Source organism: Schistocerca piceifrons, chromosome 1 (assembly GCF_021461385.2).
Source record: "Schistocerca piceifrons isolate TAMUIC-IGC-003096 chromosome 1, iqSchPice1.1, whole genome shotgun sequence".
NCBI classification, from domain to species: domain Eukaryota; kingdom Metazoa; phylum Arthropoda; class Insecta; order Orthoptera; family Acrididae; genus Schistocerca; species Schistocerca piceifrons.
Window position 1 is genome coordinate 358,810,945 of NC_060138.1, and position 65,201 is coordinate 358,876,145.

At 38.8% G+C, this 65,201-nt stretch overlaps 1 protein-coding gene and 1 pseudogene across 2 annotated transcripts; one reads left to right on the forward strand and one right to left on the reverse strand.

Annotated features, from left to right (window-relative positions):
• Positions 1-2,781: 2,781 nt before the first annotated feature.
• LOC124793699 (probable glucosamine 6-phosphate N-acetyltransferase) lies at positions 2,782-43,991 on the reverse strand. Of its 2 annotated transcripts, none has more exons than XM_047258042.1 (6): positions 43,596-43,991; positions 43,114-43,273; positions 38,613-38,675; positions 33,935-34,065; positions 20,334-20,395; positions 2,782-3,149 (listed from the first exon to the last, which is right to left on the reverse strand). In XM_047258042.1, exons 1-6 carry the CDS (start codon positions 43,611-43,613, stop codon positions 2,957-2,959), a joined length of 627 nt encoding a protein of 208 aa, XP_047113998.1. In that variant the 5' UTR covers positions 43,614-43,991; the 3' UTR covers positions 2,782-2,956. The 2 variants fall into 2 exon arrangements, with proteins under 2 accessions (XP_047113998.1, XP_047113997.1); XM_047258041.1 differs by lacking the exon at positions 2,782-3,149 and adding an exon at positions 13,964-14,410 and having other exon boundaries at positions 43,596-43,963.
• A 3,925-nt stretch (positions 43,992-47,916) lies between these two features.
• On the forward strand, positions 47,917-48,034 carry LOC124725458 (annotated as a pseudogene).
• Positions 48,035-65,201: the final 17,167 nt, after the last annotated feature.

A 65,201-nucleotide genomic window follows, 5' to 3' on the forward strand; every position in this document is an offset into this window, starting at 1 on the left:
CTACTATCTGGTATAAATAGCTGTTATTGTCGTAGCATATTCATTTCCAGCCAAAAAGTTCTGCCAGGATTTGAGGGCTATGCCACCAGCACCAGTCATTAATTCCGAGGCTCCGTTGCAGTACCAGCTTGCAGCATTGAGTCTGACCTATGGGCTTAATGCCATAGTGCATTGGGCCTTCCATGCTCTCTCCAACAGCAGGCAGACTCCTGCCCAGAGAAAGTGGGTGGCATCCCATGCACGGCAGCCCACTGCTGTGAGCGCACCTTGCCACTAAGCATCAAGGGCAGTTGGGATGCAGTCATTTCCCGTAGAGCTGGCTACCACAGCGAGATTGCCAACCACCTACATTTGGCACTGACGCCAGGTATTTGTGGAGCGACTCACACAAGGGAGTTGCATGCCAAGAACAGTGCACAGGTTTCAACAAAGCTGGGCATGCGCGTGTTGCAGCAAGCTGGCCGGACTCTAGCTGACGGACGACCAGCCCTCTTTCCTTGATGTGGGGGGCATGGTCACTAACCTGCACCGATGCAGCATTAATGTACAAGTAGAAAATAAAATAATTTTGACAGCCACAACTTTCTGAGTCTGCACCTGCCTCAGTCCTCTGCTGTCTGCCATCCTGATACCATTGCAACCCCTCCGCCCCTGGGGTCAGCTATAGCATAGTTGTCAGGCAGATCTGTCTTTCAGTAAATTTTATCCTAACAAGACTTAATGAAAACAACAGAAATAACAGGGATTGGGCAGACAATACTCTGGTTACAAGGTATCAATTTGTAATTTAATCTTGCAAGTAACTTCTTATTGGAAACACTCAGAATAAATCATACCATGTACATTCTGAGTGAGCGAAAGGCAAAGCTTCATCAAGCTCTGCATTTATTTGACCGTGAGAATGCTACATTCAGCTCTCATCAATTGCATAACTAATATTATGGTTGAAACTGCTGCTGGCACATTGCTCGCTCTCCTCCCCCTTAATATTCAATATGAGATCTTGGGGGGGGGGGGGGATCAATATGAAATCTTAGTAAAAAAAAAAAGACCTTTCCCCAAAGAGACCGAACGACCAGTGACATTGCTGACGTCCACACGTGTACCTAGAGATTTCTGTACTACTTCCTGATGTTCCTCTCCCATGACTATTCATTAACAGTTGGATTTTCTTGGTCTTTTTAACCCTACTTTAACTCACCATTTTCTGTGTATGCTGTCAAAAACTCTTACGTGATTTGGCAAGCTTCATCATAGTCCAGCAATCTATCCTATTTCTGATTCAACCACTATCGGCTGCAGCATTCAACTGTTGTGTGATATTTAAAGCTACTACACAATTTCAGCTCAACAACATCTGCTTTTAGGCTGGATGCATCACAGCCTCCTACACAATATAAAAGATAGACAGCCTCCACACAGTAAACAATTTGCTCTGTGGCATTTTCTACACCTGTACATTGACATAATATTTATTTTGTTGGGACAGGCTATTAACATTAACTGTTCAAATCGCTTTGGGCGACTTTCTGCTCGTTTTGAAAATTACTGGCTTAGGATACTTATTTTAGGACAGAGACATGTGTAAATTTTTCTGTATGTTACTTAGTTCCTTAAATATTGAGTTAACAAATGGATACTGAACATGATTTAAGTGGCATTAGATTAAGTTACATTCGGTATATCACTATACAAGGAATGGAAAATTCAAAGAAATGCTAACAGTAAATTTGTATCCTCTATCTTAGGCTATTCCAGCTCGCATGCCCATTGGAGGGTAGCCTTGCTGAGGTGTGGACAGCCTTGCAGCCAGGTCATTATGTGCAAGGTCATACTCCACTGCCCAAGCACACAGGAGCAGGTATGGTTAAGTAGCTCACACATGCAAAGAATGTGTGCAATGCGACTGACTTGCTGTTAGCCTACATGCACCTGCCAGATTGTGTGAAGAGAGTTGCGCCTCTGGCTGATTGGGGCAGCATTACAACAGCCTAGTCTCACCTGATATGAAATTTGTAACTGCTCTTTTACGAAGTATGAATTATTGTTATTACAACATTTAAGCTTTTGTTCTCCGTGGGAACAATGTGTTTTATACTAATCCTTCCACAGTTGCAGATGCTGCAAGGTACATATTCACAATGCTATTGTATGTGCATGGAATACAATTTACAAAATTAATTGGAAAGCATGAAAATGAGGATGTTCTACAGTGCTAATTTATTTAATTTACAAGGTCATCAGATAGTAACTGGCTACCACTTAACTAAGTAATATTGTAGGGCATCCACATTATTGGGCTGTTCATTCATAAATATGAAGTTGTTCTACCAAACAGTGTCAGAAGAAATAATTAACACAATGTATAGAAATTTTAGTCTGTACGTCAAGAACATAGAAAAAAAATATTACAAACTTTTTGCTGTAATTTCAGTTCTCTAGTTACTTAGACACACGGAAATCAATAACTTAAAAGTGTTCTGGGATAAAGTGCCACAAGTACTGGAAATTTAACATTGACCACATGGAAGATACCACATCACCTCCATTAAAATTAACAACAGCATTACTGGCTTTAGTTGTTTTATTTCTGTTACACAAATTATAAATTATGCACAAGAGAAAATTTCGCCATTTGTAACTACATTTACATTTCATGGCAATCAAAACAATATTTTATCATAACACTGGATACTGTTAGCTTCAGTTAAGTACAAAGCAGGAGTTAAGTAATTTTCTATAACCAACATCGCAGCTGAAGTTCATGCAATAATAAGACAGTTAACTTTATTCAGTCTTTATTTTTCAAGTGAACAATGAAATATATTGAAATAATTTGAAAATTATTTTAAAGTTCACATGAGAACATGTTTTGTGTGTATTTACATTAATTAATACTTCTCTTTCATTTTACTTCACTGACAGTTACACATAACATGGCTTAACCTAAAGATATTTACAATTTTGACCTCAAAATTTTGAATAATTTTGGAGATTGATTCTGAAAGCGCATCGACATGTAGTTTGAATTGCCAGGCTGCAGTTCATACCCAAGGTTCTCATAGAAAGGAATCAGATCATCTTTGCAGTCCAGAGTGAGCTTGTAGCAATTCAATTGTCTAGCCAGCAACTCAACAGTTGCCACAATTCTGAAAGAAGATTCATGAAACAAATGCAATTCAAAACAATTTTAAATTAGCTACTGACAATGCAATATAGTGAAAAAAGAGATTTGTTTCCAGAGGCTACAGTTGGTACTCTTTCCCATACAGTGCACATATTTGACATTTGATTACACACTCCACCTAACTGTGTACGTTAAGATTATGAATGAGGTATGGAGAGTTATGATCTGTTCCAATATTTTTTAAAGAAAAGGATTCATATATAACACCTGATTATACAGTCTATCTAATTATGGACATTAGGATTATGGAATCAAATGAGACAACAGGGGCTGTACCAAAAGTGTTTAGCAGCTCTTAAACTGGAAGTCTAATGACAATGGAATTATTTTAGTTTGAAAGGGTACTGGTTTACAGCCTTAGAGCATACAGTTTCCCAACTACTAGATTTCAAACCATGCTGTGAACTGTGAGTGAAAAAACAGATAGTATTGAGTCAGGCAGAGTGCATGATGGATCTGTCGTGCTGTGATTTTCATGCGATGATATATTATGACTAAACAAAAGGGTTATAGGTGGAAGAATGATTTTCTGGTGCATGTTCTAGAGCTACCACTGGAAATTAGTTTCATAAGTTTTCAAGGGGGTCAGGAATCTCTGGAAGATGAACCTTGTCCCGGATGCTCTGCAATGACAGTAAGCCAAGGAAACATTAATGCTGCATGCAAAATGATATCTCACAGGAAGATGATCCTCATCTCACAGTTTGTGACACTGTAGGGATTCTAAATATTGGATTGACTACAGCACAGATTACTGTTCATTACCATTTAGGTCTAGACAAGAGATGTGCCCAATGGGTGCCACATTTTTTGACAAAAGTCCAACAATGCACAAGAATGGAGTGGTGATGTTTATGCTTGAAAAATTTGACAAGGGCAGTCTGAAGACATTTACAATATTGTCATAGGTGGTGAAATATGGGTGTACCATTATGATTCTGAAACACAGAGTCTTCAGTATGATGCATTCCCAGTGAGGAACCACCCGCGAAATTTGGAGAGGTATGAGCTCTGGAAAGAAGATGGTGACCACTTTCTGCACCACAATGGGTCATCTCACCTCTGTGACCTTGAACACAGCTTGCACTGTCAATGCTGAGTGGAACGGGACTGAATGTGTGCTGAAAGTCATTGCCACATGGAGATCAAAGAGTGGTCACCTTCTTCTGCATCACGACAATGCCCCAGTGCACACAGCTGCCAGAACAATGGACTTCTTGTAGAAGGAAAAGGTGTTTTACTGAACCCACCCTATTCATCTAGCCTAGTCCTGTATGATTTCTTCCTGTTCTCAAAGGTGAAAGAAAAACATTTGTGGGCAGTGTTTTTCATATGATGAAGAGACTATTGCATCATGCAACAGTGCTCAAAGTGGTTTCCCCAAAGAAGCTTCGACTGTGGTATTTTCAATGTGGTTTCAAAGGATGGAAAAATGCATAAGTATTTATGGAGAGTATTTTGAAAAGTTGTAACAGTTACATTGTAAACAAAACTTCTTTCCGAATTTCTGCTAAAAACTTTCAGCATAACCCTCATGTGAAATGTAAAGGTCTGTTCCAATAGTTTTAAAAAAGGAAAAGGCTTCAGAAATCCAGGACTCGTTCTTCATGATCTCTTTTTTCTCAAAGAGACTGTTAATAAAAGTATAAAGAGTTAGGAATAGTCCATCACAGCCCCTAGAAACTTTATGATAATATTTTGCTGTACAGCAGACAATGTGAGGAACGTTTTTAAGCAATCCAACAAACAAGCATATGAAAATTACAGTCGCTTATGCAAAAAAATAATCGTTTAAATTAACACAAATTGTAGGTTAGTTTAGGTTAGTTGATAACCCACCACAACTTCATAATTTATTCTGTACTACTCTGTACTGATTGATTTATGTACAAATGAGCTCCACATTATAGTGCAGATTTCAGGATTACTCAATCCCCATGACAGATGTAATGTTTCCTTATTTTTATAATGACAAATACTACTGGCAATTTAAGCTAAAAACAGTGCACTGACACAAAATGTATAAAATTAATAACAGTGGAAGCTGCCTTAACTAAGAGACAGAGGGAGAGGCCCTTAATTACCTCTTAATGGGTATTACAGAAACCAGCCAGGGTGGAATCCAGTAGCCAATCCATATGTTAACACTGTGCAGGTATCAGTACCTACACAATCTTTACGTATCGCTTGAAGACGGACAAATGTAGGTGAGCTGCTCACCAATTCACACTTTAGACAGCGTAATGAACCAAAGTCTGCAGTGCTCCAACTAAATTTATTATGTGTGGCACAAAGACAGATTGTTGAATTACAATATTGTCTGAGGGGTGATTGAGGGACTCTTCTGGTGTGTGATCAGTTTGCAAACTGGCCAAGCTGATTCCAGGCTCCGTTATTCAGAAAAATTCTTCATACAAGAAGCTTCCACATGAGCAAAACTGTAATCACAGTCTTACAGAACATTTTCAGTTCCTCAGACTGCAAAATGAGGAAGGGCTATGTTAGTGGAGCATACCTAAACCACATTCATTTGCTTTTGACCCCGTTTGCCTAAATTGCAGATAAACTTCAATAATGACTGGCATAACTTAACAGACCAACTTTGAAAGTAGGGCTAAAAATAATACATAGCCGGCATACTAAAAAGAAAAAATTAATCGACAATAAAATCACAGAACCCAAGGAACAGTTTTTTATTTAGAGCAGCTGAAAGTAGTGGAGGAATGTACAGTAAGACAAATACAAAGAAGTGCAAAAATGGTCTAGAGTGGCAAAGTGCTGCATTGAGACAATCCTACGTCATAAGAAGAACATTTTGAAGATTGATGATGTTGAAGTTACTGACCAAAATACATTCTGTAAGAAATATTAAGACATACATGATTAATAAATATCCCTCCCTGCATTTAGAAACTTATTTGATGCCCTTGCATCAGTATGATGCTGTCTTGAAGTGATTGCCTTCACTGAAAGCACAGCTGTGAAAATGTGGAAGGTGCCTAAAGAATACAGTGTGGCACTAATGGTGGAATTAGAAATTTGATTTGTACGAAATGAAAAGCTTTATGTCTGAAAACTGGAGATAAGAAACTCCCCAAATAGGTGACATTATAAAGATCTGGAATAAATTTGGACACTGTGGACTTTGTAATGCAATATAGGTAGTATACGAGTGAGGAATAAAAATCACTAACACTATCTGTTTTACAATTTCAGCTCTGATGGTAATGCTTCATGCGTTAGTGTATCTTCTTTCCACATGCCATCTTGAACTCTGACACGGTATACAAGTTGTTCAGATGTCATTCTTAGGTGGCTGAAGTACTTTTGAAATAACCTGCATAAAATTTCTGTTGTTGAGTACCCTGCTGACTACTACTCTTTTCTCAGTCAAGATTTCAGACGTGTTTGTCCCCCTCTCTCACTCTCTATTGGTTTCAAGCAGACAAGCCTGAACCCCAGCATTGTCATTCAGAGACAGAAATTGTCCTTTGGTACTCATTTACTTTCCTACAGTCAGATATGTTACTGAGCAACAATCAAAGGTGCTTCTTCTGGTTGCAAGTTTAATACATTTCTCAGCTACTGAAAGCTTTAGTGATAAGTCATTTTTCTGCCATTGGTACTTTCTTTTTATGTGATGAGCTTAAAAAACCCACCACTATGCCTCAGGACATTACTGAGAGTAAATGAGTAACATATACTATTAAGATGTTATTCATTTGTTTCTAAAACTAACAAGTATGAGAAGAACACAAGTTGTTGAAATTAGTTATCTGAGATGCTCAATAGTTACCGGTACTCTTTTCCAGTACAAATTTTCATTTACACAAACAAATTCAACACATTTTGCACTGCTTGTAAACTCCTGTTTGTGTGCAGCAATAGTCAGTGTTATTTTGTTTGTTGTACAAACCTAAATGGCTTTGGAGCATATTTTGGAAAATTATTGCAAATAAACACATACTACATATTTTACATCATGCAGAATTTATTTCCAGTATGAAGCAATAACAAAAGCAAAATGCAAGACATTCCATTACACAGCAGAAAACTTTAATTATTGTCCATTTTTAATGTTGAAGAAGTAATTGGGCACTTAACAAAAAGTATTTGGACTTTAATGACTTTCGCTGATATTTGTGTGTTAAGGCAGATCAAACATACTTGTGAACTTACAAAAAGTGACCGGCACAAAAGCATCTGGACAGTACATGGTGTGTCAGAACTAATTCCTGCTTCAGCAACAAATACAGGGAACAGAAGATATTCTACACTGACTCTTTCAAGTTTTAAATGATGAAAGTCCTTTCTTTACTACTGTCACTACACTGACATCCTTTTTTAAAATTATTTTCATTTTCTATAACTCTTTCATAATATTTTGCCTTCTGTCACAGATGATTTCTACTCATTCTACCTTTGTCAGTTCAGATAATTCACTTTCTCCATAGAAAGCATCCAGTTCCTCATATTCACCCCGGAATTCTATTTGTAACTTTGGATACCTCATATACAACTTGATATCTCACACTGCTATCCTCATTTACCACTCCATCAGTAACTAAACATTCTGCTTCTACTTAATTGCACCACCTCTACAAGAGGCTACTGCTGTCACTGCAAGTATGTGAACTTGTGCATCAGTGAAAGAGTGTGTAATTAAATCAGAACAAAACGTGGTACCTTGAAAGCAAACCATACAGTGTTGTGTATGTCTATGTACCACACAGCAACTTACTTGATACCAGTATTACTATTATTATTTTACTAGTATTCTCCCACGACAGATAAAATGTTAAGAGCAGTAAGGTACTAATGTTTTATAATACCCACACCAAGAAAAACCTTGCAGTATGCATAAATAACGTAACTGATAAATTAATGAAAATTATTTAAAAATGACAAAGTCAGATCCATTTAATAAGAAAAGTAATTTTAGACATTATTTGCTGGCTTCTAAATGTTCTTTGACATGTTTGTAACGTACATATTTTCTCAAACAGATAAATGCAGATGTTTTGAAATGTTTGGATGACATTCCCCATCCATTCTCAGGAGTGCGGAGAATTTACCATAGATCTTTGTCAAGAACATCCACAATAAACTTTGCTTTGGACCATAATGAACTCTATTATTATTGTTTATTCCTACATAGGTTACTATTTTTTCCTGAAAAAGGATGGTCCCTCTTAAACTGACTTTCACCATTAAGGTGTTAGGCTAAAGAGGAGACAATTCTCACAATAGACTCTTTATTGGCACTGATGTGTAAACAAAAATGACCATTCATCACATGATTAAATGTACTGCAGTGGATTTACTTGTCGCAAGTAGGCGAATGAGACAACTATGTTGCACATGTAAACGAGGCTTGAGGGTCAGTGGTTTATAGTCCTAATTTTTGTTTGTTGCTCCTATCCTGCAATGTCCATTCTGTTCTCATGGATTTTGGATAAGGTGTTATTATGGAAACTGTACAATATTTATTTAATTGCCATCACCCTTCTTACACATAAAGCTTCATAATAGCATAATTTAATCTCAGTAGACTTTGTATGACATATATCACTAGAAATCAGAACTTCTCAGAACTCAAGACAGGATTCCATCAGCATTATATAAGGTTTTGTTTTTGAGAATTTGATAAATATTAACTTCCACTCTTTAAACTGTTTTTCAGGATAACATTTTCAACATAGCCCTTTGCATTTCCAACTGAACTATGTGACTCCAGTTTTGTTGCTACATCCAGAAAACTTTATTCAAAGTCTCACTGGCAATGACATTGTCTTCTATTGTTCAGGTAGCCTAATGTTTAAGACAACAGCTCATGGAAAGCAGCTGATGCAGGATCATATCTTGTTTATCATAAATTTTAATTTCACTTAACATTCCTGAACAAATTTCATTGATAACATTTCATGTAACGACATTTAACTAATTTCATAATCATCTATTACATTTATTTTATTTCAGTGAATTATGAATTGAAATGAGTCTTTATAGTTTTCTCTTGTTAAACAGGTAACTCATAAATGTGTACTGTACATTGTTAAAAATTATGTCATACATTTTTCAGCAAAATGTCTCAATATTCCTGATTTACACAACAACTTGTTTCATATTTTTTTTAGACTTTTAATGATGTTACAAATCCTCCAATTTGCATCATGACTCTACAGGAAAATGATTCTATCCTTTTTAAATCATCAGTCTTCTCATTGATTTTATTTGGACCACCACAAATTCCTCTCCTGTGCCAACCTTTTCATCTCAGAGTAGCAACTGCAACCTACATCCTCAATTATTTGCAGGATGTATTTCGCTCTTTGACTTCAAGTTTTTATCCTCTACAGCTCCCTCTAGCACCAGGTGTCCTATCATATTGTCCTTTCTTCTTGTCTGTGTTTTCCACATACATCCTTTCCACATAATTTTCAACATTCTTCTGTACTACCACACCTCATATGCTTCAATTCTCTTCTGTTCTGGTTGTCTCATAGACCATTTTCCACTAACATACAATGCTGTGCTTCAAACACACATTCTCTCAGAAATTTATTCCTAAAATTAAGGCCTAAGTTTGATATTAGCAGACGTCTCTTTGCCAGGAGTGCTTTTTTTTTGCCACTGCTATTCTGCTTTTTTGCCCTCCTTGCTCTGTCCATAATGGGCTATCTTGCTGCCCAGGTAGCAGAATTCCTTAATTCTGCCAACTTCGTGATCCCCAATCCTGATGCTAAGTTTCCTACTGTTCTCATTCTACTACTTCTCATTAGTTTTGTCATTCTTCAATTTATTCTCAATCCATATACTCTATACATTAGATTGTTCATTCCAATCAACAGATCTGGTCATCTTCTTCACTTTCACTGAGGATAACAATGTCATCAATGCATCTATCATTGATATCCTTCCACACTGAATTTTAAACCCACTCTAGAATCTTTCTTTCTTTTTTTTTTTTTTTTTGTCATTGCTTCTTTGATGTATAGGTTCAACAGTGGGGGCCAAAGACTACATCCTTGTCTTACACTCTTTCTAATCTGAGCACTTCATTCTTTGTCTTGTTGCTCCCCCTTGGTTCTTGTACATACTGTATACTAACCGATCATTCCCTATAGCTTATCCCTACTTGTCTCAGAATCTTGAACACTTGCATCATTTTACACTGTGTAACACTTTTTCCAGGTCAATAAATCCTATGAATGTGTCTTGATTTTTCTTCAGTCTTGCTTCCACTATCAACTGTGACTTCAGAACTGCCTCTATTGTGCTCTACCTTTCCTTTAAGTCAAACTGATTTGTCATCTAACGGGTGTTTAATTTCTTTTCTATTCTTCTGTATATTATTCTTGTCGGCAGCTTGGATGCGCAAGCAGTTAAGGTCATTGTGCTATAATTCTAGCACTTATCAACTCTTGCTATCCTTCAAATTGTATGGATGATGTTTTTTTACAAGCCTGATGGTATATCACCAGTCTCATACATTCTACACACCGACATGAATAGTCATTTTGTTGCCACTTCCCCCAATGATTTTAGAAATTCAGAAGGGATGTTATCTTTCCCTTCTGCCTTATTTTATCTTAAGTCATTCAAAGCTCTTGGTAGCCTATAGACACTTAATATGTCACGTAACAGCAGTATTTAGCGATGCTATATTACTCTCTCTCTCTAATAGGTTTATGTATGTTGAAGAACTCTGAAAATATTAAGCTTTTGACAGATTTGAATCCTTTCCTGGAATATTTTCATTATATTCCTCACTAGGATATCAACTTTTTATGCAAATGAAATCCACCCTCTTATTTACTGACTTACACCAATGTTGAAGAGCAATTTAATCAGACACAGTACCATGTACTAATGATCTTAAAAGGAGCAAATGATAAAATATGATTATGTTCAAATTTATCAAGTACATTCCAAACTCTGAAGCAATGATATGGAGGCATTGGGGATTTTCAGAATCAGTGCACTTATGAATGTACTGGAAGTCTTTGAGAAAACTACGATTTATTCAATAATTAATTCCATTAGCACTGCAACATTAGTATTATGCTATTGTTCCTGCAACAGTGTATGATGTCTGGACAGTTCTCATTACAAACCTGCTACACTTATAAATTTAAATGCTAATCTTGTCTTATTTTTCAAAATATTGGACAACAATAGTCAGAACATCCATTTTAGTTCTCTTTCTTCTGCCTTTATGTATTTTGACGTATGACGTGTGATTAAAAATTAACAAGTATTTTTTTAATTTAACAGGTTTTATACATCCAATTTACAATTTTTTCTCTAGTTGATACTCATGTACTTGTTGCACATTCACATTTTTGGCTGTTTTGAATATTTAGTTTATTGCTGACATCGAAAAGGTTATAAAAGCTTTTTAGTGCTCGATGAATTTTTACTTTAGAAAAAGATGGAGCAAAGAATCTGCATTAAATGTTGCTTGAAAAATGAAATAAAGTGCAGCACTGCACTTGAAATGTTGACTGCAGCTTTTGGTGAATCTACTGTGAGTAACAAGGCTCTATGAGTTATATAACTGTTTCAAAGAGTGTCGAGTTGAAGATGACAACCACCCTGCGCACTTTAGCTCATCAATTACTGATAACAATCTGGAAGAAGTAAAGAAAATGGTTCTGGAAAAATCGCTGAATAAAAATCAGACAGGTTGCTGATGATGTCGGCATATCATTTGCCCCCCCCCCCTTTCTTTTTGGGGGGGGGGGGGGGGGGGGGGGGACGTGACATGAAACATGTAGCAGCAAAGTCTGTTCCGAAATCGTCGAATTCTGACCAAAAATGACATCATGTAGACATCGTTCAGGAATTGCAGAATGAAATCAACAGCAATTCAGAACTTCTAGACAAGGTTAAAAGAGATGACAAAACATGGGTATACTGGTATCATGAGTCGGTCATACGATCAATAAAGAATACTACCTGGAGGCTATGCACCTTTTGCATGATGCAATCAAAAGAAAATGATTGGAGTTAGGGAAATTGCATCATGATAACACTCCCACTCAGAGCTCAACACATATTCGCAATTTTTTGGCAAAAAAACAAATCCACTATCTTGCCTCAGCCGCCATATTCACTGGACATGGCTCCCTGTGACTTCTTTCTATTACCTAGGCTGAAGGTAACCACGAAAGGATGTCTTTTGCCACCACTGATGAAACAAAAACAGAACCACTGAAGGAGTTGGACACCATAACAAAAAGTGAGTTCCGGAAGTGATTCCAAGATCACAAAATGCACTGATGTTGTTGTTGATGATCATCATCATTAAATGAAGATTCTTTAAGAAAAACAAAAATTCCCATTACTTTTACATCACACATCATATATTAACACCTAATATATGGTGTACTGGGGCCTCTTTGATTTGAAAATATTCTTAACTGTATTTGCTTTTCATGCAACCAGATTTGGACTTCCATCCTGTACTGTTCAAGATACCCCAACTATTTCCTGACATAGCCATAGACAACTGTTCTTGTGTTTGCAGTATGTTCCAAACATTAGGAGTCCTGCATTACCTGTTAGCAATATAGTGAATATTGTTGCAAAATATTTTTCAAACTCAGTGCAAACAAAGTTTTATACTTAATTTGGGGCAGTATAGTGAAGGCAGTTTGCTAGTCCCCCATTGCGCACCTCCCTAGGTGGCGGATAGAGGAATGCTCTCTATATATAGAGGGTACGGGGGAAAAAGAAATACCTGGGGTGGACCAAAACTAGCACGGGCAGGAGAGGCTCACTCAGCCGCGGTGAAGGCGACCCTCCTATGGGTAGAGTACCCCAAAGTCAAGACTACTGGTCCTCCAGGTTAGAGTTGTGCAGAGGGCTACCAACCCACTCATGTAAAAATACCAAACGGTCAGGATACTCAACGCCAGCCTCGGAAACAGGACAGGATTTCCTTGAACAAAAACTGGCAAAGCTACAGTGCACTGGACAGACAGAAGTGGAAGAGGCTTATAGAGCAGGTGTATGGTCGATAAGGCCCTTGCAACATGTAAAGTACAGTACAGTGAAGGAATGTGGTAACAACATACATTTTTACTCAATCTCAACTCTTAACTACTGACTTTAAAACAATTATTTAATCACTGAAATGCATTCACACAAAGAGAAACACCCACATAGCTTTTATTTCATTAGTTATGATAAAAAACTACTCACTACAAAGTGATTCACAATTGTGCACAAAGACTTCCAGTGAACTATTCTTTTACGAGTACACGTTTCGTCTTTCTCTGCTATGCCATTTAGAAACACTATGATGTAAGCAACTGTTTATGCAGCTGCTCCAGCTTATAACAAAGGCATCTACAAATGAATCCTAATATAGGAGTTATTCCTGTAAGTTTTTTACTCCCTTCTATGCAAAAGGCACCATTTGTATCAGCACCTCCAATCATCCTTCCTCTGTTTTGTGCAGCCCCAGAACTATGATTCTAACTAGTATATTTCCCCATTAATGTCTTTTTTTCTCCTTTCCATTCTGTATTTCAATGCCACAAAACGAACCTAGTTCAAACCACTGCAAGCTTTATGAAATATTTTTAGTGTGGTCTAATTTTGACATTTATGAGTATACACAAAATCAGTGCTGCTCAGCATAATTAACAAGACAGATATAGAAAAAAAAACTATCTGATGTTGTATATGCTTATAGTACAATACTTACCACTCTAAACACTCTGGTAAAAAAAAAGTTAGAAGTATTGCGAAAGAAATTAAAAGTAATTTGTTATGCAGGACATTAGATTTAATTCAAAAATCATTCACAAGCATTTACAGATATTGTGCTGCATGATATAAATCTGCACATGAAAAGTCAACAAATTGGTTTCATACCCTATATTCAATTGAAATGGACAGATTATCAAAGTAACGAAATTAAATAAAAGTTAAATTTCAAAATACACATGCCAAAAGGAGAATATTAAGTACAATTGTTACAGAGTGTTACATCCATTATATCTGGGAAACTTATAAACTTATAATTTTGCAGCAGCATTTGGGGTGTGCTTTTTTTGAGGAGCATCAAAACGTATCGACATAGAATTTGAATTCCCAGGCTCCAGAACATAGCCTATGCTTTGATAAAATGGTATTAATTTGTCTTTGCACTCCAGGGTGATCTTGTAGCAGTTCAGTGTCTTAGCCAACAATGCAACGGTTGTCACAATTCTGTAATGGAGAATTTTTTTAAAAGTGAGATACACCGTCCAAATAACACAAAACCCTCAGAAAATTATTTTATGATACCTCCACTTTAAGGGCATGTTCTACAGCTAATAATATCTCACAGATGAAGATGCACATCTTTATTTAGTGTTATTATGGCTAACTCAGTTATAATAAACTTTAAATTTTGTCATTTAATACACCTCCTCCCAATATTAATTTTACTAACTATAAGTTGTGAGTGCTATGTACATTACTTGGTGGCTCCTATTAAAGTACCGGAAAGAATACCATGAAGCCATTAATTTAACTGTTCCTATAAACTTAGGTTAATTATTTCACTGAAGGGTGAAGACCTGCATACTTTTTTTTGACAACAATCAAGAAAAATTGCAATATGAGACCACTGTCTCATGAGGCAACAAAATAATTAAATAAATTCTCAATTTTGAACATTCAGCATGATTTTCTTCCTTAAAAATGTAAAAAGTTAGCATGGTACGAAACAATTTTTAAAACCAGTAAACAATGAAACGAGTCACACAGAATCTCATGTCAAACAGTACACATACAGAACAGGTCGAATCTCAGGTCAAGAGGAACATATACGGCATAGGTTATTCACAGTGGATTGCAGTAGCTGAGAAATTCCAGACAAGTATATCAGAAGTTTTCCAACACAATAGGCAATACATGTAGGTAACAGTGGGAGGTGGGAGATGAGAGAAGACATAAGCTTATGGTACAAACAGAATACCAATAAATGACAGAGTTGGTTTAGAACCAGAAAAATAAAGACTAACAGATGGTACCATGAGAGTCTCATGTTTAAAATGTAAAGTTTAAAGAATGTGATCGCTAGAAGCCAGAAATATTTAATTTTATAAGCCCATACCTGTGTAATTTGTTTTTCAAAACAGAGAGAAGGAAAAATGCAATGGCATGACAGGGATGAAATAATCATAGTCCAAAAATGAAAAATAATGCTCACGTCTTTGCCATCACATAGCAGTCTGTGACCTGTTGCAAGGAATATTCAAGAAATTGTGTATGCTTTTTCTATCAGCTAATTGAAGATTGGAGATGAGAAACACTGAAACTGCCAAAATGTAATATTTTTGTTCTTTTCCATGTAAGCTGTTGAATTTGCCGTGACTAATAACTTGAGATGGGTTGGAAGCAGCAAAGAAGCCTCGATAATTCAAAATATCACGCTAGGTTTCACAGTGTGTACATTCATTTTTTTGTGACATCATGAATGTGCTGAGCACATGTAACTCACTCTCTTTCCAACATGCAATAAGCAATATCCCATTTTACTTCACTTCAGTTCTTCCCAACATTAGTCTTTGGTGTCCTTTGCTTTATGATGGAAAAGAAAAGCAATATTCGAAACATGAATAACAGTACTGAGCTAAGAATTCAAGGAACGTCATGTGCAACAAACAAAGGGGTGGTTGAAACTTCCTGGCAGATTAAAACTGTGTGCCCGACCGAGACTCGAACTCAGGACCTTTGCCGTTCGCGGGCAAGTGCTCTACCATCTGAGCTACCGAAGCACGACTCACGCCCGGTCCTCACAGCTCTACTTCTGCCAGTATCTCGTCTCCTACCTTCCAAACTTTACAGAAGCTCTCCTGCGAACCTTGCAGAACTAGCACTCCTGAAAGAGAGGATACTGCGGAGACATGGCTTAGCCACAGCCTGGGGGATGTTTCCAGAATGAGATTTTCACTCTGCAGCGGAGTGTGCGCTGATATGAAACTTCCTGGCAGATTAAAACTGTGTGCCCGACCGAGACTCAAAATCGGGACCTTTGCCTTTCGCGGGCAAGTGCTCTACCACTTGCCCGCGAAAGGCAAAGGTCCTGAGTTCGAGTCTCGGTCGGGCACACAGTTTTAATCTGCCAGGAAGTTTCATATCAGCGCACACTCCGCTGCAGAGTGAAAATCTCATTCTGGAAACATCCCCCAGGCTGTGGCTAAGCCATGTCTCCGCAGTATCCTCTCTTTCAGGAGTGCTAGTTCTGCAAGGTTCGCAGGAGAGCTTCTGTAAAGTCTGGAAGGTAGGAGACGAGATACTGGCAGAAGTAAAGCTGTGAGGACCGGGTGTGAGTCGTGCTTCGGTAGCTCAGATGGTAGAGCACTTGCCCGTGAAAGGCAAATGTCCCGAGTTCGAGTCTCGGTCGGGCACACAGTTTTAATCTGCCAGGAAGTTTCATATCAGCGCACACTCCGCTGCAGAGTGAAAATCTCATTCTGGAAAGGGGTGGTTGTTACTTACAAAGAATCATCACAATGTATTTCGTGTTGGAATCGTTAGAATTCAACTGCATATTGTGCAGCACAATGAAACAAAACAAAATATGGTGGTGTTTAAACTAATCTTCCCAGCCTAGTGTTGAAAAGAAGAGGACCTACAAAGCAAGCGCAATTTTCTTGAAGTGAAATACAAGGAATTATACTGCAGAGCCAAAGAAACTGGTACACCTGCCTACTATCGTGTAAGGGCTCCGCACAAGCATGCAGAAGGGCTGCAATATGACGCAGTATGGACGCAACTAATGTCTGAAGAAGTGCTGGAGGGAACTGACACCATGAATCCTGCAGGGCTGTCCATAAATCCATGAGTACGTGGGGGTGGACATCTCTTCTGAACAGCATGTTGCAAGGCATCTCTGATATGCTCAGTCATGTACACGCCTGGTGGATTTGGTGACCAGAGCAAGTGTTTGAACTCAGAAGAGTGTTCCTGGAGCCACTCTGTAGCAATTCTGGACATGTAGGCTGTTGCATTGTCCTGCTGTAATTGCCCAAGTATGTCGGAATGCACAATGAACATGAATAGGTGCAGGTGATCAGACAGGATGCTTACATACGTGTCACTTGTCAGAGTTGTATCTAGACATATAAGTTTCCTATATCACTCCAACTGCACACGCCCCACACCATTAGATGATCTTCACCAGCTTGAACAGTCCCCTGCTGACATACAGGATCCATGGATTCATGAGGTTGTCTCCATACTGGTACATGTCCATCCGCTCTACACAATTTGAAACGAGACTTGTCTGACCAGGCAACATGTTTCCACTCATCAACAGTCCAATGTCGGTGTTGACGGGCCCAGATGAGGCGTAAAGCTTTGTGTCATACAGTCATCAAGGGTACACAAGTGGGCCATCAGTTCCGAAAACCCATATAGATGATGTTTCGCTGAATGGCTTGCACGCTGACACTTGTTGATGGCCCAGCACTGGAATCTGCACCAATTTGCACAAGGGTTGCACGCCTGTCACGTTGGACAATTCTCTTCAGTCGTCATTGGTCCTGTTCTTGCAAGATTTTTCCCTGGCCATGGTGATGAAGGAGATTTGATGTTTTACTGGATTCCTGATATTTACGGTACATTTGTGAAATGGTCATACAGGAAAAATCCCACTTCATCACTACCTTGGAGTTGCTGTGTCCCATTGCTAGTGCGCCGACTATAATGCCATGTTCAAACTCTCATAAATCTTTATAACATGCCCTTGTAGCAGCAGTAACCAATCTAACAACTGTGCCAGACACTTGTCATCTTGTAGAGGCGTTGCCGACTGCAGCATTGTATTCTGCCTCTTTATATCTCTCTGTACTTGAGTACACATGCCTATACCAGTTTCTTTGGCACTTCAGTGTAATTTTTCTCAAGGCAGTGATATTATATTCCATGTTTCCATTCAGAAAAAAGTGACGTGAAGCTGTGTACAGTCAATGTCAGATGATAAAAATGATTATCATAATGACAGATGAAACTATCATAATTTGCATTCCTTCGAATAAAACGGTTTGTAATGTGTATCTGTTACTTTTTTCCCCCTTCTGTTTTATGTTTTGACATTTCACACTTTTTCATGTGTTATCTAGTATTTTACCACGAATACAACTGCAAAATACAGCAAACAGGCATTTGCATTACAGCTGTGCCAGATCTTCTCATGTACAGTCTTTTTTCTTTCGTTTCTCTTTTTTTTACATACAATGTTATGCAGGCAGCTCCTGCAGTATTGCATATTGTGTCACGAGTCGCATTGCTGAATGGTTTGTATTTTGTCCAGCTGGTGATAGAAACTTCTTCTAATGTAATTTGAACCTCTGTTTTAACTGCTGTTAATTTACACTAATTTCTTGTATATTTAGAATAAGTAAAGAATAATTTATTTTCTATGTTAGTGTTATGCATTACTTGACACAATCAAACCAGTGAGATGAAGTGGGGGGGAATGAAAAGAGTGAACGGAAGGAAGCAAGGTGACAATAGGCTAGAGTTTACTGACAACTTTTTGTCAACAAGGTCATTAGAGAAGAGCACTAGTTCCTTTGAGGAGGAATAAGAGGGGAATTGGCAACTACTACTACTACTACTGGTAGTAGTAGTAGTAGTAGTAGTAGTATTCATTCATCTGTAGACCTCTTTTACAAGGATATTGAAGATGTCTTAGTATTACAATTTCAGAACAACAAAAATAAAATAGTTAACATATACTGTGGCCATGTAGAAGGAACTTTACTCACATTCACCTTAAAAGACTTGGAAGAACCACTGAAATCCTAAATATGAATTGTCAGATGGGGATCTGATCCTACTCTACCCCAACGTGTGTCTAGTGCTTGTGTCAACTGTGCTGCCTTGCTCAGGACAAAGAGCAAGAAAAATGAAAGAGTGTGAAGGGATGAAACAGGGTTAATATAATGGAATAATCTGGAACAGGAGGGTAGTACTCACATGGCAGTAATCCATGTGGTCAGCTCAATACACCAATGATGCTTTCTATGATTCATTGTTCTTAATTGTTTAACATCCAAGAGCCTATTTCTGTTAAACTTAATGTCTAAGGCCAATTTACTTCAAGATAGACAGTTTTCCATCCACTTTCCTTTTTGTTATGTTAAATACTCTTGGTATTACTACCTAAATAATGACGAAAACATTTTCACTCAAGCATTCTGCCAGCATTCAAAATGAATTACCCTGTCTTTACAGGGAGTATTTCCATATCTTTCTTCAATGGTTTTACTCTACATTTTAACTCCGCTAACAAACTTGAAAATATGGTATTGGATTTCTAATTGTCCTAGGTTCTTCCTTCACTGTAGCACGCTTTAGGTACATTTCTTTACCAAAACACAAAGAGTGGTGGAGAAGCCATTTTGAAAGTCAATACACTGCAGCAATAAATGTTATTAATCAACTACGGGCAACAACATGATACATGAATTCCTGAGCTAGTGAGATGCAGTGAGTGAAGAAAGTGATGGGGAGGTGTGGACTGGGTGATGATGACAGGACAGAGGATGGGAAAATTGTTGGGTAGAGGGTGTAGGTACAGTGGGTGCACTGCACCTCACCTGCTCCAATTCCCGTACATTACACGCCTACCCCAAGCACTTACCATCCCTCCCTCCTCCATTCCTAGCCAGCAAAACTGCTGCCTCCCTGCAGGCCACCAGCTATCCATCCTCAACCCCTCCTCCCACCTCTATCTCCCTTCACTCACCCCATCCAATGCAACCCCCATCCCACTCTAGTCCACCTACCGAAATGTAATTCTGAAATTGTGTGAGCAGCAGGCATAATGTAGGGACAGGTGTGTGTGTGTGTGTGTGTGTGTGTGTGTGTGTGTGTGTGTGTGTGTGTGTGTGTGTGTGTGTACTCTTGCTAGAAAAAGATTTTATTCCAAAAGCTAGAAAGTTTTCTTTCTGTTTTGTGTGTGCCTGGTGACGACTCAACACTTCTGCTATTCACTGAGAGGTCTCAATTACTCATAAATGATTCACATACAGCCACAACTTTCCTTATAATATAAGGATAAAAGTCTTTTATTATACACACTCAGATAATTATAAAATAAAAAAAGGATTAGTCAAGTATATGATTTACTTACAGTTTACCAAGTTGCTTTCCACGATACGTATCATTTACAACAACATCTTCCAAACGGCCACGCTGTAAATAATAACACCATTTTATAAAAATCCAAGAAATCTAAAACAAATCAACTACTCCTTACCAAAAGGGAAGTATTAAAACTAAACAAATGCAACATTTGCAGTAATATTCCTCTCCTAATCAATTTGAAAGCACACTATGTGTAAGAAACACTGGTCAAACTGTGTTAGATTAAGAGCCCAAACCAGAAAGATTATGTCTTCAAATCAGAAAAGAAAAATTTGAATGTCAAATGTTTGCTCTATAGAACTCTTTCAGCAAGAGGAAAAAAGAAAAAGAAATGATAATATCAGCCTTGTGAGAAGACAAGTGTTAAAACCTACTTATGGATATGCAGTGAGATTAAAAGCGACAAAGAATCAAACAGCACCTACTTTTTCTCACTGCAACTGTCTCATTGCCCTGCTGTAGTTTATTGTCTGTTGTTTCACACACAAGCAAACATTTATTTACTAAAGCTTTTGATATACACTAAACGACGAAAATAATGATACACCACAAAGATGTTATCTAAATGGGACAGAAATCGGTTGATGTATTGTACATGTACACACAAATGATTACAATTTCAGAACAATTGGATGAGTTATTCAAGAGAAAGAGTACTGCAAATTTAGCAAGTCTTAACACATTGGTCCACCTCTGGCCCTTTTACGAACCATTACTTGGTCTGGCACTGATTGAAGAGTTGTTGGGTGTCCACCTGAGGAATATAATGCCAAATTCTGTTCAATTGGCACATTACTAAAAAAGGTAAATGACATTAGTCTGTCATATACATTGAACATCAATCTCACCAAGTCCATACTCATGACTGATCGAGTAGTGCAGGTCCAACTCTTGGGCCAATTACAGGAACTGAAAGTCTTGCACTGTTTCACACCTATCTTGGGTCAATCATCTACAACATGGGAACTTGTGAAAATGAGATAAGAAGATGGATCATACTAGGGCAAGTAGTTATTAAGCAGCTCACCAAGATCTGGCAGAACAGAGTGCTAATGAACAGCAGAAATATCTAGCTTGGTGAAACACTTATTTTCGATCTTTTGCAGATGCAAAACAGGGACCCTCAAGGCTAGGGATAAGCAGCATATTGACGCATTTGAGTTTTGGTGCTAGTGCAGGACGCTAAGCTTAAAATAGACCAAAACAAAAATTAATGTGGCCATTATTGAGCAATTTAATATCTCTAGGCATCTTTCTTCTCGTATCAGACATAAAAGTCACCAGTTTTTTGGCCTTATTGGGAGAAAAGGTGGAGAAAATAATCACGGAAAGAAAATTTGAGGGCAGGAGACCACAGGGGAGAGCAGTGAACAGGTGGTTAGATCGAATCAAGAAGATAACCAGTCCCCCTCTTCAGCAGGCTCTAAGAGAAGCAACTGTCAGGGATGGAGACACACAGCAATGAGTCGAACAATTTATAATGATGATGATGATAAGTTTTCGAGTTCATTCAACTTACAATGATGCTTTATGTTAGACAATCTGTTGTTATGAGCCTACTTCAGAAAGTTCATAGGTAACATTTCTCCCAAATTGTTTGGGGCAATGAGGATTTTACTGCTTGGTTACCTTCTAGGCACAACACATCATATGTTGGCAGGCGTTGTTTGTACCATTCCAAAAAGGATAATTGTTTCACATCAAAATATTTGTAGAATAAAAGATACTTCAACTTCCCCATTCACAGTAACTTACGGAGTTGCCCATTTAAAAACTTTTGAGCAGAATAATGATGTAGGATTAGTTGCAATTAAGATACACAATCTTCGTAATATTTATCCATTTTTCTTTCCGTGCCTGACTTGTGACATTATAACACAATCAAATACCTAATGGGTACTCCAGGGTGATACAGATATTTGGAGGATGTCACACAACACACTTTTTATTAAATAAGCTTTGTAGTAACAACAGTACATTTACAGCTTTATTATACGCAGCAGTAAAAGACTGAAGAATTGTGTCAAAAACTGAATGGTAACATTAGATCAGCCAATCTGAATGCCTGAAACAGCCTAGCAAGTTGACATAGACACCTCTAACTTGGAAATGTTATCTTAATACTTGATGGATACCCTCTACTAATATCTTTCACGGGCGTAATGGATTTTATAGTGGAAGGTAGTAGGCTGACAGAACTGTTCAACATACTTTCTGCCTTTTACAGGTGAGCAAAGCATGTTGACAAAAAGGACCCCATCTAATAACTTCAACAAATGTATTGATTGGATAGAATCATTTTATTTTATTGCGAACTTATTCATTTTTCTTTTTCTTTTTTCTTTCTTTCCTTCTTTTTATGTTGCTGTCTACTTATGCACGTGTAATAAGTAACTACTGCTGTAGAAGAGCAAGTTACAAAAATGGTAATGATGAGAGTACTTTTGTATCAAAAGGCACAACTATCACAGGTGCAAAGTTTTTTGGATTGTCGCAGCAACAACTCAATCAACATCAAGAACTGGTAAGACTTTTGACGAGTTCAGCGTTCCACTAGTCACAAGCATTGTGAGCTATTCCAACTTTACGATCGTTCAATGATAAGCAGGAAGATTGAAAAGTTTACCAGAAATGGGTAGTGCTGCATTTTCAGGCAAGAGATATTAAGTGTCCGGACTGTCAGTGAATGTTTTTGTTGTCGAGCAATCTTCAACTGCGTCACTTAGTTCAAAAGTCAGATCTGCTGCTGGACCCATCAGTGCTGCTCCTATCAGATATTTTTGCCTTACTTTTGGAACATTTTCCGTCAGGATGCACATAGTAGCAGCCTATTTAGGGGTTTTGCAACTTTGCAAATCTGGCACATAAAGCTATGCTTTGTGGACTGTCTGACTTCAAGGTTTATGCAGAATGCATAAATTTACATGCATAAACTTACAAGTGGAAATTTGAAAGTGTGTAAATGTGAATGATCCTATGCTGAGAGTTGAAATAGAGATACAATGCATCTGGCTCCTGATAGAGATGTGGCAATCGGACATCTCTCTCTTACACTCCCTTTTGAAATCTCAACAGTTACACAGCAGATGTTTTCTCCTATTTCAAAATTTCTGCTATGAGTATGGCTATGGCAAGAACAAACTCAGTGCATTAGGCTTCTGTGTTGGACCCTCTGGTGATAAAAAAGTCTTGCCCGGCAGCAGCTCAACAGTCCCGTTGTGCACTGTCCCATGTTGTTCTGATGTGCCAGTTGCAGCAGTTTTATTTGTTTCCTAGTTGTCCAGGCTGTTTCACATCATATGCACACCACGAGTCTCTTAATTGTGAAACGGAATTCCATTGATGTTTTTGTAAAGAGCATATTGCAGAGCTGTGTTAAACTACAGTAGGCATCAGGTGACATCCTTCGCCAATTCATATTAACAGTGATTGAGAGTAATCATGTAGGAGCACCTAGGAAAATACCGTTACAAGCAGAATTACAAGAAGTGCCAGTTACTTTTCTCTCTAACACTGATGTGTCAGTCTTGAGATAAACCTATTCACGTATTTCAGTATTGGTGCTCTGCCATTGAACAATGTGCAACCAAAATTATGGGTATATGGAAGTTATGTTATTCCATGCTTAGCTGAAGTGCAACTTTCAGTCAAATATATTATAATGGTGCATTAAGTTCATAATGTTTTTGTTTTGCATGCTGGTAATTCAGTTGCTATGGGTTTATTTATTGATAGTAGTTTTTTATTTGTACTTCACTGTTGCTATTTGAATTTACACACTGCTGTCTGAAGACAGTGAGTGTAGCTGTGGGCACTAGAAAATGGAGGCAAGTGCAGAAATTCCTGGCATATTCTTCTGTTTGATTTCAGTAGGTGTGTGACAGCAGTGAAGCCAGCAGCAAAACATTTGGAGATAATGCCACTACAAGAAAATGATTTTCTCATTTTAAAGAGGATCGTTTGACATTAGTGACTCTCTATGTCCAAGAAGATCTTTGGGGTTTGATGAAGATCATTTAAATGCTTTTATCCACAAAGATCCATGTCAGCGTACTCTAGAACTGGCAGATGTGATGAACTGTTATCACGCCACCATTCTGCGACATTTGCATGCCATAAGGATGGTAAAAAAATTGGATGTATGGATACTGCATGCTCTAAGCCGAAATCAGAGGGTGGCCATATATGCATCTCTGCTTGCTCATCATCAATTGGCTTGTGAGCAACAAGACTAACCACTCCTATCATGTATCATTACTGGTAACGAGAAATGGTGTCTTTATGCTAACATAAGGGAAAGAAAAGAATAGGTGAGCCCAAACAAAGCAGCAACTCCCCATAGAAGGACCCGTACACATCCACTAAAGATAATGTTAGGCATCTAGTGGAACAGCGACAGTATGGTGTACTATGAAATGCTTCCCTGAGATGTAACCATCACTGCTAACCATTATTGTTAATAAATGAGACGTCTTGCAGACACAACCCAAGAACAATGACCAGGAAGACTATGTGAAGCAATGCTGCTCCATAACACCCACCCGTATTCTGCTAGACTCGTGCTGTACAGGAATTGGGAAGTCATTATGAATCCACCATACTAAGCTGATCTTGTGCCTACAGATTTTCATCTTTTTGCTCTCTATCGAACAACCTTCAAGCAAATTCCTTTCCAGATGAAAATGTACTCCGAACATGGCTTGAAGAGTTCTTCGCATTAAAACCATGAGATTGCTACAGTCATGGAACTGAAAAGTTACCCCAGTGTTGTCAGATTGTTGTAAATAGTGAAGGATAATATACTAAACAATGGAAACTTCAGTTTGGAATACCAGCAATGTAGGAAAAGCTAGATTGCTACTTACTGTAAAGATGACACTTTAAGTTGCAGATACACACAATTAAAAGACACACATAAGCTGTCAGCCACAACCTTCGCCGTATGTACATAAGATGTGCTTGCTTGTGTGAATGAATGGTGGGCATTTATCTTTTTTTTCTGGTGAGGCTGTGGCTAAAAACTTATGTGTAAGTGTCTTTTAATTGTGCCTGTCTACAACTTAAAAGAGTCATCTTTATGAAAAGAGAGTGTATATGTTGTGTTTCTTAAACTTATGGAAAAACACTATGAACTTATGCACCAACCTAGACCAACACCTTCAGCCTTTTGCCCGTAACCTACCCTCCTATATAAAAGGTACCAACCATTTCAACCAGTGACTCTCCACAGTTCCTGTTCTTTTACCACGCGGTGCCCTGCTCGTCACTATTGATGCTACTTCCCTCTATACATACATTCCTTATGCCTATGGCCTCACCACTATTGAACATCACATTTCCCAATGCCCAATGAATTCCAACCTTACAATCTCCTTCCTCATCACCATGACCAACTATACCTACACCCACAATTATTTCTCCTTGAAGGCATCACATACAAACAAATCCAGGGTACGCCAATGGGCACCTGAATGGTGTCATCCTATTCCAACCCATTCATGGGACATCTAGAGGAATTCTTCCAGAATCCCTCCCACCCCCCTCCGGTCCACATTCACACTGATGACATCTTCATGACCTGGATTGAGGGTGAGAACACCTACCCACATTCCTCCAGAACCTCAATACTGTCTCCTCCATTCAATTCTCCTGGTCTTCCTCAACCCAACAAGCCACCAACCACCAGTAATACTTGCACTTTGACATCTGCTAGCCATTCTAAACCACGAAGTCCCTTCCATATAGCTTAGCCAACCACAGCCGTTACATCTGCAGCGATGAGCAGTCCCTCTCAAAATATATCAAGGATCTCACTGAGGCCTTCACACACTGCAATTACACTCCCAACCTCATTCAGAAACAGATCTCCCATGCCTAATCACTCCAGTCACCCCCTCCCCTCCTCCTCCCAAAGTCCCACCATCTGGCCACAAATGAGAATGCCCCTCATGACACAGTACCACCCAGGACTGGAGCAACTGAATAATACTCTCCATATGGGTTTCCACAAGATCTCGTCGTGCCTCAAAATGAGAACTATCCTACCCACTAGCCTTCCCACAGTGGTATTCCACCACCCACCAAACCTACACAAAATCACCATCCATCCCTACACAACCCCAGCTTCCAACCTCTTGCCTCATGTCTCATATCCCTGTTTAATAGACTTAGATGTACGACTTGTCCAGTACATCCTCCCACCACCACCTACTCCTCTCCAGTCACAAGCATCATCTATACTATCACACACAGGGCTACCTGTGAAACCAGTCATGTTATCTACAAGCTAAGCTGCAACCACTGTGCTGCGTTCTATGTGGGCATGACAACCAACAAGCTGTCTGTTCACACGAATAGCCACCAACAAACTGTGGCCACAAAACAGCTGGACCACTCCGTTTCTGAGCACGCTGCCCAACATTATGCTCTTCTTTTTAATGACTGCTTCACAGCTTGTGCCATCTGGATCCTTCCTACTAAGACTAGCTTTTCTGAACTGCGTAGGTGGGAACACTCCCTGCAATATATACAATGTTACCGCAAACTTCCTGGCCTAATCCACATTAGTCATTCTCCTTTACCCATCTATCATCTTCCCTGCTCCCAATCCAACTCGCACACAGCCATCCATTCCACCAATGCACCCAGTCTTTTCTCCTTTTCCGCTCCTTCCCTCACCCGCCTAACCCTCCATCTAACGTCCTGACTGCACCTAGCTGTCTTAACCCTCTTCACCACTTTGTCCGCCCCTGGTAGCTGAATGGTCAGCACGGCAGAATGTCATACCTAATGGCCCGGGTTTGAAACCCGGCTGGGTCAGAGATTTTCTCCACTCAGAGACTGGGTGTTGTGTTGTCCTTATCATCATCATCATTTCATCTCCATCGACACGCAAGTCGCCAAAGTGGCGTCAACTTGAAAGACTTGCACCAGGCGGTCTACCCGACAGGAGGCCCTAGCCACACAGCATTTCCATATCACCTCATTCCCGTATGCTTCCACAAGCAGCACTTTACCCCACCCACCCTCCCTGCCCCAGGCTCCTCCTCACCCCCACCATCTCGATTGCTTCTCCCATTATCAGCAGCTGCTTGCAGTGTGGTCTCAGCACCCAGAGACAGTGGTCTCATGTGTGTGTGTGTGTGTGTGTGTGAGAGAGAGAGAGAGAGAGAGAGAGAGAGAGAGAGAGAGAGAGAGAGAGAGAGAGAGCGTGCGGGCGCATGTTTGCGTGTGCGTGCGAGTGTGTTTTGCCTAATTTGGAAGAAGGCCTTTTGGCCGAAAGCTTACTTGTTTTACAGTATTTCTACTGAGCCTGTCTGTAACTCAACATCTCCACTATTTGGTGAGTAGCAGTCTATCCTTTTCATAATACTGCCATTGTTCCTTCTGGATTTTCAATTGCTTGATTTCACCTAATAACTATGTACCTTTGACACTGCCTCTCCTGCTGATTATAAACCCTTCTGTGGAGAACATTTTTGGACTGTATTTATACTCCACACTTGAGTTTTCTATTTAATATTCTCTGCATTCTACTCAACCTTCAGTGCCATGTGAAGCAACAGACACTATCTACACTCAATGTGCAGCATTTTTTGAGCTGGGTATAGAGAAGACTTAAAAGTTTCAGGCTCACGTAGTGCTGGAACCTCTGGTGGTGCCACAGTTCTTTAAGACACATCAAAGTTGGTTAATACTTCCACACAAAGTTAAGCTTGAATTGGACATATCGGATAGCAACAAGTGCTTGCCCCTCCCCCAACTCTTTTAGCCATTGGACTTCTCCTTTGGTTGCAGCATGAAAGCAAGATGTCTCCCTTCAGTTGTGTGGCAATTTTAAACTTACAGTCAGTGCACACAAGCAGAAGTAGATCCATACCCATTGCTGTGTCCCGAAGAGCTCTTTTGTTAATTGTCTGGAGTTCAACTTTTTTTGTAAAGCTTATTTTTCAGCTTCTGTAGATTAACAGTTCAGAAAAATTATGGTGTTTAACACCACTTTTGGCTCTCTGTCAGTGCAACATGTTACCATTTGTAGTTGGTAGTGCACTTGCCATATTTTAGATGTTTTGAACAGATCATTACAACGACTCCCTACAGTATATAATACGTGTATGACATTTTGGTAACAGATCATAAAAAAAATAAATAAATAAAAAAAAAATTGGCACATGGGGTACCATTTTTGTGACAATCACAACAAAGACGTGAAGTGTACTTTTCCAAAATGTTCCTTTTTCTAGCCACCCGTTGCATACCTCGACTACATAGTTAATAAAGAGGACCTCTGGCCCACACAATAGTACATCATGGCAATGCACAATCAATTAGAAACAATGTGTCTAATTTTGTGTTGAGAAGTGATATTCAAAGCCATAATACTAGAAACAGAACATCTGTAGATGTACCATATCATAGATTATCTACCTAGTTCTTGGACTAAGGATGTTTAATAGACTAAGTGCTGACTTTAAAGAACTGCCTGTAAATATCTTCAAAGCTAAATTATACAAGCTACGAGTGAACAATCCGTTTTACACCATTGATGAATTCTTTGAAGATGAAAATCCTGTATTCTAACGTGTACCTATTTTATGTAAACCAATTTACATCAATATAGTAGTTTATGTAGAAATATATGCTCTTGACTTTGTCTATTGCTGTAATCAGCTGAACGACAATAAAATTATTATTATTATTATTAATTCTTTAGCTGCTAAAAGATCTTCAAGTATTTTAGGCAAAATTATGGCCAGGTTATCCCACGTGCAGCTTTTATTCCTTACCCGCTGAATCAGTTATGCAGAAAGCAAGTTCCCTTCCATGCTTGTCGGAAGGATTTTAAAATCTTCAAATCCTGCCTTCAGTTTGTGCCCTGTCCAATGGTGTATCACCTTAATTTACCATTAATTCTGGCTACAGATGCCTACTGCATAGCACTGGGGAAATCCTGTCTCACAAGCTTGCTAATAGTACAGAAACCACAGAGTTTGTGTTCAAAAAAATTAATTCAGTTTTTTTTTTTTAAAAGAGAGAGAGAGAGAGAGAGAGAGAGAGAGAGAGAGAGAGAGAGAGAGAGATGTTGGTTTTGACCATAAACCACCATTACCACTGTGCGCTTACGGGCCCTGACCTGGACTTGCACAAGCAGGAAATAGTCAGTTTACAGATAATCTAAACAGAACAATCCTTGGAGGTCTTTCTAAAGATGTTGCAGCACCATCCAGGCATAACATATCTCCAGCGTGTTTTACCAGCATGTCCACTTGGGATGCCCCATCATGTTATCAGCCACTTCACCAACAGGCATTAAATGCTTCTTTGTCCGATGACATAATTCTCAAATTTGTTAAGGTGTTCTGCTATTAACATAAGAAGATACAATGGCTGGGTGGTGGTGTCAACATGCCTGCAGCAACTGCTCCACTATTCGCATTGGGGAACCACACAGATGAAGCAACTGGCGAATCAGTATACCTAATGGCCACGGATGGATGACGATGTCACACCGATAGTACATCCTGTCAAGCACTTCAACCCCCCCCCCCCCCCCAATAATTTTATTCTACATGGACAGCACATACTTAGCTATGGGACCATGTCAATTCTGATTTCTTGAGCTCCTTTCTTGGAACAATGGGGTTATAGTGGTGGACTCCTTTTTTCACTTTCTTTAAATTGTCACACTGCACCAGACAAGATGATGGTGGAGGTCATTAAAAGAGCTTCCTGCATCTTGATTATGGACAACTGACCTCAGTCCACCTCTTCACTCAGCTGCTAACGGTTCAGCAAAACAATTTGTTCGTACTTTTGAAAAACAAATGGCAAAAGCTAAGGTGTTAACTAAACCACAAAAAGCTCTTAATCTCTTTTTATCTATCCTAAGAAATTATTGCATGGGCATCCTCATGATCCTGCTGCATCTTCTCTTCATACCATATGAGTAAGCCAAAGAGGAAGCAACAATGTTTTGCACGAGTGCTCCACTGGGTGCATACACTTTCGGAGTGGACCTTGTACTGGATTCAGGTGTCCATTGCAGCACAACAGGGATGTCAGCTGGTTCTGGTAGCGACTGTGCATAGGATGCTGCACAGATACTGCAACCAGCTTCAGTTGCTGCACAGTGACCAGATTTCTCTGCTGTCCTGAGGCACCACACCAGTGACAACCCCCACACCCAGCTCTTCAACAGCTTCCAGCAAACACGGGAATCTGATCCTTTCACCCCACCTATTAAAGGGGACACTCCTGGACATTGACCCAGCTCCTCCACTAGAAGAACCACAAAGACTCTTGGTACCAGCATGGGTGCAACCTGCTTCCAAAGTTCCCACACTGTCTTTGGAGCCTTTAGCTATGGTTCCACCACCACTTGGGAATCAGAGCACTGCCCCAAAACTGACAAGGCTTCCTCAAGCAAATGCCTGCTCCCACCTCAACATTCTATCTGACTTCAGCCCGGTCATTTTCATTTTCAACACCGCATACCAATTCGATCAACTGTTTGAGGGCAGCTAGCAGACGGATTTGGCCCCATGTGCCCATGAGCCCGTTCTCCTCTGTGAATCAACTGACACCGATCAACTGATACTGTGTTCAACTGCTAACAATCATTGTAGTTGCTGTTACATGCAGTTATTCAGTGCAAATAATCCGTGCTGCTACTGCCAATGGTAGACATTTCAGAGCACTTGTAAAAAAATTTGACTGAAATTTATTTTTCCACATAGATCCCCATTTAAGAAATACATTTTTCCCAGCAAGAAGGATGGTTTTTGTATTGCAGCATTGTAGAATGAGGCTAACTGCATCAGGAGCCAATTGCGCATGAATCCTTCCATGCTCTCATTATCTTCAAATAGGTGCCCACCTAGAGCTTTTTTAAGGAGTCAAAACAAATGGAAATCACAAGTAGATAGGTCTGTGCTGTAAGGAGGATGATCAAGTTGAGTCCGGTTTATTTGATACAGTTTGGAGAACATTAGGGCTGCAGTATGAGGCCTGACATTGATGTGGAGGAGGATGACTTGTTGAATCGGCCTGTCATTTTTTGCGGCAATATGCATTCCTGACCTCCTTCAACAGCTCGCAATAGTACTCAGTATTACTGATTGTGTGTATTGCCTCTCCAGTAAAAAAAGATCGGTTGAAAGAACCTTGCCAGCTGACGGTCGAGTCTGTTTTCCCTGGGGTTCCCTCCCCTTTTCTTCGCCACTCCTTATTATCTTGTTTGAATTAAGGAGTGTAGTGGTGGACCCACATTTTGTCACACGTGACAATCTGACTTTAAAAAGAAAACCTAGCTGTAGGTCTCTGAAAGACATCCAAACGCCTCAGCTTTTGACTTTTGGCCAAAAGACGAGGGACCCAACTGGAACAACTATAGGTCATTTGTGATGATCTTATGAGAGATTCCAGAACTTATTCTGACCTGTTCTGCAACTTCTTATACTCTCGTTTGTCGATCACCTTCAAGAATGTCTCTAACTGCTCAAATATTTTCATCTGTAATGATGGTCTGAGGATGGCGATCATGTTGCTAATTTTCTATATGATCTTGTCCTTCCTTGAACTCTTTATGCCAGGCAAAAAACACATGTCCTTGACAATGTTTGATCACTGAAATGTGAAGTCAAATTCTGTAAAATTTCCATCACTGTAATTCCTTCACTATCAAGAAATTTTCTAATTATGCACCTGTTTCTCCAACATTGTGAGTGTTTATGATGAAGATGCTAGACGTATGTAATGGCTGTGTCTCCCCACTCCTAATGGCCCCATCCAACTATACTAGAGGTGCAGGTCCGGTCCTACCAACTACTGACGCCTGGGAACAAATATCCCATTTATATTTGATTCACCCATGTACATATCTGCAATGTCAACTTGTTCATTGGAAATTCCTAGTACAATTTATCTTATTATCAATTGGGGCTGAAATATGAATTCAAAGAGGCTTGCATGTGAGAATGTTACAGATGGTGAACTGGGATTAAGAAGATTCATACACAAACAAATGACGAAACATGAAGAAATAATTATTTATTCCAAACTATTAAGTATCTTTTTTGTTAGAATAAACAATAGTGAAGTTGTATTTTATAATCGCTCTTTCAACTACAAATGCCTTTCTCTGTCTATAAATACTGCATGTCTGAACTGACTTCCACTGGCCAGGGTGTATATGTGGACAAGGAAAAAAAATTCCCAGGTTTCTCCCGCATTTCCCGGTTAAAAATACACTTCCTCCCGGGTGAAAACATACTTTTTCCCTGTTAACTGACAGGACATTTTCTCTTGGAACTGTTAAATTTTTCAGTCCTTTGAATGATTATGGTTTTATACACAGGTGTAGAATTTCCCGGCGCTTTAGAAAACTAAACACAGGGAAAAAAATGCGTTTTGGAAAGATCTTTGATGTACAGCTGCATGTACGCTGCATATTTTCGTATTACGAAAGTATAAATTCGGATTCCACCAAACACCACATGTTACTTTCCAAAGCATTGAAATCGAGCCTGTGATGCGCTTTTGTAAGCCAGTCATAGCTCATGCGCTTTTGTAAGCCAGTCATAGCTCATGTCACATGATCTTGCCAGCCGATGACAGCGGGTACTCAGAGCTTAGGACACGTATTGTAGTCAGCCAATAGCAACACCACTGTTAAGTAGCGCGAACACACAAATAGAAAAAGTTAATAGTTTAAATTAATATATATAGTGTTGCTACACGAAACACAAAGCTTTCACATATAATATTGGTCTATAAGATTAATACACTGCAAGAGAAGCTAAGCTTTCACATATAATGTTGGTCTTTTATGCGTGTATTACACTTTAAGATATATCATACAAATTTTTAATAACGACATAAATGTCTGATCTTCTGGGCTCAAAATTCATCTAAATGGCTCATCATCAAAGAGTTAACTTTTAAATGAGAGTCAAATGCTCTGTGATTTAAGAAATTCATCGTACATTCTCGCACGGGATACAGTAATATCCTTTGTTAGAGTATCGGTTCTTACCAGTCAAAATTACAAAAATTTAACTGATAACAAAAACAATGGAAAATTCCCAGAATTCTAAAAAATTTCCGGGTTTTTCCCGGGTTGTATACACCCTGCTGGCTGGATCAAAAGAGACTGGCGATTTAGAAGAAACCTTCTGTTAGAATAGGAAGCTGTTCAGCTTGTCCTCTAAATTTCAATACTCCCCAATACTTTTTCTAGCAACAACCAAATTCTATTTTTCAGCATTTGACCAATTGGTTTGGAATGAAATTTTGGCAATGAGACTTACCGCCACTTAGGTGACTGTTGAATGACGTGGACTACGTGTCCTCTTATGTCTTTTTTTTTAGCCTCAAGTGACATGTGCCATGCTTTGCAAACAGAGTAAAGCTCTGGCTCTCATATCACATTGATCACTGCCCAAGCGTGACAATACTAACAGTTCAATTCTCACTCAAGAGTCATTGCCAAAACTTCATGCAGAATTCATGTCAACATCTCAGTAGAATTTGAATACAAATTAGTTGGAGAAATCTCCAATTAAAATGTCTGGACTTGAAAATACTCACCACAGCACATCCGTGAATGAATTTTTGCTCTATAACAAGAGTAGCAGCACCAATAATTCTGTTAGTTATTGTATCTTCAATTACTGTGATGAAGTACGTATTTTTACATGCCTTCATTTCAGCATATCGCCCTAATGGAAATAAAAACAAAACTGTGTTATTCATAGTATTACCTAATCAAAGGATTTTGAATATTAATAAAACAGAATCTAAATGATGAAAATGAAAGCAACAAAAGCTATTGTTTGGATTTAATTATAATACCAAGACACAAAATTAAACCATCAGATGATACAGAAGGTGGAACAAAATATGGAAACACAAAAAACACAATAACAGGCTTAATATGGGGCAGGGAAACCACTAGCACTCAAAACAGCTTCCAGTCATCTCAGAATGGATGAACAAGCCTCGTATGGCTTTCCAGGGAATTTTGTACATTCTTTCTGCAAAATAGCAGCAAGTTCAGGGAATGACGATGGAAGTGGGTAATGATCATGCACCCTTCTTTCCAAAGTAAGCCACACAAAAGCTCATTAATATTGAGATCTGGTGACTGTTGTGGACATGGGAGATATAATTCAACCTCACACTCACGAAACCGGACCTGGATGATGCGAGCTGTGTGAACAGGGGCCCTGCTGTCTTGCCATACTTCTCATCATTAGAGAACAAACACTGTACCATGTGATAGATCTGATCAGCCAAAATGGTCACATAATCCTTGGCACTAATGCACAGAGAAACCATGGGGCCTATAGAATACCATGATACTGCAACTCACATCATCACTGAACCTCTCCATGTTTTACTTTTGGAACATAAATGTAGCCAGAAATCGGAAACAGTGAAACAAGACTCATCTGACCAATTAACATTCTTCCACTGCTCCACAGTTCAGGTTTTATGGCTTCAACATCAAGTTTTCCTGTTATGGATGTTTGCATCACTAGTGGGTGGTTTTGAAATTGCAGCTCACTTTGAAATTCCCTGCTCATGGAGCTCCATGTGTGTTGTGTCGGTGCTGACAGGATCAGCGAGTGCGACTTTCAGTTCAGCTGTGACTTTTGCAGTTGCTGTCCCCTTATTTTTTGTCACAATTATCTACAAGGATGTCCGCCAAAATCACTCCACCAACACTTTCGTATGTATTGTGATTTTGTGGGTGATGTTTTTTCTGCTTTCCCTGTATGTAGTGAGTCAGCAATCTGGCGCCTCTTGAAACAGCAAACAATTCAACTGCTTCGGTTACAGAAGCACCCACCATACAAGCACCAACAATTTGCCCACATTCAAATGCCCCTGGCTCTGCACAATGCACTCACAATTACACAGAAAACTGTTCTGACATGAGTGACATTTGAAACGTATTGAGAACATTGCACATGTGCCACTCGTGGTCAAATACAGCATTGCGAACTGCAGACTTGGCTAGCATCTGCATTTAGGTTCAAGCATGCATTTCTTGCTGTGTTTTCATATTTTTGTCCACCCTTGTACCTGTATTAGTAATGACAGCCACGATTCATTCAACAAGAGAGAAATCGCAGTTTTTCAGAAAGTTAACTATGGCTTTGTATGTATCTTGAGGTGCAGGTCTAGAGAACAAAATATTGACAAAAAATAATGTCAGCCAAACGTTTAGCTTCCTTAAAGGCTGTATCTTCAGCTTTAAATGGAATGTTATTAATAATACTTCTCCAGATATTTCTTTATGTTTTCAGTTTCTTTTTATGGCCTGTTACTCCCAGATCTTCAGCTGTACACATTCATCTTTCTTTACTGCATTTCTCCCATCTTTCCTTTCTATCTCCACTACTCTCTCACACATTCCAGTACATCATTGCTCGTGCAACGTATTAGGACTGCACTAATCTTATTGAGACTAGGTCAAGTGCTGCACTATTGTAAGTGTATAAAATACAGTGTTCATAAACTTCAGTGAAAGCAGTAGGTTCCAAGTAATACATGATTGGGCCCTAGCACTAGCAGAGGGGGGGGGGGGGGGGGGGGTACTCAGATGACGTTGCAGATAAAATTTGCCTCTCTTGGTAACTGGATGATGGTAACCATTTTTTTTAATTCTTTTGCACATCAAGCCACCTTACCCTACTAGCACACAATTCTGGCTCAAAAGCAAGATAATGACATGTAGGGCAGTACACAAGGGGTGACTGCGAAAACGTTAAAAACGTGTCACCCTGCTGGATCATAGGAAGTTGCCAGTGTGCTAGTTCATGCACCTCAGGGCAGAGGCTTGATGCAGAGCTAAGCCTGCATAACCCAGCAGCCAACCAACGTTCTATGCATATTCTTTACACAAGGAACAGTGAGCATTGAAAAGTTTTTTGTTCCCTCTCTCTCTGACAACAAACAGCAGTAATTTGTTATGGCTACCATGATAAGAGTTACCAAAATTAGTAGAAGTCCCTGAACCATTAGCGGAAGAAATCAGTGCTGCCCTAAAACCACTCAAGAACAACAAGGCCCCAGGAAGTAGTGGTATCACAGCTGAGATGCTTCGCTTGGAAGAACAACCACTGATGGATGCATTGAAACGATTAATATCCACCATCTGGCAGCAGAAATAATTGCTGAAGAATGGAAGGGAGCAAATTATATGTCCCATCTCCAAGTATCCAACTACCGAGGAATTTCACTTCTTGAAACTGGATACGTCTTTGCAACTCTACTTCTAAACCGAATGAAACCACAGGCTGAAAGAATTGTGTGCGCATATTGGTTCATCCCTGGATGGTATATCACTGACCACATATTTACTTTGAGGTAGCTGAGAGAAAAGTTCTACGAGTTCATTCAGGAACTACACCTCATCTTCATCGATTTTCGGCGAGCTTATGACAGCACTGACCACATCACATTATGGGAAACGTTAGAGGAACTTGGCATCCCATCGAAATACATCCATCTAATTGCAGCTTGCTACCCCCCAGTCAACTTCTAAAGTATGGTTTGACAACCAACTATCACCACCTTTCACTATCCAAAATAGATTGAGACAAGGAGATCCATTGGTGCCAATATTATTCAATTTGGCCTTGGAAAAAGTAAGTAGTGACACTTGCCAAACCAGAGAATTGGAGATGGCGGGAGCAGACACAATTCTGGCATTTGCTGACGATGTTGCGATCCTTGGCAACGCTCTAGAGCAAATGTGTGCTGATACTTCCCGATTCCTCCAAAATGCAAAGGAAATTGGGCTGGAGGTGCATGACGACAACACTAAATACCTTGGAGTATAATCTCATCGAGTTCTCCCTCCTTCCATTGTTGTAGATGGGCATGCCTTCGAAGGAGTTGAAGAGTTCAAGTACCTGGACTCAATATTAACGAACAAAAGTGAAGTGACGAAAGTATTACGTCAGTGCATAACAAGTGTTAATCACGTGTTCTTTAATCTGAACATTTTTTTAAAATCTCGTTTGATATCTTAGAAGAACAAAGTTCATCTGTACATGATACTGGTGAGGCCAGTACTTTTATACGATTGTGAAACTTGGGCGACATCAGCAACGACAAAAGATTCAATATGTGTATTTTAAAGAAAACTACTTTGAAAGATCTATGGCCCCATCTACAATAAAATGGAAGGTAAATGGGAAAGGGGAAAGAAAGAAGACCTGTACCAGAGATTTGGAAAGCAGCACACAGGACGTATACTGGGACAGAGGCGACTACAATGGTTTGGTCACATCTTACGAGCGGGCGGATCCCTTCCTGAGAGAGTCCTCCACTCTCAACCCATGGGAAAATGCCTGAGAGGGCGGCCAAGAACACAATGGAAGAATTGAGTGATGACGATCCTTCAAGAAGTGGAACTGGGGGCCTTGGAGGATGATGCTATAGACACGAAAAGATGAGAGTGCCATCTGCAGCAAATACCTCCTCTCTTCTGATTGACAGACATTCCTTTTTTGGGGTTTTTGTGTTTGTAATGTTTATTTTCTTCCTAATGTTCTTCAGCAGTAGGCATCAATAAATGATGATGATGATGGCTACCATGTTTAACATTTGAAGTTAGGTCTCTCTCACATTGTCCACATCCTTACATAAACTGTTGATGCTCTGACAAATCTTCGACCATCCCCCCAGTATTAGCTAGTAGTGTCCACATACAGAGTATGGCTACGTTAATGCAAAAATCACCCATGTATATACCAACAAATGGCTATTTCAATACCACAACAGATAGCACATACATTTGTAATGAAGACACACCGGTTAACTACAAGAATTATTTGGTATCAGAATGATCAAACTGTCTGTAAACTTAATTGAAATATGAGACACATTTTGTCAGTACACACAAACTGCATTACAGAGCATTGCCATACAGTGAAAAGAAAAAAAAATACAGCTACTTGTTTCACAATTACAGCTGGTTGGGTTTTAGATACTAGCTTTTAAAAAAACCTTTGTTTCTGGGATTTTGCTTCATTATTACTGATACACAACAATTTAGTTTCATATAGCATTCAAAATATGTTCTTTAACTGGTATCATAGTATTCATGGTACTGAAACATTCCCATTAAAAAGTCTGTGTGTATGTGTCTAAAAACACACACACACACACACACACACACACACACACACACACACACACAGAGAGAGAGAGAGAGAGAGAGAGAGAGATAATGAATATATGCAATGCTTACGAAGAAACTGCTCCTTTGTGATATCTCCAACACTTGTCAGCTGCCCAAGCAATTGTACAAATCCTGAAAGATGAATTTTATTCTGTCAGAAAATTTTTCACCCTGTAAGCATAATGTAATTTACAGAGCCAAATGAAGTGACAAGAAAATGACAGCAACAACAGCTTCACAAGCTGTGGCATATTCATGAATAAAAACAGATCCAGGAATTGTTGAATTTGTTCCAGTATACGGTCACAAAAACTGTCATCAGACTATCAGTTTGGCCTGTGATCATAGACTGTAAAAAATTTACACTTCCTGGATCAGCTTGTGAAACTAGTGTCATGTCTGGCTTATGAAAGAGTCAACAGCCTTTGTAAACTGAAGTAGAAAATAAGTGTCAACATCTGAAGACAGTCACCACAGAAGAAATGGATTACAATTTTTGCAGTCATTGACTGAAACAAAAGAAAGAAACAACAATAACAATTGATCAAATCTGAAAGAAAAGATGGTATTCATTTAAACATGGTTCCATAATAAATAAATAAATAAACCAAGGATGTGGAACAAATCAAATTACACAAGTTCGCAAAGGAAGGTACTTTAGGCTCATTCGTCCTTTAGGTCCTGTTTTTGTCTAATATTTCAAACCAAATATATGTGGAACCTTACACAGAACACAACCAGATGTCTATACACAGGTAAATTAAAAAGGTGCCTAGTGACAGCAACAACAGCTTCACAAGCTGTGGCATATTCATGAATAAAAACAGATCCAGGAATTGTTGAATTTGTTCCAGTATACGGTCACAAAAACTGTCATCAGACTATCAGTTCAAATCTACTGTCACTATTCACTACCAGATATTCAGTGTTTGGCACACTCATCTGCAGTCCCCATTTGTCATATCTGTACAGGATCTATCTGTCTACACCGACTTGTCTTCCCCAGTAGGATGACCCTCATTCTGCTTTATTTTCTCATACATAGTTTTGCTCATTATACGTTTCTCACTAATGACGTATTACAGTCGATTGACAACAGTTTTTAATAAGGTGTGTTATTTTGTACTTCAGATGGTGTCCTCCAGCATTTAGTAATCCTGCAGGAATATTTCTTGTACTAGATGATCATTCTTCGTTTTAGTTAATGTGCTATTCACCTTCTCTTCTAAAATGGTCATACCAGAGTTCACCCAGTTAGTGGTATCAGTGCATTACAATTACCGGTATGAAGAAAACATGAGTAAAGAAAGAAGCAGACAACTATAAGTTTACAGATCATCTACTCAAAAACAGAGCCCAGTACATACAAGAGGAAGAAAGCTAAACTGAAGAAACTATCTGAAGTATGACCATTTTAGAAGAGAAGGTGAATAGCACATTAACTAAAACGAAGAATGATCATCTAGTACAAGAAATATTCCTGCAGGATTACTAAATGCTGGAGGACACCATCTGAAGTACAAAATAACACACCTTATTAAAAACTGTTGTCAATCGACTGTAATACGTCATTAGTGAGAAACGTATAATGAGCAAAACTATGTATGAGAAAATAAAGCAGAATGAGGGTCATCCTACTGGGGAAGACAAGTCGGTGTAGACAGATAGATCCTGTACAGATATGACAAATGGGGACTGCAGATGAGTGTGCCAAACACTGAATATCTGGTAGTGAATAGTGACAGTAGATTTGAAGTACACATCAATAACAAAGCAGTTATGAGACATGTAGAAAAACTTGATGATCTACAGGCATTTATGGACAACAGTGGATTTGGCAATACTGAAGCAAAATACAGACTACAACAAAGTGGAAAAGCAATGAAGTGTATGAATTCTTTTTGGCAGGATAAGAAAATTCCGAACAATAACAAGACAGTGGGCAGGCTAATAGTTGAAACTGTCATATGCTATGGATCAGCACTATGGATATTAAATAACATCAAATGAAGACTGATAGCTGTGAAAATGCATTATTAATTTTTTTAATAGAAGCCACCAGGCGGATGGAAAAGTGGCAGACTACAACATTCTTGGAAAAACCATATCAATGAAGTAATGGAGCGTCACTGTGTATGTAAGGGGGATGATCTGAACACAGAGACTTTGCAGATGGTAATACAGCATCATGTTGTCATTAACAGATCTTGATATTAAATGTCTATAATAATAATGATAATAATAATAGTAATAATAATAATAATAGTAATGTCAATGAATAGTTTTACTTCATAAAATTTTGTAAGTAATTATTTTATAAAGTATATAATATGACCTTGTTGCATATAACACATAACAGTAGCTGTTATATGAAAGAAAACTTCATGCATCTGGAGACAGGCAGAGACTGTGCATGAACTCGTTCCCCCACTTCTCACAGGCTAACCCATTTCAACACTATATAATGTAAACTACAACTAGCACGCATTTTCTATTAAGAATGCAGTAACATCTTGTTTGGTTATGAACACTCAAACAAGCACTGAATCAAGTCGCCAAGTCGTAGAGGCACTGGGTCATCGACAGGTACATAAATCAAGACAGAAAACTTTACTGATTAACAAGTAAGCACCGAGACGTGTAAAATTCTTATACTGTCCTTTTGGTGTCATATAATTTTATTTCAGTTTGAATGTTTCTAAGCCATAAAACTTTAATTTAGCTCTGTTACAGTGTATACGTATCCTTCAGCCTCATGTACAGTACTGTTAATAAACTTCTGTCTATTGTCTAATGTATGTTAAATTACATCTGTTGTGGTGTATGTATTTTAGTTTTGGTTCAATGTACTATTATGCACATTACACAGGTTTGGCAGGTTGAAATCTTCTTATATTTTTAAGTGAGAAATATGTAATATGTGTGTATCATCAGTTTTCACTATTTTGATCTGGCAGATATTATTTGCTTTGTCTTCAGTAGTGCACAGTGTTCTCAGTTTCTTACTGACACTGTGCATGATTACTCATTTGACTGAGCTTTGTATGTTCAAATATGAAGGCCTAGCAAGTGTGGAAGTCTGATTTTCGGTACTGGTTACGCAGAATCATGCTTCTGGATTGTATTTTGTCTTTTCCTACTCTTAGCAACAGTAGATTGCATGAGCCAAAATGAATAGTAATAGATTTATTTTGCAGTTACCGGAAAGAGCAATTCCAACACACTGAATGCCCTGAGGCTGCCAGTAAATACAGAAGGTTCATGCCCAGCACTGTGTGCTTGCCAACAGCCACACTCTCAACTATGTTTAGAACAGTATATAATGCAGTACTGTGCATTAATTTGCGTTTGTTGCTGGAGTTACAACCGGTGACAGGAAATTAGGTACAATGCCTTGTTCCGCATCTTGGACTTTGTCTTTTGCACTTTAAACACTACTCAAAGATACACTATACTAAACATCTTGGATCATGTGGCCACAGGTACACAGCGTCAGGTGTGAATCTCTGTTATGTCCACCACTGGCCCCATGACTGTCAACGTACTAGAGCGCTGCGTAAAATAAAGTCTTGAATGGAGACACATTTGGAATTCTGTATAATAATTTGCAGAAGTTTAATGTTTTGAAGGCGAACAATTTCTGGAACTGCTGATTAAGTAATAACAAATAATTTCTGTTTCACGTGTGATTAAGGATGTGCAAAATATTAAACTGGTTGCAAACCATCTGTTGTCTTTTCCCACCTTCAAATAACAAATGCCAAGAGAAAAGAAAAATATGGTATAGGTCTCCAACAGGGATCAGTGTTAGGGCTACTACTATACATTTTGTAAAACACCTCATTAACAGGTGACACTATAACTATGTATGAAGATTAAATAGATGAAAGTAAATCATATCAGTATGCAAAACATGCAAATTAATTTTTTTTGTTCAGTTTGGTTTACATGGTGAGGCACAATGCGACATTCAATTTAGCCAAAAATGCACAGCTGTTTCAGTTTTCTCTATCTATTCTTTTACGTTCTCATGTAAGTCTCTTGTATGCGTTTACCATGTTTATGAATATTTTCAGCCATAATTCTTCATGTATTTTGTTCACGTGACTAGCCATACATATCTGAGAGTAACATGTTTACTGGTTAAATATTATACCTATAGCTGCTTCTCTGAGGAAGAGAATGAAAACACTATAATTAATAACACAGAACTCTTGCGAATTATTATTGCAAGTTAATGTAATTCTTACGAAGGGTCGTTTCAAATCTATTGCACAAAAATAAATTAAATGCTCCCGTAATGCTAACTACGTTACACTGTTCCACAACAATGGTATATGTATAACAATGTGCGTCCCATTAAATTGGGCTATCCGTCCATGTATTTTTATTAGCTCCCGCTTCCAAGCAAAGGCAATTGGAGTTTTATCGTTAACAATGATACTCTTCTTTACAAATCATTCTAAAATGTTAACTGAGCAGCGTACACATCTATTAACAAGGAATGTAAATTAGAACAGCCAACGCTAAATTAATAACTATATTTACATACTACCAAAATGCTACAAACCTTTTTCGTAATCCGCCCGGCACAAGGGGCGAACTAGAAGATTTTCTCCGGGGTTAACTGCAGTAACAGGAGGATTAAATTTTGTTGGTGACTGCGAAAAGTCCAGCTTTTTAAGTAACTCTGGATCGTACATCGGCTCATGATGTAGAGCATGTGTGTCCTGAAAATACGTTATGTTCAAATCTACATACGGCTATATGGTGGAACAGTACAACGAATTACATGCAATAAAGCGACAATGTGACGTTACACCACAAAGATGAGAGGTAAAGTTTCCCATTGAAGCAAGTATAAGCGGCTTTCGCGGTGTAAATTATTAAGTATAGGCGGCTTTCACGGTGTAAATTATCTTATCTCATGTCATACACTCTGACAGCTGTTGTTACAGTGCTGATGTGACATATGCTTAAGTAGCTTACGCTGTCAACAATGCTTTAATCACATACAAATGAAAATAATCACTATATTTTTGTCAGAGTTACCTGCTCTCTAAACACCATTTTACAGCTTCTGGCAGTTCTCTGCGAATATGACCGTTAACTACGAACTCCAGGGACTTGGGTGTCCTTCATAACTTGTCAGTCCAACATTCCGAACACAGAGCTTTCAGAAGGTCACTTAGCGTGCCGGAGAAAACTTTCGGGCGTAGCGACGTTTACATCCAACGCCACCTGTTCCTAGTGTTGCCACATCGCACGTCGCGGTTCGATACATGCCCCGTCCACAAGTTATTTTCGATTCAGTGGTACAACTTTGTTATAAGCGATGCTTATGATATTATGTCCAAAAGAACAGTCTGTGTCGCCAAGCAGACAGATTTTATAAAGTCTAACTAGTCTATATTTTATCATTTGCCGAAACTTATGTTTCAGTAATCACGTCTTCCGAGAACCTTACATTATTAAGCTAGACGATTACAGTCAGTTCAAGGGATATTTATACACTTTATACAAGTTTAGCTACCTTAGCCGGAAGGTAATTGTGTATTTTGTTTCTTCATTTAGGATTGCTAACTGACACCAGCGACAGAATGGAACAGGCACAGACTCTCGGAATCTTAAGACAATCAGATACGGTAGTCGGTACTATTGGGTGGTAGCCGCGTTGTTCATTTCAAAAAAAACTTAGAAACAAAAGTTAAGTCTTGAAATGTTTCAACGAAAGTTCCACCCTGTTACTGTTAAAGAATGATTGTACTTAAATGCAAGGGTCAATGGACGGGAATGGATTGTGTTGTTCATGACTGCGTATTTTGATTTTGAGGCACACTCTTAGAAATATGATACTCATATAAGCAACTAAAAAGTATGGAAATGATTTAATTTATATACCAAATTTAATATTATGGGTCATTCTTGCGATCTATAATGGGGACACAGGTCTTTTGTTTCTCAAACATATGCCGTTTTAAGGGACGCTCCACTGGTGGGAACAGAAGTGAAACTGAAGAAATCAGATTCCTGGTATTAAGGATAGTTAGGAAGCTCTCGTGATTTCTTGCAAAAGCTGAACATAGCGTCTTTCATGAACAAAATATTGACCGCAGTCAGCATCTATGATGCCTTTAAGATAATGTACCTTGCATGCTTTCGTCAGTTAATCTAATATTCAGTGACAACTCAGTTTGGTACCAAGGATACAGAGTCAAAGAACATTTGTATCATAGTATGTAATTTCTGAGCATTAAAAGTCTTTCAGAAGAGACTAGCAGGAGACAGTAAAATATAAAGCAAGAGTGTATGGGTGAATGGAATGAGATTCAACCATTCTGTGGATTAACAGGCAACAAAAGATGCATCTAAAATGTATTAGTCTCTTCTCAGTTCTGCTGTGGTTTCTCTTGATTCCACCACTGGTACCGTGGCGCGCGCACACATTACATTACCGTGCGTGCATATTAAGTTAAAATATAGATGTATTGGTAATCAAATTTCGACTTCATAGTGTTATTTAAACCTCATATCTTTCCATTCCGCCCTTTTCTTGCGTTATAATCACACAAACATCTTTCAACTCAATCCAGATCGTAGCCTAGGCTACAGATCAGTATGCCACCACATCTAAGATTACATAGTCACATTCACGGGGTATAGGCCTACCAACTCACAACCAAACTGTTACCTTCCAGCCTAATCGAGACCTAGGGATACATTACAAATCAGCCTGTCACCACAGTCTTCATTTCATAAAATAACAGACGCAACATAATTATCGTCAGCGTTCTGTCATCTTTGTTATTTTGCACAATGATGTCACGTGCCGCATCATAATTATGTTACAGGATTAAGCTGACATCCGTTACCAGTAGGTTCAAATGACCCCAAATTTCAGTTTGAACATGGATGTTTTCACTGCACAAATTAAAGACAGTTTATGCAAGTTTAATGGCACCTCATGAAAAACAAAAGTTTTAAGTCTGGAAACAGATTCAACATGTATATTAGAAGCCAACACCTGACTCAAGGAGGCTGAGAAATATGATGAGAAAAATTTGTAGCTGGTTGTAATTTCTTGAGAGGGCACAAGAAACTCAAGATGGCATATCATGTTTGAAATTGACAGTTCCTAGGTGCATGCAATGTGCAGATTGTAGCACAGAAGAGAGTTGAAGATACACCATGTTTCTAAGTTTATCTGTGATTTGTCACATATATCTACATCATAATCCACAAACTACCCAATGGTGTGTGGCGGAGGGTACTTTCAGTACCACTATCAGATCCCTCCAACTCTGTTCCTTTCGCAAATACTATGTGGGAAGAATAATGATGGTAAGCCTCTGTATTGGCTCTAATTTCTCGAATTTTCTCCTTGTGGTCAGTACATGTAATGTATGTGGGGGGAAGTAATATGTTGTCCAACTACTCCTGAAAAGTGCTGTCCCGAAACTTTAATAGCAAATCTCTCCATGATGCACAACACCTCTCTTGTAACATCTACCAGTGGAGTTTTTTTAGTATCTCCATACTGCTCTCTCGCCAGCTAAACAATTCCATGACGAAAAGTGCCACTCTTCATTGGATCTGCTCTATCACTCCTACATGATAGGGATATCAGATGAACAATACTCAAGAATCAGGCAAACATACGCCATATAAGCCACTTCTTTCATGGATGAGTTACATTTCCTTAAGATTCTTCCAATGAATTGGAGTCTGGTATCTGCTTTTCCCACTATCTGTTTTATGTGGTCATTCCACTTAAGGTCGCTCTGGATAGTTACGCCTAGATATTTTATGGCAGATGCTGTCTTCAGCTGTTTGTCATCAATAGTGTAGCTATACAGTAGTGAATTTCTTTTCCTATGTATGCGCAATGTGTAACATTTCTTTACCTTCAGGTTCAACTGCCAGGGCCTGCACCATTCATCAATTCTCTGCTGGTTGTTTTGCAAATTCTTACTACCTCCTGGCACTGCTACTTTGGTACAGACAGCTGCAACATTTGTGAATAGCCTTTAAGAGCATCTGACTCCTTCTACTAGATCATTTATATATACCGTAAACAGCAACGGTTCTATCACACTTCCCTGTGGCACTCCAGAAATTATCTTTACATCTCTCGACATAATGGACAAACAACTTTCTGATTTCTGGCTAAGCCACAGTGCTTGTATCTGGTACAGAAATTAGGCATAGTGTTTAAATTTTAGCACCATTTTAATCATGTTTAATCAATTAGGACCATTGCTGTTGCTGAATGGGTAGTGTTGCTGCCTTCATTGTGAAAGGACCCAGGTTCAATTCCCAGTACAACCTCACATTTTTTTGAGGTAGAAAAAGTCAGGAACAGGATTCACTCAGCCTTGTGAGGCCAAATGAGTAGCTTGTGACATCATCAGGATTCATCTACTGGCAATCTTGTAGGCTGCAATCTGAACAGGCCTAAGGCTAAATCTGTGAATGGTGTTTACGTTTCATTTTGCTGTGTAATGAAACATTTAAAAGACTTTCCTAAAATGAATGTGGCTGTTTTATAATATATTTGCAACAATATTCACCACACGTTTCTGATATGTAGAGGCTGGAAAACCATATTTTTTCTGAGCTGGAACAATTACAATCAATTGCAACAATGATTACCAAAGTACAAAGTGCAACTGAAACAGGCAGAAAGATATACATGTTCAGTAAACAAGATTAAAAAAACAGTAATGTCACATTTTAATGAGGAACTTGAAACTTCCTGCATAGGGTAGGAGCATGTAGAGGATCTACGGCTCAAGTTTAATAGAATAGTTGACCTTGCACTGGAGAGAGATGTGCCCAGCAGAACAGTTCATAATGGGAAGGACCCTCCATGGTGTACAGTCACTGTAAAGAAACTTCTAAAGAAACAGAGATTACTGCATAATAGACGTAAAACAAAGCAGAGAGCTACAGCTAGAGAAATGCTGAATGAAATGCATTTGGCTGTCAAAAGAATAATGCATGATGCCTACCATAGGAGAATATTGTCAAACAATATTTTACAAAACACAAAGAAATTCAGGTTATATGTAAAGGCTGTTAGTGGCACCAAAGTTAGTGTCCTGTCCCTAGTGAATGAGACAGGAACTGAAACTTAGGGTAGCATAGCAAAAACTGAAGTGCTTAACTCCGTTTTCAAATGTTCCTTTTTACAAAGAAAATCAAGGAGAATCGCCCCAATTTAATCCTCGTACCACTGAAAAGATGACTGAAATAAGCATTAGTGTCAGTAGTGTTGAGAACAGCTGAAATTACTGAAAAAAAAAGCTCCAGGACCCGATGGAATCTGTACCACATTCAACACTGAATTTGGGGCTGAGTTAACTTCTCTTATGCCGACGGCCTTGCCGCAGTGGTAACACCGGTTCCCGTCAGATCACCGAAGTTAAGCGCTGTTGGGCGGGGCTAACACTTGGATGGGTGACCATCCGGTCTGCCGAGTGCTGTTGGCAAGCGGGGTGCACTCAGCCCTTGTGAGGCAAACTGAGGAGCTACTTGATTGAGAAGCAGCAGTTCCGGTCTCGGAAACTGATATAGGGCCAGGAGAACAGTGTGCTGACCATATGCTCCTTCATATCCGCATTCAGTGACGCCTGTGGGCTGAGGATGACACGGTTGGTACCGATGGGCCTTCATGGCCTCTTCTGGAGGAGTGTAGTTTTTAGTTTTAACCTCTCTTATAATCTATCACAGATTTCTCAAACAAAACACCATGCCCAGTTCTTGTAAAAAAACACAGGTCACACTCGTCTACAAGAAGGGTAGCAGAAGAATCCACAAAACTACCATCCAGTGTCCTTGACTTTGATTTGTTGTAGTTTGAGAACATATTCTAAGATCAAACATAATGAGGTATCTTGAACAAAATGACCACCTCCATGCCATCCAGGATGGATTTTGACAACATTGATCATGTGAAACCCAACTCTCAATTTTCTCACAACATATTGAATGCTTTGGATCAAGGCAACCAGGTAGATGCAGTATTTCTTCATTTCTGAAAAGGATTTGACTCAGTACCATGCCTATGCTTATTGTCAAAAGTATTATCATTTGGGATATCACATGAAATTTGTGACTTGACTGAGGGCTTTTTGGTAGGGATGACACAGTATATCATCTTGGATGGAGAGCCATCATCAGTTTTAGAGGTAACTTCGGGTGTGCCCCAGGAAAGTTTATTGGGACCCTTACTATTCATGGTGTATATTAATGGCCTTGTAGACAATATTAATAGTTACTTCAGACTATTTGAAGATGATACAGGTATCTATGATGACATACTGCTGAAAGAATCTGCATAAATATTCAGTCAGATCTTGATAAGATTTCAGAGTGGTGCTAAGATTCTCAGTTTCCTTTAAATGTTCAGAAATGTAAAATTGTGTACTTCAAAAAACGAAAAACATAGTATCCTATGAGAATAATATCAAACTACATCCACCTCTATACCAATACTTTCAAGAATTTCATTCACCATAGATCATTTTACAATAATATTGGCTTCGTCATACAAGATGTACTAATACATACAGAATAACAAAATAAACTTCTGTTAATACATTATAAATACATTTGATGCATGACAGTGTACCAAATTACAAAGGATAGCTTTTAAAAGCTAACGCAACAAGCTATCTTATAATCTAATATAATAAGGTATTTTATTGTTTATAGTATAAACTTTGTAATTACACACGATTAACCACAGCACAAAATAATATGTTTAACTACAGACAACTTTTAAATGCTTATATTCTCCTCAGGCATCTCAAAGAATTCTTTAATGTCATAGAATGGATGATCTGACAGCCAGCTGTACCACTTGATTTTAAAAGAATTTGTACCCATAGACTGAACATGAATTGGCAGTTTATTGAACATTTTGAGTGGGTTAACTTTGTGGGAATTTCCAGTTCTCGCTAATCTGTGGCGCGGTATGTCTAAATTACCGTTCGCCCTGGTGTTGTGTTCGTGTATTTCCTTTCTGGCAATAAATTCTGAAATATTATTTTTAATATAGAGTACAGACACATAGATGTATAAATTTATAATTGTAAGTATTCTGAGTCTGGAGAAAAGAGGACGACAGTGCTCCCTATGACCTCTTTTACATATTACACGTACGACTTTTTTTTGTAATTTCAATACGTTTATGATGTGAGGGGAGTGCCCCCATATAATAAGACCATATGAAATATGTGACTGGAATAACCCAAAGTATGTCACCCTGAGGTACTCCAAGCTCACTACCTCCCTTAGTTTCAAGAGAAGATATGCCACCTGCAAACCCCCATGAGGTACATGACACAATACATACCAGTTATTAGGCTTTTTTCCTGTTCCATTCATATATGGAGTGCGGGAAGAATGATTGTTTTAGTGTCTCTGTGGGTGCAGTAATTATTCTAATCTTATCCTCACGATCCCTATGCGAGCAATACATATGGGGTTGTACTATATCCCTAGAGTAGTCATTTGAAGCCAGTTCTTGAAACTTTGTTAATAGGCATTATCAAGATAGTTTATGTCTGTCTTCAAGAATCTGCCAGTTCAGTTCCTTCAGTATCTCTGTGACACTCTCCCATGGCTGAAACAAACCCGTGACCATTCATGCTGCCCTTCTCTGTATATGTTCAGTATCCCCTGTTAGTATTATTTGGTAGGGGTCCCTCACACCTGAGCAGTATTCTAGAACCAGTTGCGTGGGTAATTTGTAAGCGATCTCTTTTGTAGACTGATCGCACTTCCCCAGTATTCTGCCAATAAACTGAAGTCTACAGTTTGATTTACCCATGACTAAGCCTGTGTAATCATTCCATTTCATATACCAACAAAGCATTACACCCAGGTATTTGTAGGAGTTGGCCCATTGCAACAGTGACTCATTGATATTATGGTCAAAGGATACTACATTTTTTCCTTTTGCACAGTCAAAATTTTACATTTCGGAACATTTAGTGGAAGTTGTCGATCCACCCAGGATCACATGCTGTTTCCTCCCCTCCAAAAAGTCCTCAGTCCAGTCACAAATTTCACTTGATATCCCATATGATCGTCTTTTTAACAATAAGTGTAGGTGAGGTACTGAGTCAAATGGTTTTTTCAAATCAAGAAACACTGCATCTTCCTGGCTGACTTGTTCCAAAGCATTCAATATGTTGCGTGAGAAAAGTGTAAGTTGGGTTTCACATGACTGATGTTGTCAAAATCCATGCTGGTTGGCATGGAGGAGGTCATTCTGTTCAAGATACCTCATTATGTTTGAGCTCAGAATAGGTTCTAAGATTCTACAACAAATCGATGTCAAGGATATTGGACAGTAGTTTTGTGGATCACTTGTACTACCTTTCTTGTAGACGAGTGTGACCTGTGCTTTTTTCTAAGAACTGGGCTGATTTTTATTCCAGGAATCTATGGGATAGATTATAGTTAGAAGATGGCCTAACTCAGCCACAAATTCACTATAAAATCTGATAGGGATTCCATCAGGCCCTGGAGTTTTGTTCAATTTTAATGATTTCAGCTGCTGCTCAACACCAGTGACACTAGTACTTATTACACCCACCTTTCATTGGTACAGGGATTAAGTTAGGGTTTTCCTTCGTAGAGGAACATTTGAAAATGGAGCTAAGCATTTCGGATTTTGCTTTGCTATCCTCAGTTTTAGTTCCTGTCTCATTCGCTAGGGACTGGACACTAACTTTGATGCCACAAACAGCCTTTACTTAAGACCAGAATTTAATTGGGTTCTGTGAATGATCACTTGACAATATTCTGCTACAGTAGTCACTGAAGGCTTCACATATTGCTCTCTCGACAACCAAAAGTGTTTCATTCAGCATCTCTGTCTAGAGCCCTATGCTTTGTTGTAGACCTATTATGCAGGAATCTCTGTTTCTTCAGAAGTTTCTTTACAGTGATTGTATACCATGGTGGTTCCCTACTGTTATGACTGTTGCAGTGGGTGCATATTTATTCAGTGCATGGTCAGCTATTCTTTTAAACTTGAGCCACAGTTCCTACCCTGTGCTGAAAGTTTGTAGTTCCTCATTGAGGTATGATAGTACTGATTTTTATCCAGTTTACTAAACATATATATCTTTGTGCTTGTTTCAGTTGTCATTTGTAGTTTGACAATCATTGTTACCACAGCTGCGTCACGGTCACTGATACCAGTTTCAATGTGGACATCCTCAAAGAGGTCAGATCTATTTTTTGCTGTGAGATCCAATACGTTTCCATCATGAGTGAGGTTCCTAACTATTTGTTCTAGGTAGTTTTCAGTGAAGGCATGTAGTATAAAGTTTCACTGGATGTTGTATCATGCCCACCACTAACAGCACTCTGATTTTCCCAATTAACTGTTGGGTGATTAAAGTCTCCACTAATGGTCACAGTATGATTGGGGAACTTACATAAAAGTAAACTCAGGTTTTCTCTAAAGTTCTCAATGAGTCACAGTTGGAATCAGCCCACTCATGCAAATACCTTGGTGTAACACTTTTCAGGGATATGAAGTGGAATGATAATGTAGGCTCAGTCACTGGTAGAAGAGGTGGTAAACTTTGTTTTATTTGTAAAATACTGGAGAACTGTGATCAGCCTACAAAGGAAATAGCTTACAAATCACTCAAGCAACCAGCCCATAGTACTAACAGGGATGGCACGAATGGTCACAGGTTTGTTTGATCCGTGAGACAGTGTCACAGAGACAATGAAGGAACTGAACTGGCAGACCTAGAAGACAGACATTATCTATCCTGAGAAAGACTACTAACAATGTTACAAGAACCAGCTTTAAATGATTACTCTATGAATATACTACAATCCCCTACTTATTGCTCGTATGGGGACTGTGAAGACAGCATGCACAGCGTTACAGCATGCACAGAGGCATTCAAACAATCATTCTTTCTACACTCCTTATATGAATGGACTGGGAAGAGATCCTAATAACAGGTACAATGGGATGTACCCTTTATCATGAACTTCACTGTGGTTTGAGGAGTGTAGATGTAGATGTATCATTTAAAAATTAAAAGCTGTAAACATTTTTCCATATTACTCTGAAAATGGTAATGTGCTGCTTTTTCTAGTTTCAGATATATTAATTGAGCTGAAGAGGAGCATGTCAGTACTATAATAATAAAGTGCAATGATTCTCATGATTATTATTATTAATGATTGTTCCTCTTTAGGAGAGGGATTGAACTTGAATTCACAATTTCATCTCTGGACGTTTTGCTTGCCAAAAACTCTTCATCCTCTCAGAATGTTCCTTCTTCTGTTTGTCTATTTTTTTACCAGGCTGGTGCCATGTTCTTTCCTCAAACTTTACACTTGTGATTTTATTCCGACACTCAGTGCGGTCTTCGGGATTTTTTATGTAGATCTGCTGCAGATGCCTCTGGATTTCTTTCAGCCTCTCTGTGCTGCATTTGCTCTTTGTTATACTAATGAAAAGTTTCCTTGCTGTTCTGGAGTCTTCCATCCTGTAGGTACATGTATAAAATTTGGCTCGGCATTTTCTGATTTTGTCTGTTACTGTGTTGGTCTTTATGTAGAGCTCGTTTTGCAGTTTCTTCATCCAAATGCTGTTTTTGTTGATTGCCCCATAAATCTTCCTGAGCATTTTTCTTTCCTGCTTTTCTATTTTGATAATTTTTGAATGACTATCAATCACTATTGTTCCAGCTGTGTAGATTGCTTCTGGAAGAATCACTGTTCATACTGCCTTAATTTTGCGTCTGTTGAAATGCACTTCTTGTACGCCTTCTGGAGCTTGGTGATTCTTTGTTCATTGGCAATTCGGTTTACTCCTGAGGACTGTATAGTTTCTCAAAGGTATTTAGAATGGCAGACTTGTGCAGTTTTACCATGTTTTGTGATTAAAGGGGATTTATTTTCTGGCTGTCTTTCCATATATTTGGTTTTTTCTTAAGAAATCTGTAGTCTAGTTTTTTCGTGAAATTTCATGTAGTTTTGTCCACTGTGTGAATTGCTTCTGTTCTGTTATTGGTGATAATTACAACATCATCAGCGAAAGCAAGGCACTTGACTTAAATTCGGTTTCTTTTTTGATATAAATTTGGATGTCCTTTATGTGAGATTCCTATTCCCTGATGATCTTTTCTAAAACAATATGGAAAAGCTTTGGGGATACTCCGTCCCCCTGTCAGACGCCAGTTTTCATTTCGAAGGTTTCTGATATTTCGCCCACGAGTTTCACTTTGGATGTTGTTCCTGTATGTGTCTGTCGTGTGATTTTTCATGTCTTTCAGTCAATCCCAAATTCTTCCATGATTTTAAACAGGGATTCACAGTCCACTGAATCGTATGCTTTCCTGAAGTCAATGGATGTAATTGCTGTTTTCCTCATTTGTAATATCAATATCGTCTTTAAGCACCAGATCTGTTCTGCACATTATCGTCCTTTTCTGGTACTCACCAATTAGTGGATCTGCTTGGGATTCTATCCTGTTTAAAAGTGCTTTGGAAAGGATTTTTTAAGTTACTGGGAGCAGGGAAATTCCTCTGTAATTGTTGATGTCTGTCATGTCGCCCTTTTTGTGTAGTGGGTGAATTAGAGTGCATTTCTAGTCATCTGGTATTTGCTCCATCATCCATATGTCCGGTATTATATGATGTAGTTTCCACATAAGTATAGTATCATTTAGTTTCCAGAATTCAGCAATGATCTCATCTTATCTTGGTGCTTTGTTATTTTTCAACTGCTTGACTATCTCCCTAATTTCATCGAGATCCAGGGCATGTGAGTCTGAGTGTGAGAATACTGGAGGAGAGAAGATAAGTTTTTCTTGGGGTGGTTCACAGTTGAGGAGGGAATTGAAATATTGGGCTAAGATTTTGCAGTTATTTTTCGTGTTAGTTTCCAAAGAGCCATCGGGTTTTTTGAAGCACAAGCTAGGCGTTTGGTATCCCTGTAAGTTTTCTCTGAAAGTCTTACAGAAATTTCTTGTGTTATTTTTGATGAAATATTTCTGGATTTCGCAGAGTCTGTTGTTGTATCCCCATTTTTCTTTTCTAATTATTTTTGAGATCTGATTTTGGGTCTTAAGAAAGTTCTCCCAGTTTTCACCAGTTTTGTGACTGCTAAATTTTTTCCGTGCAGTTATTCAGTTGCCGACTGCCTGACCACAGATTGTGTTCCACCAGTGATGTTTCCTGGAGTGAGTGGTTTTTCCTAATTTGATGACTTCCTGAATTTTCTCTGTTAGTTTCTTCTGGTCTGCTGATTGATTTGCATGATTATTTCTTCTTTGTTGAGTTTCAGATACTCTGGATCTGGTTTGGTACTTTTGGGTGGCCTTTTTAGCATTCTGTTGGTTTGGAATTTTGTTTTTACTTGGAGAAGATGATGATCTGATTCAAAGACACCTATGTGGGATCTGACGCTTAGAATTTCTTTTATGTTTTCCTTGGAAATTGTGACATGGTCAATTTGATATTCACCCTGTCTAAGACTGGGTGATCTCCAAGTGGTTAATTTATGTGCGGGTTTTTGAAATTGGGTACTCATGACTTTAAGTCCGAAGTTTCTGCAGAAGTCGATTAGTTTTTTCACCATTCTTGTTGGTATGTTTGTGTTTGGTATGGGTGCCAGTGGTTTCTCTGTCTTTTTTTTTCTTACCTAACTGTGCGTTAAAATCACCTAATAAGATTTTCACATGGTGCCTTGGTATTTTATTTGTTGTGTCTTTTAGTGTTTCCCAGAAATTGTTCACAGTTTCAGGGTTGATTTTATTGTGGAGACTTGTGGGAGCATGCACACTGATAAAAGTGTAGGCTTTATTAGCTGATTTTACTGAGAGCAGGGAGACTCTTTCATTGGGAGACGTGAATTCAATGAGTGAGTCGAATATGGAAGTGTGTACGGTGAATCAAGTTCTGATCATGTGAATCCAGTCTATAGACTGGTGCCTGGGATAGTGACTCTGTGGTAGTCTTTTCCATCATGTGTTCAAGTTGAATTTTGGTTTTTGTGGTGATCTCTGTTGAGACGACAGGATTTTTGCATCATATTACTATTATTATTATCATCATCATTATATGTAATAGTTTTATATGTTGATTACAATTAAAACAATAAAGATGTATGAGTTGGCTGGCTATGGTGATGATGCAGACCCATCTTTCCTAATGAGGAATTTGAGTCAAGTGTTTTGTCCTTTTTATGTCCAGATCAGTAAAGCCAGTTTTTGTAATCAACATGGTCATTAAGTCAGTTATTTCAGTCTTCAGTCAGGTTTCCATCCCTTTTTAACTATAGAAATTATTTTCCACTTTCATTGAAGTATAGTTCAAAATCTGTAATGACTGGTGATGACACAAGCAAATTAATCAAGGGTCCAAACTTAACTTACCTGACACAGTTCAGATGACAGCTGAACAGTCCAACTGGTTCACAATAAACAGTCTGATTTTTGATCTCACACACACAGTTATTAGATTTCAAACAGGCAAAAATAATGGTTGTACACTAAAAGAAACATCTATGTAAATGTCATGATTCTAGCTGGATAACAATCTCTAATCATGTTGACCTAAAGACAAAAGTGTTTGCTTATTTTAACTGCGTGTTTTATGAAACTGTCTTGTGGGGCAGTGCACCTAGAGTGATATCACATTTGTTCAACAGAAGGAAGCTGGAAGGATACTGAAATGTGATCTAAATAAATTGCAGCTCAAGGCAAAATATAAGTTTCATGTAGATTTTGCCTCCTTGTCTAGCACTGAGAATGGAGTTATGTTGTTTGCTGTAAAGGTATTCAATAAGAACCGATCTAACAGTGCCTGAAATTGGGACTCCCAACCAATTCAGAAGAAAATTAAAATCTTCCCTAATTAGCTATTCCTTCCACAAATTGTCTGAATATCTAGATTCAACAAGTGAACAGTCTGCTAGCTATATGCCAAGTATCCTGGACTGTTGTAACTCGGGCTCCACATTTACAGGTGCTGATAAGTATTTTCTTTGAAACCTACTGCACTGAAGCACAAAAGAAACTGGTATAGGCTTGTGTATTCAAATATAGAGGTACATAAACAGGCAGAATACGGTGCTGTGGTCAGCAACGCCTATATAAGACAACAAGTGCCTGGTGCAGTTGTTAGATCGGTTACTGTTGCTACTATGGCAGGTTATCAAGATTTAAGTGAGTTTGAACATGGTGTTATAGTCGGCGCATCAGCGATTGGTCACAGGATCTCCAATGTAGTGAAGAAGTGTGGATTTTCCCATACAACCATTTCACGAGTGTACTGTGAATATCAGGAATCTGGTAAAATATCAAACCTCTGACATCGCTGTGATCGGAAAAAGTCCTGCAAGAATGGGACTGGCGATGACTGAAGAGAATCATTCAGTGTGACGGAAGTGCAACCGTTCTGTAAATTGCTGCAGATTTCAGGGCTGTCAACAAGTGTCAGTGTGCAAACCATTCGGCGAAACATCATTGATATGGGCTTTCGGGGCCAAAGGTCCACTCATGTACCCTTGATGACTGCACAGCACAAAGCTTTACACCTCATCTGGGCCTGTCAAAACTGATGTTGGAATTCTGATGATCGGAAACATGTTGCCTGGTCGCACAAGTCTCATTTCAAATTGTATAGAGTGGATGGATGTGTATGGGTATGGAGACAACCTCATGAATCCATGGACCCTGCATGTCAGCAGGGGACTGTTCAAGCTGATGGAGGCTCTGTAACAGTGTGACACTTGTGCAGTTGGAGCGATATGTGACTCCTAATATGTCTAGATATGACTAACAGGTGACACGTATGTAAGCATCCTGTCTGATCACCTGCATCCATTCACGTCCGTTGTGCATTCAGACAGACTTGGGCAATTCCAGCAAGACAATGTGAAACCTCACACATCCATAATTGCTACAGAGTGGGTCCAGGAACACTCTTCTGAGTTTAAACACTTCCGCTGGCCACTGAACTCCCCAGACATGAACATTATTGAGCACATTTGGAATGCCTTGCAACGTGCTGTTCAGAAGAAATCTCCACCCCTTCATACTCTCACAGATTTACGGACAGCCCTGATGGATTCATGGTGTCAATTCTTCTTCTTCAGTAGCTCTACAGCCCTTGGTGAGCCTTGGCTTCTTCAACAATCTTCCTCCACACTTCTCGGTTATTTGCTGCTCTTTTCCCCCCCCCGGACTCCCATATTGGTGATATCCATTATTACCTCATCGATCCATCTTCTTCTAGGTCTCCCTTTTCACCTAACTGAATGGATCATACCTTTCATCATTTTCTTTGGAATTCTATCCTCTGCCATACTCTCCAAGTGTCCTAGCCATAGTATTCGCTGTGATTTCACAAATTTTACTATGTCCCTGCCTTGTATTAACCTTTGTAATTCGGCATTGTAGCGTATTCTCCAGCCTTCTTCCTCCCTTATTGGCCCATAGATTTTGCGTAGTATTTTCCGCTCAATGCTTCTTAGAGCATTTTTATCGTGTTCTGTCAACGTCCATACCTCTGAGCCGTATGTGATAACTGGGCGGACTAGGGAATTATATATTAGCAGTTTAGTTTTTCTTGTAACAAGGCTATTTTTGAAAAGCTGCATATTTGCAAAGTAAGCTCTGTTTCCTGCCTGTATTCTTTCTCTTATAGCCTTTCCAATACTGTTATCATTTGTTATTAGGACTCCCAAGTAATTAAAAGAGGACACTCCATTGAAGCATTTCCCATTGATGTTTAGGTTTTTGGGGGTTCTTCTGGCCTCAGATTGTGACATTACCATATATTTTGTTTTGTTTTCATTTACTATGAGGCCAATTTTAAGGCTTCTGTTTCCATTGCCCGGTATGTTTCTAGGAGTGTATTGGTATTTCTTCCTACTATAGCAATGTCATCAGCGTATGCACATATCCGGCTAGTTTTCATAAATATGGTGCCTCTTTTGTTGATTTTATTTACTGCACTATGCAGGGCTATGTTGAATAGGACAGTGGAGAGACTATCCCCTTGCTTCACACCTTTATTAAAGTCAAAGCTATCACTTGTTCTGCTGAGGACCTTTACTTTTGCTCTTGTCTCTGTCATTGTCATTCTGATTAGTCTTATTAATTTAGCACATATTCCAACTTCTTTCAGTACTCTGTATAGTTCCTGCCGATTTATGCTGTCAAATGCTTGTTTGAAATCAATGAATAAGAAATGCAGATCTATATCATATTCATAGAACTTTTCCATCATTTGCCTTATCACAAATATTTGATCAGTTGTTCCTCTGCCTGGTCGAAAGCCACACTGATATTCCCCTAGTATGCCTTCTGCACACTTCTGTATCCTTTCGTTTAATATACTTGTGAAGATCTTATAAGCTGTACTTAGGAGTGTTACACCTCTATAGTTTTCACATGCTGTTCTGTCCCCTTTCTTATAAATGGGGACTATTATTCCAATTTTCCAATTATCTGGCATAGTTTCTGTTTCCCATATATCTGATATTAGTGTGTGTAGTTCCTTTATTACAGCCTCACCACCAGTTTTTATTAATTCAGCAATTATGCTGTCTTCCCCAGGGGCTCGATTGTTTTTTGACTTGTGCACAGCCTGGGAGACCTCTTGTAGTGTTGGCTTTCTTGCCTCATTGGTTTCATTGTCTACTTCCAGCTCCACTCTTCCCTCCTGTGCAGAGGTCTCTTCATCTTCTAGGCTGGTGCTTAGTGTATCTTTGAAATACTCTTCCCATCTTCCCACTATCTGTTCTTCCTCCCTTATCATTTTCCCATCTTTACTGGAGCAGGCCGTTGTTTTTGGTTGGAATCTATTCTTCATTTTGCCTATGGCATGATAGAACTTTCTTATTTCACTCTGTTCCTTTAGTTCTTCTAGTTCTTGAAATTTCTTCTTATTCCACTCTCTTTTCTTTCTCTTGCACAGTCTGTTAGCTCTTCTCCTTAATTCTCTATATTGTTCCACATTATTTCTGGTTTCTCTCTGTAGCACTTTTGTTCTTGCCCTGTTCTTTTCCTCTATTGCTGACCTGCAATCTTCATCAAACCACTCCTGGGTTCTTCTGTTCCTTCTTATGCCTATTATTTCCTCTGCAGCATCCTTAATGGCTTTTTCAAACCTGTTCCACCTTTCATCTACTCCTACTGTGGTCTCTTCATTACTCAACTTTCTGCTTAGTGTTACTTGGTATTTTTTTACTTCATCAGGGATGTTCAGTTTGTCTGTATTCCATTTCATTATCTTTCCCATTCTGTTGCCCTTTGTTAGTGACAGTTTCTCTCTCAAGACTGATTTTATCAAAAAGTGGTCTGAATCACAGTTTGGTCCTCTGCAGCTCCGTACATCCGTAACTGACGTGGAGTGGCGTGCAATCACTAAAATATGGTCAATCTGATTGACTACTCCATTGGCTGCAGACTTCCAAGTACCCAGATGGATCCTTTTATGTGGAAAGCAGGTACTTTTAATAATCATATCATTCCTTGCTGCGAATTGGCATAGTAAGTCTCCATTCTCATTGTTTTCTTCATGTAGTGAATATTTTCCAGAAACTCCATACGGATGTTCATTCCTCCCTATTTTTGCATTAAAATCTCCTATTACTAGCATCAGGCCATATTTAGGTACTGCACAGCATACTTTTTCCAAGTCTTCGTAGAACTGTTCTTTAATTATATCCTCTTTTTCCTCTGTTGGTGCATGTGCATTAACTATTGATATATTCCTAAATTTACCTTTTAGTCTGAGTCTGCACATCCTTTCATTTATAGGTTCAAATTCTAGAAGGCTTTTCCTAACTTCCCTAGTTATTATAAACCCTGTTCCAAGTTGGCCTGTTCTTTCTTCTGGTCCACTATATACCAATGAGTACTCAGGTTTATCTATCTGCCCATTCCCCTGCCATCTTATTTCCTGTAGCCCTACAATATCATATTTGAATTTTAAAATTTCATTGGCTATTTCTTTCATTTTTCCAGGCTGAAGCATTGTCCTCACATTCCACGATGCTACTGTTAGATCCTTTATCCGTTTCCTTTGCCGGGGTCGTGATACATGCTTTCCATCCAGTTTCCGAGGCTTCTGTTGAATTTCCGTAATATTCTTTTTTTTACAGTATGGGGTTATTAGCCCCATGCCCAACCCCCAACCTGGAGGACCAGGATTTGTATGAGGTTTACTCCTCTAGGGAAGCTGGCTTCACTACGCCTCTAGAGCCCTCCCTGCCCTATGTTGTGGGACATACTTTGTCTGGCTCCTCTGTCGAGACCAGTCCGGCTTGGGAGACCCTGCCAGTAGCTATGCTACCGCCGGCATAGCTCTCGACTTCACCGAAGCACGTAAACCCTCCCGCCCGGCACTGAAGGTGCCTACTATAAGGCGGTGTCCCCTGGGAGGGTGGTGTCAATTCACGCCATCACTACTTCAGATATTAGTCGAGTCCATGCCATGTTGTGTTGTGGCACTTCTGCGTGCTTGCAAGGGTCCTACACGATATTAGGCAAGTGTACCAGTTTCTTTGGCTCTTCAGTGTAGTTTTATCAAATAATTATTACGCTACTAATAGGAGAAAAACTAGTTGCTTTATAATGAGGAAGTAGCAGCTTTTTTTGAATAGTAGCTTTCTTTCTGATTTACTTGGTTAAATGTAGCTGGTGTAACCACAAACAGCATTCAGCAGTCTACAGAAGAAGTTTCTGTGATCTGCTTGTCTTTTAGTAATAATATAATGTAAGCCCTGTTTGTTCCATATCCTAGAAGGTTCTACTGCTTAATGCTATCAACATAACCTAACAAGTAGCTGCTGCGCACTAACTACCACTTGCAAGTATTTACAGGAGACTAATGATGATTGTCAAAGAATAACAGTTATCTACATCTTATAAAAATAGAGGTGTATTTACAGTGGACATCATTATTGTAAACTGGTTTCAGGTTATAATGTTATGAGCTTGAATGTGAACAGATAATCAGATAATAAGGTGGAAAACTTGGGTCTTCGTTTCAATTTTCAGTTTACAAAACTGGTAACAACTAATTAACCATTTGGCAAAAAAAAAAGCATAAAAAAAGAAACAAACAGTTTTTGATTACTCCATTCATCCCACAAGTGGGATATAAAGTTATCCATAATAGTAGTAGATGGGAAACTTCTAGTTTGAAACATTCTTGTTTTCTAGTTATATATATTAGCCACTGCTTACCTCCATCTGCTTCAAAATATATACATGACTACACTGAGAAACCCCACAGGCAGAACAGACAGATACAAATTATATCTTCGTAATTATTTACATTTCATCCCATGAAGGGTGAAGAGAAACATCTTTATAACTCATTTTGATTGTTAAGCATAGGTTTCACTCATTTTAATCATTTCATAAACAATTTATTCAAAAATCAAAATTTGGAAACTCCACACAACTATTTAAACATATTTATCATTTGACTACCTAGTAGACTGAATACACAGCCAATAATTAATGTTGTCAATTAACTGAGATCACTGCTAATGAGACAGATCATGTTTTTGAACTTTAAATAAATGGGCAATGACAGATTTATAGCTCAGTAACTCCTCATCTACTTCTGCAAACTTCTTTCGTATCAGAAACTGACCATATGATTTCTTGGCCAGTATGTTGAATCTGGAGTTGACACTTCAAGGGTATTCATAAGCAGCATCAGCCATATTTACAATAGTTATAGGTAACAAACTGGGATCATAGTTATTATGTTGGAAGGTAACATGATAGATCTTTAATAAGGCGTAATAGTATAAGGACCCAAATATGAAGCATGGAAATATTCAGCTTTTCACAACCAAATTCTAAATTGTATGTCCAGTTAACATGCTTATGAGCTCATCTGCAGAATAACGAAAAGCATGTTTAAGTCCACAATGGTGAAGTTTCATTTATATCATCATCGACAGAAAGAAACAACTGAATTCTTTCTAAGAAGAAAAAAAATAAGAAGAAAACAAATTTGACTTCTGTATTTAGTCAGTGGATAATGGGAACAATGAGGAAATTATGAATTTTTGTACTGGAGGATATGGCTTTGTATTGTTTTTCTTAAATAGATATATATGATATGTGTTGGAAGTTTGAAGAGGAAGTTTAGTATATGTTTATCTGATAAGTCATCCGAGACAGACAACTAGGTCAATTATGTAAGAATGAAGGAAGAAACCATCCAGACACTCACTGAAATTATTTAGAGAAATCGTAGCAAACCTAAATTAAGATGCTGAGACGGACTGATGTGCTTGACATGTTTATTTTTAGTGTCAATACTAAAACACATCAAGTTTGATTAAAATGATATAACATTATTAAGAAAAAAAGTTTTCCTAAAATGTCCATTTAACACACACACACACACACACATACTCTCTCTCTCTCTCTCTCTCTCTCTCTCTCTCTCTCTCTCTCTCTCTGCCCCCCCCTCCCCCTCCCCCTCCCACCTCTGCTTCTGCTCACCCATAGAGTACTGGTTCCTCTCATGCGAGCAGAAAGTCACATGTCCAGCACAATGCCCTATACCTTCCTTGTTCAGTCTCTGTGATATGAAAGAAAAACAGTGCAGCCAGACAAAGTCTGACTGCAGCTTATTGTCCATTGCTTGCAGTTAGTCTTCTTCCAACCATAAATGAAAAATGAACTTCTACCTCAACAGCAAAGCCTAGTCTTGTAAGGGCATGGCTTGTTTTATTGCAGCTTGCTCTCAAAGAGCTCACTTAGCTGCTTCATCTGTTTGCTCATTTCTGTGGATTGCAACATGTTCTGGGGCTCTGCAGAAAGCTATGACCTTTCCCTGTATTTGTAACAGGAGAACAAAAAGTGTCACCTTCTCTGAATTACATTTTAACCTGAGAACATTAATTGAATTGTTTAGAGGGCACTGAGAGAATCAGGTCAGGGAAGAATATGATCATGCTTGTCATGAACTGCATTCTATGAAAAAAATTCAAAACCTGGGCTTTACACCCATTTTGACAGCCTCTTACTTGTGAATTGCAACTGTCTTGTGGCTTCTGACAAGCTGATAAAGAGCAAAATTTGGAAAATTGTTCCTGAATTTAGATTTCTGTATGGGGTCCTGTATTATAGATTTTAATGTTTGGAGGTGTCCAAGAATATGAAACCTCAAATAGTATTGCAGTACAGTAAGAGAAAACACCTGTTAGCTGTTTTCCTGTGTAACTATTCAACAGCTTGAAGTATAGTGGTTAGTGTCACTGCCTCGTAGATTGAAGGGTCCCTGGTCTGATTCCTAGCCGGAGACTGGGTGTTTGTGTTGTAATCATTTCATTTCATCTTCCTTGATGCACAAGTCACCAAAGCGGTTCAAATAAAAAGGCTTGCACTCAGGCAGCTGGACAACCCCAGATGGCATCTCTAGCTAATAATGCCATACAATCATTCATTCACGTGCAGCAGTCAGGTTACTGAACCACACAGAAAGTGATTAGAAAGCTGACTGCATTCTAAAAAGTTTAATCTCACATCACAGTTATTAGAAATTGAGTAAAAACTGGTATTGGAGAAGGACAGGGAAGGAAATTAGCTGTGTACTTTCAAAAAGTAATCATACTGGTGCTGGAATTTCAGATCTAGAGAACGCAGCAGCAGACCCATCAAAACCATGGTCTTTCTGTACAGCTGGTGAGGGTGACACCACAAATACTTTTTGAGCATATACAGTCCTTCATAGGTTTGAGGAGGAGAGTTAAAATATCTTCTTTCCATAGTTTGCAAGAATTCCATTCATCAATACAGCATTAATAGGGCACAAGAACACTCAGCTGGGATCCCTCTGATTGTCTCACATACAGTGAAGGTTGTTATTCTTTCCTACATGACAAACACAATTGAGATTTAATGGAATAATTAATAGAATACAGTAATTACAGCTATGGTCTGTACTTGCTAACCTTAGTAAAATGATGTTATTTGAACCTTTGCAGAGCTGTTTGCCTGCCTGCTCACAGTAGCTCTCTTCACTTAGTAAGAGGACATATGCTTTTCATACGAGCGCTACAGAATTTGGAATTTATGCATCTACAGTTTTGCGGACTGTGGTTGTAAGATAATAATAAAGAGTAAAACACTTTATACTTAATATTTTTAGTATTTATGTTACAGCAAATAATGATACTGTGTAAGCTGCAATAACAATTTTTATGTTGTCTCATGATGATCAGAATACTGAAATTGGTAGCAAATAAAAGTTTTGTTTTATTAGCTGCTTATTGAATGCAAGAAGTTGATATTCTTTAAATATTTATGAGCTGTGGCAGACTGCCTACACAAATTATTAGGGAAATGCTTTGTAGCAGAGCTCAAATACTTGTATGCTCTAACCACTGTTCAGAAGGTATAAAACTTATGAAGACTTTGGTGATACAGTCCCAAATCACATCACAATGTTACCGACTCCAACATAGGAGGAATGATCAAGAATTTTTCAGAGCCTCTAGACCAAAATCACCTTTAGGGGAATAAGTAGAGGTAACACATGAATACTACTTGGGATGCATACACTAATGTAGTCTCCTTTCAGGGTTGTGGCTAAGGACAGAAGTGAGGAGTGGCCCCTTTGTCG

Bases quoted from the DNA above. Each gene is read 5' to 3' on its own strand.
- LOC124793699 (XM_047258042.1), bottom strand. The intron at 38,676-43,113 runs GTTTGTAGCATT...TTCATCTTTCAG, and splicing joins CCGGGCGGATTACGAAAAAG to GATTTGTACAATTGCTTGGG. The intron at 34,066-38,612 runs GTAAGCATTGCA...TATTTCCATTAG, and splicing joins CACAAAGGAGCAGTTTCTTC to GGCGATATGCTGAAATGAAG.